Genomic DNA, 71,135 nt, shown 5'->3' on the forward strand with positions numbered 1-71,135 from the left:
GGCTGCAGGTCAGGTGGCAAATGAAAGTGGTATTTAATGGCGCAGATCCTCACCTGGTGTAAAGCAGCATCCTCCAGTGCACTGTTCAAACCTGGATCCTACTGACCCGCATGCATCTCTATGGGAGATGTCGCAGCTCAGCTCATTGCACAAGTGAGGAGTAGAGCAGACATGAGCCAAGCCGCTTTGTCTTTTCTATTTATTTATTTATTTTTACATTATTTTCTAGAAACTCAGCTTTTGTTGAGGAAAATCATAGAATCGTGGAACATCCTGAGTTAAAAGGGACCCATATGGATCACTGAGTCCAACCCTTCGCTCCACGTAGGACCACCCAAAAATCAGACTCTATGTCTGAGAGCAGTGTCCATTTGCTTGGGGCTGTTCCTGCTGTTCTGGGCAGCTGTTCCCTGCCCACCACCCTCTGGTGCATAACTTTGGATTATCCAACCTGAAGAAGTAGAGCCCTAGAAAGCAAAACCAAACAAGCAGCATTTCTAACAACCCTTTGTCCATGAAGACCTTTGGGCTTCAGTCCAACACTCACTTGCAGCTTGCAGCTCAGGAACCTCCAAGCTGACAACTGGCTGAGGACTGACAATTCCAAATGACACAGAAGTAGGGAGCTGGGGGTGTCCAGCTTGCAGAAGACTCTAGGGCGACCTCATTGCATGACCTCATTGCACCATTCCAGTACTTAAATTGAGCTTATAAACAGGAAGGGACAAGGGGAAGTGACTTTAAGCTAAAAGAGGGGAGATTCTGATTGGATGTGAGGAGGAAATTCTTTGCTCAGAGCGCAGTGAGACCTCGGCACTGCTGCCAGAGCTGTGAGTGCCCTATCCCTGGAGATATCTGAGGGGGCGCTGGGGAACCAAATTGGTGGGGGGCAACCAGCCTGTGGCAGGGATGGGGCTGGGTGCTGGGAGGTCCCTTCCAACCCAACCGGTCTATGGTTCTATGACTCTGATTCTGTAACTCTGTAATTGTATGACTCTATGACATGCAGACCTTAATAGCAAAGCCAGTGGAGCTGCAGGATGACACCACTGAAGAAATGACCCAGGTGTGGTAGCAGTGCAGTATTTCATTTGTGACCCCAAACTGGTGTCCCACGGGCTGCTCCAAACTCAGCACAACAATTCTGCTGTTGCGCAGGCACTGCTGGCTCTCACCCCGCAGCAGGAAACACCCAAGTGTTGGACGTTTGCAGCTTACAGAAGAATCAGTTTGGAACAGGCAGCAAACAAGGGCCGACCCTCAGGCAGCTCTGCTCAGGGCTGGCGGCCAGCGTGGTCTGCGCAGCGTCAGGGGACGCAACGTGAGACAGCTTCTTTCCTTCCCAATCAATCCGTCAATCCCGCATTCCCCTCGGAGCCAACGTTGACAGAGCAATAAATAATCGGCTGGCAGCAGCACGGGCAGGGAAGGACTCCTCCGCCTCCTGGCAGGGGTCAGAGCCTGAGCTGCGGGGACTGGGGGAGCGTTTGGGGAGTGTCTCGAGCAGGTTGGCTCTGCACACACTCTGCAAGGATGGCTCAGGGCTGGGAGTGATGCAGGAGCCCAAGTGCTGGCACTGGGCACCCAGGTTCTGCAGACTGGGGGGGTCAGCAAAGGGTGACCCCACCCCCCTCCGCCCTCCCAAGCACTCCAGGTGAGATTAATTGATAAAACATTATCACTGTATCAATGCCTTTTTAGCAAAGATGAAGTACGTTTCGAAGCTAATTTGGGCCAGCAGACAAATGGCTTAAAGAAGAGCTACTGTACTGAAAAATGTTCGTGTCATTTTTTCCCCAAATCATAGTTTCAATGCACACAGCCTCAGCCTGACATTCTGAATTATGGCTTTTATTAAACATTAGTAATAGAGTGCACTTAAATCATGGTTTCCCTGTAAAAGAGAGATGTGTTCAACTCAGATCTGCACATTTTAATGCCATATTTCTTCCTTTTACTCTCCCCGCAAGATAAATTTACTTACTCCACAAAAATGTTTTGCTGAAAAGAATAATTCATCCTTCAGTGTCCATCTAATGTACCTTGTGAGTAATGTGAAACGATGCAAAAATTACAATGCACCGGCCATGTCTGGAATGCTTAGATGCCTCCGAGTTAGAGGTTATGCACACACGGTATTGAAATTAGATTTAACAACTATCATCTCTTACTATGTTGCTTTGATGATTTTTTTTTCTTTTATGGCTTTGATCAGATGCCTCCTGAATACACTGCTGCTTGCAAACCTCAGGATCTGCTGCTCAGCCAACAGCCAGGTTGCCAATATCTGCGTGTTGTGTTTTTTTCTTTTTTTTTTAAGTGAGAATATTTGTAGCCACAATTTGCTCGAGCAGGCAAAATTCACATCTTTTGATTTGTGTCCTGCAGGCCTAAAATCTGCTTTCTCCCCCCTGCGGTGTGACTCTCTGCATGGTTTCAAGGAGCTGTGAGCAGGGGGTGGGGGTGGCTGGGAAAGGAGGGTGAGCTGATGGTTCTGTGTCACATCAGAGGGATCCGTGGAGGAGCTGAAAAGTGGGATGGTAACACTACGTTGGTATCAGCTATGGGAACGGCATCCCCTTGGCACCCATTTTTGCTCTGCTGAGCCCCCAAAGGTTCTTGAAAAGTTGGATCCCTAGCACCCTCATCATGAGCCATGAGGCCAAGGGTTCCTGTCGCAGCACGATGCACAGCAGCTCACTCTTACCCAAATTCCTGGTCCAGACCTTCCAGGTGCACACTCACACACGAGCAGAGCCAGCCTTGCAACGTGACCTTTGTTTAAAGGACGCAACCACAGCGTCGAATCAATGTGCTCTGCATCAGAGCTGCATTGCAGTGTCAGCAATGGGATGCATCCAGCTGCGGCTCTTCCCCCAGTCCCCTGCCGCCCCCTGACCCATGGGTACCACTGCTTGCAGAGCGGGTGGGCTTGACATGACCAAGCACCCACAGGGCTGGTGGATTTGCTGAAGGCACCAACGCTGTGAACTCAGCATGGAGTTTAAAACCGAAAAAAAGATGCGTTTAGTAAGCACTGCCAATTTTTTCTGCTTTGTGTATCAGTAGCGTGGTGCAGACATTAACTAATTGGTCCCCCAAGGCTCCTACAGCATCGACAGGGAAAGCAGCAGCCCTTCCTTGCCAGCCCCTGGTCCCAGGGGGGGCCAAAAGCCCCATCCCTGCAGAGCTCCCAGGGACCCCCACCCTCCCCACAGGGCTGGAACTCACACAGAGCACCACAAGGATATTTATCACTTATGGAGTTTCCTTTGCATTGGTACCCGGGAGTCCCAGCAGGGCAATGATCCCATTCTAGAAAGCCTGTAGGAAAACCACTCTTGCAGATTGTTTGTAAGAGTGCTATAAAAGTGTGACTAAGGGAAGCAGCGACGCATACAGCGCACGGCAGTTTAGCGACGTGAAATTTCTAATGGCATCTTGGTAGCAATTCCAAGGCTCTCAGGAAAGGCATTTCTGAGCTCACAGCTCTGCAGAAAGAGTCCCCAAAGAGCACATAACAGGCTCCCCATCTTGACCTGTTGGCTTGTTATTAGGCCTGAAGTGATTGCTGTGCTATCGCCTGAGGGCTGAGAACAGGAAAAGCACTGGGTCACGGGTGTTGGCATCCATTGCTCCGTGGCTTTGGCTGTCTTCACTACAGTCCCTTCCAGTGAACTTCAGTTCCATTCAAATGTCCTCTCAAAGAGAGTAAATGTTCCAAAATGAGGTAGAAAAACCTTCAGCACATTAGCTAATAGCACATCAGAGGAAGTGCCTGGCTGCAACGGTAACCTCAGCAGGCATCTTTACATGGGAGGACGTAAACTGTCTCTGAATTATTTATTGAACCAAAGACATCAAATTGGACAATTAACCTTGAAAACTTAATTTAAGCACCATAAAAGAAACATCTCCTGGAAAAAAAAGAAAAAAAGAAAAAAAGAAAAAAACGTGTCCTTAATAAAAGTCAGGAGAACTGGAGCAGGTTCTGCCATGGTCAAGATCTGGGAACTTGTGCACGTGTGTCCCAGCGGAGATACCAGTGCTGGAGGTGATTTGACAGCCAGGAGAGCAGGGCAGAGCATGCCCAGAGCCCTCTGAATGCTCAAAAGATGCTGCATCTTCACTCCCACTGCAGAGGGAGCATGGGCAGCCTTAAACCTGCTGTGGTTTCTGAGTGCCTCAGTTTCCCCAGGGAGAACACAGAATCATGAAGGTTGGCAATGACCTCTAAGACCCCCGAGTCCAACCCCAGCCCATCCCACCATGCCCACTGACCATGCCCCTCAGTGCCACATCTCCATGGTTCTGGAACACCTCCATGGATGTGACCCCACCACCTCCCTGGGTAGCTGTGCCACTTCATCGCTGCTCTGAGAAGAAAAACTCCTCATGTTTCAGCCTGGAAGACGAAGCAGCTTCTCCCCTCGCTTCCCTCTGCTGTGGATGAGCTGCTGCTCAGTGCAGTGCCACGCTGTGCTCTTCCGACACCGCTAAGTGATGGAAGCTGCAGACGGCTTCAGCAATTTATTCTGTTTAATTTCCTCCACAAAGGTGTTTTATCCTCACTAATAAAACGAGTGGAACTTGATCATTTCTAAAATATTGTCCCTTCTAAATCTTTATGGCTCAAAGTGGACTGAGATCATTAGAAGTTACTTTATGTGCAGCTCAATCAGCTCCAAAGGGCTATCTCAGTCACTCTGTGCTTGCTGAGAGCAGATCCCATTTCCCAGAGGCAAAAGGACAATACTTAATCACTTCCTCGCTTGTTAGGTGTTTTAACAAGTTGTATTAAGCTTCATCAGTTGGAGCTTTCATGCCAGATTAAAAATGATAGTTCACTTCTCCGTTATTACAGGACATCATTTGTTTTCTTTTATTTTGCTGGGCACTTGCATGCCACTGTAATTTCACATGAAAATATATGACTGATGTCACCCAGAAGTAATTAGGTTTTAAAAGCCTTGATTGCAATAGACACGAGCGTTACGGCTTTATGGTGCCAGTGCATGGCCATACATTTTATAGCTGTTGATTCTGCAAGTATTTCATAGATCTGTCAATAGGAATAAGTTAGCTGATGTTGACTGGAACTATTAATCAGAAGGAAAGAGAATACGTACTCTTATTTCTGTGCTCAGACCAAATAACTCTCAACTCTCCATTTCTGTTAAAAGTCATGGTGAGAACTATGGAAACTTCTGGTGTGGTGACCAGAGGGAAATAGAGAAATACAGGGAGAGGAGCCCAGTCCTGCCCAAGGGGAGATCTGATAGACAGCCCATCACTGGGTTGGGAGTTGGCTTTTAAAGAGCATTTCTTCCATCCCTTCCTTTTAACACCACCTTACTGCTAAGGCACTCCCCAACACCAGTGCATGCTCACAACCTGTTGCCATTGCTGCCTCCTGGTTTCTGCAAGCAGAAAACCAAATTCTGCACCAAAACCAGTGTGTGAAAGCAGAGTGATACTGCAGGCTGGAAAAAAGCTCAGCCATAAGTTCTTGGGGAAAAGTAATTTGGCTGAACCAAAGAGTGCTCTGTGCATCCTGCTGCTCTGTGTGAGGGTCATGGTGGGACCCAAGGACGTGATGCTGGGCAGCTGCTACTGGTCACCACTTTGGGGCTAGATAGAGTGCTTTTTGCCCAACAAGCTGGCCCTGGGAAATGGATGTGCTGGGTCCCATCCCAGTACATCAGATCCTCATTTCTCCTGGTTACAACAACCTTTTAATCAAATCCTGGGCGAGTGTCCCAGGTAGTGAGAGTGGGCTCTGCCCTGCCAAGAACACAGAGTCCCTTCCAGAGCTGGGGGACTTCTCCCATCCAGTTAAATCCAAAACACACCGGGCTGCTACAGCTGGGAAAAAAAAAGAACAACTTTGAGCATTCATTCCCAAGGTGAAATTTTACCCACCAGGCAGAAGACTGCAGTTCCAGGTACCAGCTTCTGTTCATTACAGAAAGTAGCAGACAGCTGTCTGCTCATCAGTTAGTGGAAAGGGACTTTTCCTGCACCACTGCCTTCATGAAGGGAGTTCTGACATCCCAGTAATTTGTAATAATTTGGTGGTCCCATGGGTTTCATCATGCAGAGAAGGTATCCCCTGGCTTTTCCAACAGAAGTGCTGTGTCTGTCTTTTATCTGCTGATAGCCCCTGGAGAATCTTTTGCTTGATCCTTGATTAAAATCAGGGCTGCCTTATACTTTCCTTTTTCATACTTTTTTTTTTTTTTCCCTCCAGAAGAAAATTCTAGACAGCAAACATAGGAAGAGAAAAAAGCTGGAATTGCCAGCAGATAAGTACAATTTCACTTGACCCCTGAGCTCTATCAGTCATTCTTAACAATGGGATGTATTCTTATCTCAGCACACCACTTAACACCCATTAATGCTGTGGGGAGTTAGGCCAGCTCTTTAAGATACCCACATAAGGATTTATTTAAAACACTGAGATGAGGGGGATGACTACAGCTGCAGCTTGAAGAGCAGAACTGTTCTGCACAGCTTTAACTCATTGGATTAAGAATCTGTAATAACAAAAATCACTTAGAGGAGATTTGCAGCTGGCTTCAGATGGCAAACTCCTCCAGTGCCCACTGGTACCGGACCCATTGCTGGGGGGATCAGCATTGCTGCATTAAGGCAAAGAAGTGGTGGTTTCAGCTCCTTGCTGGGCACTTGTTCTCCCAGGGCCATTGGCTGATGGGTACCTTGGTTTGCATGAGATTTAATTTGGTGTCACTTTGAAGTTCCCATGTTCAGGAGGCTTGGAGGAAGGTTCTGGGATAGCTGAGAAACATCCACAGAAATTTTTCAGCCATTTATGAGTTTGTTTTGTCACTACTGGGCAGAATTTCAGAACTTCAGTGCAAGTTTGAAATGTTGACTTTAAGATAGAAACAACACTTCTATAAAACGGAGCAGTCCTCCCTTAACTCTGCCCTATGATTCCCACCACCATTTGGGCAGACTCCGCTGGGGGAAAAGGTGACATTGGTTGTGAAGCTACAGTGCCCCTTAGGAAGCATTCCTGGACTGACATCAGAGTTTATTCATCCTTTAGCATTAGGGGAATGGCCAAAGAATTGACTTGTGCTGCTGGGAGGAAAAAAATAAGCAGTGAGAAGAAAAGGAATTGTTTTCCTTACTGATTCTAAAGGAGTAGGAGAGGCTGAAAATTGCAGAAATGAGCTCACCTCTGCTCTGCCTGCATCTGTCCTCAGTGACTGTCACAGCCACTGGGCCCAGCCAAAATTTGGCATAACTGGTTTCCAGTCCCTCTCTGAACACTGACCTCCTTTGTATTTCCAACCAGCCTTAAGTTTCTTGTGGATTTGGATTCAATGAAATGTCTGACTGCAGCAAAGTATATTTTCTTTCTAAAACACTTTTAGGGCTGGTAGGGATAAAATAACCTATGGAATGAAACATGCTGAGGGTGTTGTGCAAACATTTAGGCAAAAAGCAGCTGGAAAATCTCTAATGAATAGCTGTGTGTAATGCTAATGTAACTCACTGCAGAGCTGCCAGAAGGGTCGAATCCACCTCTGCTCCTAACTGCGTGACAACAAGGGATGCTCCGTGCATGGACAACAGAAGGGGTGTGACTGAGCCTTGAGGTGTCCATCAAGCTTTCCCTGCCTGCCCACTTTGAAACAAGAAGGTTGATGCTCATCCTTGTTTTCTGCAATTCAGCTTCTCCTGCTCTGATTTGAGGACAGGTTGTTCATGGATGGATTCAGGTGAGAGAAAAAACTGATCACCCTCAGCTGATGTCATCAATGTGAGGTACACCCAGGCACTCCCACCCCTCTCCACACAGGAGAGCTTAATAGAATCCCACACACACTTTAAAGAATCCCATTTTCTCCTTTACATTAAGATAATGGTGCACTGATACTGTATTACAAAGCAATTCCCTTGGCTGGATCCATGGCACAATCATTAATATCAAGTGAGTTTGCAATGATTTATGCTATCATGGTGATTTTGCATCTTGTTTATTACCTTCCAGAGATCACTTTGCTGTGGTTTTTAAGGGGGCACCAAAAAAATACCAGGTGAACTGTATTTTCTAATTCAACACAGCTTTTTTTCTGCCTGCTAATAAAGCTCTCTTATGCTTTGCATTGAGCAGGTACTACTTAATGCTTAATTACTGTTGAGGGCTGTGGACTAAGCATGGGAGAGTGTTAATAAAACTCTTGGAGTCAAAATAAATCAGAAGGTGCAATAAGATGGGTGTGAAGGAATGCAATATGGTGTAGTGGGCATGGGACGTGGGCTGACGGTTGGATTTGATGATCTTAGTGTTCTTTTCCAACCTTCATGATTCTATGGTTCTATGATTGTGTGCAGCATACACACCTCGAGAAGAATGGGGGTCACGTTGGGGTTTTAGGTGTGCTGGTGGTGAGCATCCTGCAGTCTGGGGGCAGAGCAGGGGTACAGCTTGGGTGCCATAGACCCAACAGCTCCTTTTTGGCCAGCAGAGCTGCTGCCAGCCCCAGCAGCCTTTTGCATATCGTGCTTTGCAGCGGTGCTTAACCAAGGCTGAATTACAGCAGAAGCTTTGAAGGTGATTTACCAAAACATGCTGAACTCACAGAAATCCAGCAGTGGCAATAAATACTCAGTGTAATCTTAAAAGCAGGATGCTTAAACATGACCAATACCCAACAAAGAGTGTGCTCTAACTCTTGTCTGATGCCTGTGTTACCTCCACTTCTGAGCAGGTTTATTCTCCTTCCATGGAGGATTTGCATATAAAATAGATCATTTTGGTGTTACTTCATAATACATTCTTATAATTGATACATCGTGCAAATAAAATGAAACATTAATAAAGATGCCTGGCGTTACGTCTGGCTTTAATTTTAATATTTACAGAGAGGAGGGAAAAGAAAAAAAAAAAAAAGAAAGAAAAAACAAACCTCTCGGAATTGATGCTAACAAATTTCCCAAACAAGGCACTAAGGTAATGTTAGTGCTCCAGGAGAAGGTGGCCACATGGCCGATAAATCGTCCTCCTTGAGCCAACTCGTTATTGTCTATAACGCTCATAAAACACTGCTCACAGAAGACCCCTGCTGATGAAATAAGCCATCAATCTCCACTGCATTACTATTCATTTTCCATGTGTGCTGAGAGCAAATGTCATTCAAGGCATTACAGTTCTCTCAAACTATATTAAAATACATAGTGTGATGTTATATCTTTTCGAGCCTTTCTGTTCATAAATTGTCGCTGCTGATTGGAACATAAAACATATTTTATAACGCCATAAAGCCCCAGAAGATACAAGATCACTCATGTTTGTCTTTATGGCTCAATGTGTAGGACTTCGAGAAGCAAAAGCATTGTGTATTTCATAACACAAATGGCCAGGGCCCTGCAGAGAGGAAGTCTCAGACATTTCCATAAAGCATGATCACCGTATTCCTTGATGGCTGAAACATCGCTGTGCACAGAACCCTGAACCCTTAACTTACAGACTGTAAACGGGTGAGTTTTCCTAATAAATCAGCTTTGTTTAGGAGCAGCATTACCCTATCCAGTGCTTGGCTGTAAAAGTTATCTCCGGGTGTCAGTGTAATGATGACTTTTTTCCCTCCTCCGTTTTTCTTTTCTTCCTGATGTGGTTAAGAAAATTTACTTATCCTAGGGATAAGTGCCCTGAGAAATAGGTGAGATGTTTTGACACATTAAGAAATTGGATCAGTGGCTTTGTGTCTCCACCAGACCTAATGTTTCTGGGTCCTCTTTGGGGTGCCACGTCTGTCTGTCAGCCACCAACACACTGAGCTGCTTCCAAGGAACCAGGTCAATGATCTCAGTCCCACTCTGCCCTTATCTACACCAATGCTTCAATGCAGAAATGCTTTTCTACACATCTCACCATGCTGAGATGCTCCAGTACTGCCCTGTGCTGTCAGGGTCACAAATCAATCAGTGCTGCACTTTCCATTAACCAAAGGCCCTGGGGTTGGACCACTTGGCTGTTGGCCACCTAGGGGTTCCCTTCATATCCCTTGTATTTCAAACAGTTACATCTCACCTGCATTTTCCTGTACCCTCCCTGTGCCAGTGAGACTTCCCACACGTTTGTATGGGATCAACTCCTGCTGCTGTTCAGGTACGATGTCATTGTCATTCAGGGCCACCAGCATCTGACGTGATGCAGTGCTCTTAATGACAGCATTTAGTATTCACAGGGGCGCTGCATGTGCTTTCCACAGACTTTCTGCTCATGTTTAGCTTTAATTATTGGACATTTAGACTAATATGTTACTGGAAGTAGCTCCCGCTATATTTAGCATGGTGATTTTATATTTTATTCATCCCTGGCTTTCAGATGAAGACAAAAGCCAGTGAAATTGGAAATCTATAAGGTTGCTAGCTTGGCTAACCACCATAGGAACCTGAAATCTGCTCCGGTGCCCACTGAAGCCCAAGAGACTCTGAAGGAAGAAGGGCACTGTGTCCTGGGGGAAGGTGTCCAGCCCAGAGTATGGAAGGGATTGCATTCAGGGTGGAAAAAACAGAAAGACAACAAAAGCAGGGATGGAGGCCCAGGTGGATATCTTTGTCCAATAGATTGATAAACCAAAGCTCCTAACATCTCCACAGAGACACAGAGATGAGAGCAGGGACACAAACTGCTCCTGCTATTGGAAAAGCCTCTTCAGGTCCCCAAAATCTATCTTCACCTCAAATGCAGCATATTCATGTGGTGCTTTACCTGAGCCACATTTCCCTGAGCACCCTCGGTGCCTGTGACCCAGCAAGCTCTGGCAAATGCTTTTATCCCAAGTGCTGCCTGGCTAATGCCTCAGTATTTGTGTGGTTTCCTCTCTGCAGAAAGCCTTGCAGTACTTCCATCCATTTAAAGGTCTATAAGAGGTCTCATCAAAGCCAGGTATAGTTTATATTGCAGATGGCTGCTGACATGATATAATCCACGCTAACAGGCAGGCTGTTAAAGGTCAGAGTCTCACTTCACTTCTATTAGCTTTGATGTTGGGAAGACGCTGAATTCTCTCTGCGTCTTTTTATTTTAGAGGGAGAAAAGACACTATTTACTGTCAGGCTCTTCATCAACATAATTGGTGGCTTCTCTGGAATCGCCCCTTTGCTCTAAGAAGTGCTGTAAATCAGCTGTAGGAAGCCTGGTCTTTGAAAAATCCTCGAGCGGAAGAGCAGCATGAGCCACAGCCTGCAGGATCACATCCATGTCTGTGCCAGATGTGTGCAGCAGGCAGGCACAGCTGAACCCTTTCTCATTCTGCAACCCTGTGCTGGCAAAGCTAGAGGTGACAAGAACTGCAGCTTTCAGACATAAGCATGCCAGCAACCTGGCTGCACTGGGGAGAGCCCTAAAAGATGCTGGAGCTCCAGTTCCAGGTGGGTTTTTTGACTCCATTTGTTTCTTTCTTCCATAGCAGAGGAGCTCTTCCCAGCATCTGTGTGCCAGGTTGCACATACAGCAGCCACCAGATAACTTGTGCTGCTCCACAGCCTCAGAGAAGTCTAGGGAATGGGGATCAGCCCAGCCTGGCTGGGTGATGCACACTGGTGAATATTGCTGGGGGCAGCCCAAGGAAAGTGAAGCACAGGATGTCAGGATGTATCTTGTCCATCTGTCCATCATCACTGCATCCCATGCAGCAGAATGGGAGAGGCAGCACAAAGCCCTTTCAGCTCCCATCAGACTGACATATCCCTTAGACCTTGGCCAAGCCACCTACCCACAGGGCTCCATCACGCCATCGCTGGACCTGGGCTCTTTGATCTCAGCAATATTGAAGCTTTGCCTGAAGATGGCACTAAAGAATGGCTGGGACGAGCGGGCGGCAAGCCCCAGCGCGGCTATACTTGCAGTGTGATTAATACAGCATCTCACAGCCAATAATCACGGCTCACATTGCCCATAAAATGCGTGGCTGCTCACATGATGGCTGGGGATGGCTGGGGAGGGGACAGTAGAGGTCACTGTGTGCCTGGCGCATGCTCCTGGGGGAGGGCTGACCCTCCTGTCCAGCAAAACAGGGGCTCACCATGGTGAAACTGACCCTATACTTTCCATACTTGTGTGTTTCATCCCTGTTTGGGTGAAACTCCAGAAGTAGTTTTATTCTGTGCATATAAATGTCACTACATGACTTACTTGGGCTTGGTTAAAGCACTGAACCGGCCATAAACACTGCTGTGTTGGGACAGCTCTGTGGAATAGTTATTCCTCCCCTCTTCTTCTCCTCTATCCCATTTTGCAAATACATTGAAAAAAAATAAAAATGAACAACAACAACAAAAACGCAACAGAAAGAAGCATTCAAATTGTCCAGGCTCTGCACGCACACTGTGTCTCCCACCACAGCACAGGCCCACAGACCACAGCTCATGACAACAAACAGCAAAGCACGCTTCCATATCACCCTGAAGCCCAAAAAGGCAAAATCCCAGGGCAACCATGCTTACATTTCTAAAGCCACCTGGACAGAAGCATCTTAAAAGCCCTTTCCTGTGGGTCTGCAGTGGGCTCCATGGGCAGTGCAGGCAGAATTCCCAATCCCAGCCCACGGGGTGCAGGCAGAGGTAGCGTGCCTAGGCACGAGTGAGAGGAACTTGATGTTATCATATGCTACTGGGGCAGGAATCAACACCTCAGTGCCATGCTGCAGCCTGAGTCTTTGTTTCCAGCCCAGGGGAGATAAAGGGTTGGTGAGGGCTTAAGGCTAGGAGGATTCTGGTTTGAATCTGCACTGGGAGGAGATGTCCTGAGCCCCAACATCCCTGTAATGCAGTGAAGGGATTGAGAAGAATAAGAAGATACAATATCTGCTCATATATATATATAGGGAGCCTTTCCCCTTCCTCTCACTGCTGCATGGCACATGTGCCATGCCTTCCTCTCCAAACTACTCTGGACTTCTTTCTGCACCAGTACATTCCCTGAAGTGAAATTGCTCCAGAGCTTTTTACACAAAATAAAACTGGAAACCATGCATGGAGTACAGCGTTAGTGAATTCAGCCCCCGACTGATAGAGAAGGGTTCTGTCCTCTTTGACTGTAGCTTTACAGCTCCCTGCCCTTCTTTATGGGGCCTTCTGTGGGAACCAGGTGTTTCTGATGCACTGTAAGAAAAAAGGCAGTTTTACAACAAGAGTAATTGACCGTGATGGGGCTTAGCATAGCTTCAAGCCCATGCACAGGGTCTGTCCAGTAGAAAGAGAGTGAGCTATAGCAGAGTGCTTCCCACAGAGGATAAGATATGAAAGGAGAGGATCAGCTGCAATGCCAGAGATCCATGCAGCAGCACAAGGATTGTGCTGGCAGCTGAGCAGAGTTCAGTGCTCCCAGCAGAGTTCAAGGTCCCCCCGGCAGGATCAGACGATGTTGTCCCACATGGCCACAAACCACACATGGCCCGACCTGTGCTCTGTGTGGTGCCTCATTCTCCCTGTCTGACCCATGGCCGAGATATAAAATTCACAGCAAGCCTCTCTGGAGTTCAGCCTCATGGCTTTCCAGAGCCATTTCTACATGAGTTGAGACCATCGCAGCACGCTGGGGCTGAATTCCAGCCTTTCCCTAAATCATGTCATCTTCCCGAGCATCCTTCACCAGCTTCCTAACATCTCCCATCCGTCTTGGCCATTGGGAACCCTTTGGATCTCCCTTTTGTTTACAATGAGTAATGGGCAGGAGTTAACAGAGGTTCCAGAGGGAAAGGTCAGCGCAGTTCACGCGGCATTAGGAAGACGCTCTCAGACCCTCTTTGATCTGCAGGGGATTGCAGCGGTCAATAAGGCAGCCCTGGAGCAGCAGCAGCAGCCCAGAGCCTCTCCGAGCTCCTTGGAGGTGGCCCAGTTCGTGCGAGCAGAGGGTTTATGGGCGGTGGGGCCGTGAGTCACCGGCCCCGTAACTGGCGGTGCCATGCACGGCCTCGGGCAGCCGCAGCCTCCTGGTGCCTGTAATTGCTGACTGTTTGCTTCTGCCACGTCCATGGCAATACAGTAAAAGTTTACAAAGGGCTAGAGCTTAATTGTGAGCTTGTGAAAACACCGGGCTCCCCCTTCTCTGCGGTTCAAAGTCTGAAGTGTGCCCTGCCGATTTACGCATTTATTTATTTTACTGCCACGCAGTGGATGGGAGCCATTTCACGGAGGTCATCATTCCAAGAAAACGGGGTGAAAGCCCCTAAGCCAGCGGGTGTGGATGGGACTTTTGCTTTTGAACCTTCATTTGCGTTGTGTTGGTGCAGCCTGCTTGGGAATAGACGACTCACAGAGCAGCTCCACTGCTGCAGCTGCGTGGCAGGGCTGAGGGGCTGCTTCTGGACCCAGATTTTAAAAGCTATTTCCATCTCTCCGAGATAGAAAGTCTGCAGCCTGCAGTCTCAATACGGATTTTTTTTTTTTTCTCTCTGACTTCTTTCCTCATAAACTTTGGGGTGAATCAAACTGAAAGACGAGAGATTTAGATTGGATATAAGAAAGAAGTTTTTTATGATGTGGGTGGTAAAGCACTGGCACAGGTTGCCCAGAGAGGTGATGGGTTTCCCCCATTCCTGGCGACATTCAGGGTCAGGCTGATGGGGCCTTGAGCACTGATGAAGCTGTGGTGTCCTTGCAGGGAATTGGACTAGAATACCTTTAAGGGTCCCTTCCCACTCGAACAAGTCTATGATTCTATGATTCTATGAATTTGTGAGTACTCTGTGAATTCTACGAACTTCAGAATAATGCTGTGTGTGGATGTTCCTTTCATACTCACCCAGCAGAGCAGACCTGGCCACTTTCATTGAAACACTGGTGCTACAATTAAGACTTCGCCCCCAGCATATGCACCAGGATCGCAGTGGAAAACCCCCTACCACTTCCTCTTCCTCCCTCTCTCTGCATGTTCACCTTTCCCTCCATGCTCACCTTTCATCTGCTCCCCTATCCACACACCAAAACCCAGCTGCAATCTTTAGCCTCAGGTGCCTTCACTGCCCCAGGTTCGTAGTGTCATAGCATCAGTAAGGTTGGAAATGATCTTTAAGATCATTAAGTCCAACAGTTGATTCATCACCACCACATCCACTAAACCACATCTCTGAGCTCCTTCTCTACATCTCCCTCTCCTCCCACCCACCATGTTGGAGGTCTGTCTCTATTTTCTCTAACTCAGCTCTTGCCTCTAACAGCAGGATGCATTTAGGAGATGGTTTTTACCAAATAAGCCATCCAAATGAATTTGCTCGGTACTGTATGTGTCTCCTGCTGGCTCCCCAGCAGGTTTCCAGACTAGGATAGGAGCAGAGAAATCAAAAGGAACCAGATGCTCCAGGGATTGATTATTCTTGCACAATCCTAAGGATAAATAAAGTGCTTGTAAGGTTTTTAAAACACTTTGAGATGCTGGAATCCCATTTATGAAAAGCAGAGGAGAGAAGTGGATGGGTTCAGGCATCTCAGCTGCGAGGAAATGGGATCAAGCTGGATTTCCATGGAGAAGAATGTCTGGTGGGTGCCCACCGCCCTTGGGCTGTAACATACCAATACGTGCCTCCAACAGATTGTTTTAGGGACTGATCCAAGGCAGGAGCAAACAGAAGCTCTTGCATTTCCTATTGAGTCCCATCCAAAGGACAGCCTCCATATGCCCAGTGCTCAACTGGGCAGAAGCACCATCAACAGAGGCTTCCCCTGGAGCCAACACACAACCCCAGCCTCTCCCCAGAGTGTGCTGCCCGACCCAAGGACATGGGGCTGCTGGAGGAGATAAGCACTGGAAAGGTTCATGAGACAGGGAGGCTGGTGTGTATGCGGTCATAAGACTAATCTAGTAGCAAAAATACAGTAGGGTGACAAGGTAAATATTTCAAGTAGTGTTTACATTAACTTTAAATTCCCTTTTCAGATCTCCATTGTTGGTTTTCTTTTTTTTCTCTTGTACTCAAAATAATTGTTGCCTTTCAGAGAGTTTTCAGTTCTTATCTCAATTCAAAATGTTAAACTCCTTGTGTCAACTGATTCTAATATTTTTGAGTGTTGTTTCAGTGATTTATCAGAGCAATAAGGGTTGCAATGAGGTGTTATTTGTAAAAGTTTGTTTGAAGCACATAAAGGAAAAAGGCATTTCTGAAAACATGAATGAGATTATTTGTTGAAAAAAATGCATGCACGGTAAAGGAGCTGGAGTGAAAGAGTGTCATTTTTCTGAAGGAGTTTGACATTAAAAAGCTCTGAAATGAATAACCTTACTGCCCCAAAATAGTATTCCTGCAAATCTTCCCATGCTATTAACAAGCGTTACCGTTTCTGTTATATATATTAAGTTGAACTAAATGTGTTCCTGCCCTCAGCACCTTCATTTATATGAACCCTTTTATTGTGCTGTCACTTAATAATATATTTTCAATTAAAAATTGAAATATTTTATGTGCTCACATTAAAAATACATATTTAAATAGTCTGTGTCTGATCTCAATGAGAAGACGCTCTGCATTCACTCATGTCTCTCCTCCTGCCTTCTTTGTGCAGGTTTATAATGTCTTCATGCTTCCTCATCCTCCTCTGCAGAAGTTCCTTTTCCCTGTCTCACTTCTGCAGGTATAACTGCCAGGAAGGAGATATTGCTGTTATTTGTTTACAGGGTGCCTATCATGTTTACAGCCCAGGACCAGTGGTTCTCCTGTGGCACAGCTCAGAGACGAGGGCTAATTTTTAGTGCAAAACTCCTATATGGTTTTATAAAAGAGATATTTCTGATGTGCAATGTTTGCCTTTCATACCCATGACAGCTCCTGTGACACTGCCCCAAGTCATGCAGCAAGTGTTGGTTTTATTTTTCCTTTCCTCTACTCCAGGAGCCGTTGTGCAGTTCCCTCACAGGCCATTGCAAAACGGTTCTATTTTCCAAAACACGACGAGAAGCGCCTTCCCTGAAGAGAAGCAGTGCTTGTCCTGCCAGATTGAGGCACAGCTCCACATCTGATCGAGGACAGGCCAAGGCTCTGCTAATGCCTAGGATGCTTCTGCTCTATGGCTGCACACAGGGCTGTGCATCCTGCAGACATTTACCCCTGTGCACCTTGCAGCTTGCGCCTATTTATGTGCCAAAGGCTTAACTAAATGAAGTGTTGGATCACACGCTTAACACCAGCTTTTAGGGGGATTTCTGGCTCCTTGCCCAGCTGGGATAAGCTGCACTTTTAGAACCTGCTAGTATAATGTCCCGGAGCAGCGCAGAACACCCCAGTGCACAACCCTGTGCTGAGTGCCACTGCTCCCAGTGTCTGTATTTTTCTTTACCCGAGCTGATCCGATCTGGGAATAAAAACAGAGGGAAACAGATGGCCCATTGTGAGTGCTGCTCCTGCCCTGTGCTCCAGCACAGGCTCCAGAGAGCCCGGCGCTGGGGCCAGCTATTGCTGCTGATTTTCCATGTGTTAAATGCATGCGCTAAGAGGAAGCCAGAGCAGGACAGCACCTCAGAATCCTCTGCATCAAGGTGGTTTTCCTGATAGCCCTGATGAAATTTTGGGAAAAAATGATCCCTGGGGCTCCCAGAGCCAGGAATCTTTTTGTTGGTTGTGTTAACTGCCAGATGATGCTCTGAGAGTACGAAAATTCTGAGCGTGACGCATTATTTAGCATGGTACATCACTGGGAATATTATCTGACATCTCTGGGTTATACCTACCACTGAAAAAGAAAATGTTCACTCAAAAATGAAGAGATTTCTATCCTCAGCCTATAATTTTTATTGTTTTATCCAACTCCAGCTCTACCAAAACCAAGGCAGAGAAGTTGCTGTTGGGATGGCTCCCAAGAGCACCAGGCGCATGCAGCTGGCAGGGCCTTGCCCCGCTCCCATTCCCCAGGCTTTTCGCCTGCCTTAGAAGTGAAAGCAGAAGGCTGACCCCAAGCATGATGAATTCCTGCTGAGCTTTTTCCCATTAACTTCAGTAAGGGCTTAAGCCGGTGGTTTTCAGAAGCTGGGTGGCTGGTGGGGATTTTTGATGGAGGCAGGGGAGAGAAGACAGGGTGTTAACATGTTTTTCTGATTAATTATAGTGTTCTCAAGAGTAAGTGAATAATAGTACTGGTCAGAGCCAGGCATCACACGGGTCTCAGCCTTGCAGGGTAAATGGTGTCTGAATTGTGAGTAATGTTGACCTGGCAGAGGCCAGATAAGATACAGATTTTTCACATCCAGCACTGGACAGAATCTCACCTATTGATAACTAAATGCACCAAAATATAGCAACGTTCAGCACAGCAATCCCCCTCACCCTCTGAAACAGCACTCAGCAGAAGGGCACAATTTAGGCTCCAGCAACTGAGAAGCATTGGTGCTGACTGAAAGTCAGAAAGCAGATGGAACAATGGCACTGTCTCTATCCCACTGTCATTGGTGGCTCCACCACATGCCATGGCAGCACCTTTTGCCTACAGCTCCCACATTTACCAATTTCAAAGCCATCTCACTGTCTGCTGTAGCTGCTAAAAATTCTTTTTTTTTTTTCCCCCTCAAAAGATAATGATTTGCCTGAAGTAATCTATGCTTGTTCTTTAGCATCTTGAAAACACAGAGGTACCCTCTTGTTATGAAGGTCCTCAGCGGGAATGTAATAAAGCGAATAATTTGCCTTTCTCACTTCTGTTCTGGTGCATTCAAAGCTTTTAATTTTACTCCTAAATGGATCCGTTTTTTTCTATTATTGTCCTCCTTGGATGCTTCTCAATGGAAAATGTTCACAATTTCCTATTAATGAGCACTGTTTAGGAGAAGGGTTGACTTTTTGACTGGTTTAAAAAAAAAATCTTCTGAATATTTCAACTTTCCTTCAGAAGATAAATGTCATCCTCCAGCCAAGTGTGGCAATGAGGGGTAATTTTGTTCTTAGTCTGGGTTTTCTCACCTATTAATGAAAAATTAAACATATAATAGCATACTCTTGAATCTCCAGTATCTTTTGCAAGATTAAAAGATGGAAACATTGGTTTGACCCTTCTGATGGCAACAGCAGATATGCTGGAAAATGTGTCATGTTTAACTGCCCTCTGCATTAATGTGTTAAGATTGATGCAAACTTACTTGGTCTGATTTTATAAGAGGTTGATATTTGTCCTAAGGAGCAACCTGATGGATCTGGAGTGGCCCCTGTTCATTGCAGGGGGGTTTAACCAGGTGGTCTTTAAGGGTCCTTTCCAATTCAAATGATTCAGATTCTATAATCCTGTTCCAAGTAAATATCTCAGTAAATCCCTTCTTCTTCAAGATGCCACAGTGGGACATTTCTTATGAAAACGCAGAACTGACCCAAAAGATCCTGCAGTCACAGAGCTGAGCTCTGCAGATGCTGCAGTGCTGCTGAGCTTCGCACCCCCATCCATCCTGCATCCAGCTGCCCAAGAGCCGAGAGTTACAGCAGCTTCCCTGCTGCATTAACAGCTTTCACTGTTTGGTGTTGGATGAATGGGGCAGGTCACATCTCTCCGTTTTGTTTGAGACTTTGCAAAGTCAGGAAGGCTGTGTCTATTTAACATTAAATATTATCTCCAGCAAACATGGCTTAGAAGATACTTTAAAAAATGCAGAGGCTTTCCAGCACAGGACAGCAGCGATACGTGGACCCACATCAAATGCTTCCTTTATGAATCACAAAGTAGATGCTGCCTTGCTTACAAGCATGTGTAAATTGGGAGTCGTGACTTAAAGCAGTATTTGACCTCCTGGAATTCCCTGCTGCACGCATCCTGGCGTGCCTCATTGAAGATGCCCGTGTTCTGTGCTTTTCCTTGTCACTGAGAGATATGGCGTACAGACGGAACGATCATATTGGCCTCTAAAGGAAAATATTTAACCCAGAGATGTCAATGGAATATAGAAATGATGGTTAAAATCCCAGAAGCCTGCCTTGTTTTTGTCTTTCTCCTTTCATCTAGCACTTTGGGTCGTGCCATCACTTATATGCTTCAGCCCAAACAGGCAATTGCTGAGTTAAGAACCTGGAGTTCAAAGTGAACCATAAACCTTAGTCTATAAGATAAATCATACAAATTACTTTACAGAAATAAATAGAACATTTGGGGGAGAGGTTATCTTCTTGCCTTCAGTTTACATCTCTAATGACTGTAAGTTCACAAATGCATTCTGTCAAGAATATAAACATTGCTTTTATTATACCAAAGACAGATATTTATGATGAACTTTTACAGTACAACCAGCTAGCTTAGAGGAAAACCCTGGAATTTGGGCAAGAATGCAGAAAGTCTGTAAAGATTATTATTAAATCTGTGGACACTTTTTTAAGTGCAGAGAATGCTATTAGGAAACCTCATCACTGGGGTTTGACTGCACAAACTGGTGTTGGAAACTGGTGGATGGGAGTGAGCTTTTTTCTTGTATGAGTGCTGCCATGCAGAAATAGTGTTTCCACACAAACAGAGTCATGTAGCATCTTTTTAAAACTCAACTTTCCTGCAGTTCTTGATGAAGATATCATTTTCATCTTGCACAGGTGTGAAGTCCTCACTTCCCTGCCCCTTCTTCCCTTTTTCTGAGGCATGTTATAATTGGAAGAGGAGAAAGTGATTCGATTAATAAAAAGGCTTTTGTTGAAACTGGATGGTAGAGAGGTCAGTGAGATACAGGACCAAGCCCAAAAAGTGCTCGATCTCAGGATCCCAGCATGGAAATGACTCCCAGTTCCTTCCTGAACAGATCAGATATCAGGGAAAGGCTCTGGCCCAGAGGATAATGGGCATGGAGTAGCTGGCCAGGGCAGTGGACACAGCCCTGAACTGCTGGAGTTCAAGGAGATCACTCTCAGATATTGGGTTTGGGTAATCCTGTGTGGAGCCAGGGGTTGGACTCCATGACCACTGTGGGCCCCTTCCAATGTGGGATATGCTGTGATCTTGTATTGGAACTGCTCTGCCCAGACGGTGCCTTAGCACATGATGGTCACCAAAGAAACAAATCCTTTTGCCATTGCTCTTTGAAAGGTTCCATGGAGGAGCAGGGGTAGGGTTTGGGTGGCTGAGGCTCCCTGCAGTCTGGTCTGGATGGGTCAGAAGCTGCTCCTGGTGCCTTGGGAAGCAGTGACACTGAGAGCTTGCACTGCTGGATGGAATCAGGATGCTGTTGGTAGAAGGAATGATCGATCTGGGTCTGAGAGGATAAGGAGAAAACGCTGCCGGGCCCCAGAGGCAGCTCTAGAAGCAGACAAGCAGGATTTGGGCTCTGCTCCATCTCCTCCCATTCCTCCTTCCAATACGAGTCCCTCTGAGCCAAAGCTAAGGTCAATTAGCAAAGCAAATGTGGGCACGTTTCCATTCTCGGTGCTTGGGCTGCTTTACATACGCCCATGGGTATTTCTCATCCAGATCTGACCTCTCAGGAGCCCTGAGGAGCCCACAACGTGTATCGCTGGGCGACATGTGTTCCATGATTCCAGCAGTCATGAATGAGGTATGAGAAATTGGACATGATATTGCATTTCCTGTTCATGCATCTGTTGGATAAGCTGTTTGGAGTCCGCTGCGTCAGCCAGGGATTGCTTCTTTCCTACATCATGGCAGTGTCTGTTGGTTGGGCTATGTTACGTCTGGTGATGGAATGAGGCAAAGAAAAAAGGAGCACATTGAAGGCAGAAGTATGTAAGCCTGGACAGTTCTGTGAGCATATGTGTGACACATTCATGGGCCGGTTTGTCAGAAGCAGGGATGCAAAACCCGAGCCCCCAGCCGTGTTGAGCAAATCAAAGGGTGGAAGTGAGAAGGAATTCCACAGCGCGTGCAAATCTTGCCCAAATGTTGCTGTTGTGTTGCTTCCCCTCCTGGCAGTGGGGAAATCTGCCATACAGCCCCAATCACCACTGAGTCATGTCTCCAGTGAGCCCCCAGGCTCCCAGCATGGGCTGTGCACTGGGTTTGGTGAAGGCATCCTCCATGCAAACACGAGCAAACCCATCATGGGTCGGGAGGGCTGAGGCTTTCTCACCCCAACACAGAATTGGCACAGGTGGTTCTTGGGGCAAGGAATGAGCAGATATACAAAAGGGCATTCTTTCCTGGATGGAGGGATGGTGCTGAACCGCCTCCCAGTGATGCAGCAGAGGTGTTGTGATAAACTGATGGTATCTGCAGCTCAAGTGGATATGAGTTTCTGGAGAAAGTCCAGTGATTTTCTGCTCCATTTGACATCTCCCACACAGACTACATCCCTTCTTCCAAAGAGAAGCAGTATTTTCCTTCTCTTCCCTTTTTCTTTTTTTTTTTTTTTCTAAGTGAGACTCAGGAGATGGGATAGGAAATAATGGGACGAAACAAAAGAATCAATAAAAATAATTTTTGTGTTGAATGGAGAGGAAATTCAGAGAAGAAAAAGAAAAGTGATTTAATGTGAAAAATGCATGGGGAAAAAAAAAAACAAAAAAAAAATTTCATTTCATCAGAGGCCTTTTGCAGAACCTGTGACTTCCAGCAGCCTGGCTCCTGTGCCACCTGCTCAGAAACTGCAGGCACAGCAGGGTTCAGCCCTCATCTCCATCCCCAAGATCACACTTATGGATAACTTTCCTGGAAACCTTATTAACCTTATTAATACTATTAGTATAACCTATATCAATACTGGGCTTGGATTAATATTTCAATGTAAGTAGTGTCCTGACCACTCCACTGGAGGCATCAATAAACTGCATCTCTCAGCCATGGGTCAGCAATCCCTGCTTTTCAGGCACATCCCAGGCACGTTTCCTTGCAGCCCCTTCTTTCTATTGCACGAAAGCCATCCTCTCAAGGGCCCTTTCCAGAGTGGTGCATTCATTATGGCTTGCATTAAAATTAGTACATCTTAATATGAGCTTTGCCATAATCACATAAGAATGAGGTACCTACATTAACACAATGAAAGCTCCTTGAAGCCATTTACCATGCACAGGTACACCAAGATTAGACCAGTCATAATAAACAGCGATTAGGCATGAAACTGAACCAAGGGAACTGTTTTAAGACAATGGTTTATACATGAAGTAGTACCCAAAAATATCTCCCAAGCACGTTACCTGAATGATAAACGAAAACAGAGCCTCAAGTAATAATAACAATGTAAAACAATTTGTGAAGCCTTTTCTAAGCAGCACCCTGGTTAGATTCCAAAGAAAATACATGCAAAAAATATTCAAAATCCCACGCGGTACATTGACTTTGGCCAGCTCCCAGCTCCTGGGTATAAAAGCTTTCTCCCAGTGTTTTGCAAGTAAAACAAGGTCTTTGAATGAGGGCCTGAACCTGCAGGCTGCTGAGCACTTCCTCGCTGATACCAGTGTCTGTGGGACGTGGTTTAGTGGGCACGGTGGGGAGGAGCTGACAGCTGGACCTGATGACCTTAGCGGTCTTTTCCAACCTTAACGATCCTATGATTCTTTATCTATGGTGAGCATGACAGACTACTGCCGAGCTCTTACACAGGCCAACAAATATTTATCCGATAACGAAACCCATCGTAGCAAACGCACACAAAAATGTAGCTTTCAGCATCCGGCCCTGTGTTGTGCAATGCCTTTATGTTGCTTTATTATTTTTTTTTTTAACAGAAAGTAGCAGATCTTCAGACACTTCAGCCCCTGCTGGAAACTGCTCTGGCAATGGACCCGCTCTCCCCAAGGCTGGTGGGAGCTGCTGGAAGCACTCCTTTGCCTCTGAGCACAGAGCAGGATTGGGCTCTGAGCCCTTAATCCCTGCTGTAAGGAGTGGAGCGCTGCACACAAGATGTAGCAACAAAACAGATTTAGTTCAAGGTTAGTCTCAAGAACCCTTATCTGATCACTGACAGTAATTTATCACACAGAACCCATCATTAGTGTCAAGCTGTTTTATTACCCACTAACTTAACACTGTTTTACCAAGAGTCAAGTGTGATGTCACTCATGTTAAAGTAATTTACAGCTAATAGATATGAGGTAGGAGTCGATGCTGAGTTCCTTTCATACTCAGAGTGAGCTACTTTCATTTTGCCCAGTAAGAAAATGAGAGCAGAAGGATGATAACACCGAGGAACCATCCACATGCCTTTGTGCCCATGCACAAACAGGGGATCTTGAGAGTTCACCCAGCATCTTCATACACAAGAACTCAGCTGCAGACGTGAGTTCTGATATCACAAAGTTTAAAGGGCTGGTAAGATTTAAGACACAGTAGCAAATTTGGTTTTGCAGGACTGGAAATGTGTGATGCTTTGGTCACGTGGAAGTTCAGCACATGAGCAGAAGGGAATCCCTGATGGGATCCAACCACGTGCCACAAAACCTGACATAGAATCACAGAATCATGGAATCACAGAATCATGAAGGATGGAAAAGACCTCTATGATCCCCACATCCAACCCTATCCCACCATGGCCACTGACCACATCCCTCAGTGCCACATCTACCCTTTTCTTGAAAAAGTCTAACGTTCAGAATTCTGAGGGGACATTTGGGATGACCTGTTGCTCCCTTTCCAGCCGGCTCAGCCTTCAGGGTGAGAGTTGCCTCCATCTGAACATGGAGAGGAGTTACATCCACCTCGGTAACAACGTTGGTTACAAGAAGTGGTGATGGTATGAACACTGTTTTCCTTCTCTGCTTTCCAGCCAATGCTGCTCAGTCCCGAGGTCAGCCCCAGTGCAGGCTGTGTTTATAAGAGAGTGCATTTCCCATTTCCAAGCACTTGCCGTCTCCTCTAATGAATCCTCCTGCTGACGTCTCCAGGATCCATATTCTTAGCCTGTGGGACTTTCAGAGATAATCCTGACTAATGTGTATATATTCAGAGAGGTTTATTGTAGAGAACTGTACGGTTGGGATAAGGGAAAGGGCATCCTATATCAGTTCACCTCTCCAATTTTATATCCATTAAAGAGCATTTTAAATCACTGCATCTGCTATTATTTCTCCCGGAAGTTCCCAAACCTTTGGTTATTTGCATGAAGACTTCAAATGGTCCAGGAGCTGTGACCCTGAAGACATTGTAAAAAAAAAAACAGCCAGAGGAGGTCTCTCAGGATTAAATTTTAACTGTTGTTGGGGTCTCAGGTAAATATCTTGCTCTGAAAACACACCTGGACTGTAAATCATTGCAGCATCACTTTTGTCAGCCCTGTCAATAACTGTCCCGGTCTGCAAATTCTGTTTGATCAAACAGCCCTTGGAAACACACACGTTCAGTGGTGACCTTAGCTTCAACCCACGGTGCCCATTGTATGCAGATCAGCTACAGCCCTGGAGGGAGGACCCAGTTTTGGCTGTGGAAAAGGCCCAGCTGACCAGCTGTGGAGCTGGAGGTTTGGAAACACTGGGCAATGGCTAAACTCTGTCTAGAGATTGGCCTGCGTGCAGGCAGATGAGATATATGTACTCATCATTTTCTGTCTACAGGGAACCAAATAAAGTCTTGCCAGGACTTCTGCTTCTGCATATCTCAGCTTGCTTCAAGTCATTCCAGTGGCTCCTTGTAACACATGGCTTTGCTCAGTGTGTTTCTGTGCAATCTCAGGAGTGAGCAGGAGATTGCAAGTGGCCCAGTGCCGAGTACTCCCCCGTGCACTACTATGAACACAGGACCACAGGGTTTCCACTGTGCAAGGAGAAAGCAGTTGGGCAGCACCAGCTACGGCCCAGATTCTGCCTTGACTTTATATTTGCAAGTCAAGAGAGGTAAGAAAAACCTCTATCTTCCTCCTCACCAAGTCCAGAGCATTAAAACACAGAAGCAGTTGTCCAGATACTGCAAGAGGTGCTTTGCTTCTGCTTTGTCGGTAATGGTCACCTCTCCCTCTCCACACCACCTTCCCAACTAATTGGAGCCATGTTTCCATGCCAAAGTGGATGAAAAATGCAGGCAGTGAGGGCTGAGAGGTTGCACAGAGGGTGAAAAATGAGGGTAGGGGAGGTCAGGGATGCAGCCAGAGAGGCGGAGAGAAGTGGCAAGGGGATTTGAGGGAGGTGGAGGAGAAGGGTTGCTGGCCAAAACCACAGCAGGTCAGATGTGGTAGAGAAGTTGTGAAAAGAAAGAGCAGCCTGCAAACGTGGTGAATGAAGGCAGAAAAAACACTGGATGTGGGGGTATTAAAATTAAGCATGGCAAAGCAATGCAGCAAACATTAAGTTGAGTTCTACTAGATAGGAAAGGCTGAACTGTTCATTCGTCACATCCTTTCAGTGCCTTGCTTATGAGAATCCATTGTGCCATTTCTTCCTCAAGGAAGATTATTTTGAAGCACATAAAATAGACGAAGAGAAAGGTGCAAAGAGAAAATTAGCCCCAAATGCAAACAGCGCTCCACTGGGGCATCTTCATTAACTTCAGTGGAAGATTTCTACAGACATGAATTCAGATCTGCATTTATAAGTGCACATCTGTTCTATGCCAGTGTTTTGAGTCAACAACTTCACACCAAAACTGCAGTGGGAAAAATAAATGCTTCTGCTTACAGATACAACATTAAGTGGACAATGAGCATTAATATTGCAGTTGACTTTGGACTGCAAAGCAACATAAAACTCATAAGCAGAATAAGGAGGAAGCATGCTTTAGGACCCAGGTGCCTTCTGGTCCTTCAGAATCCAATTTGTACAGAATTCTGAAAAAAAAAGACACTGCATCTCTTCAGGCCCTGGAAGAGGGCAGCATCTTCTGTACAGCCAGGCTCTCAAGTGGCTGGATTACCCAAAGACTTCATAAATTGTCATTTATTTTTAAAGTTCAAAACTCATTATTTCCATCCACTCTGTACACATCTACAAAGGTATAACACTGGAGATCTGGAGTCAGAGTGGTTCTAAAAGCCCAAGTGGTTTCTTGCACTGAGGTGTAGCTTCCTCCTGGCCTGAAGCTGTGTGCAGAAGCAGACCCACTACCAGCCTCCAAAGCCTTCCCTGTGTCCCTGTGAACAAACAAGCTGTGAGCAAAGGACCAGAGATGATCTCCAGATGCTGAAGAGGACCACAGAAGCCATGAGGATGGCAACACCAGCACAGCCCTGCTGCTGGGAGACTCTCTGAGGCTGTGTCTGCTCTGGAAGCTGTGGAAGAGATGTGTCCAAAAAAGAGCCATGCTCAGGAGCCATAGTCTATCCAAAAGCTGTAAACCAAATACTGGGGTCAGTGAGTGCTCTCTTGTTTTCCAAATATGACTTTTAATTTAATACTGAAAAGGTATTCAGCCTTTTCAAGGCTCAAGGCTGTTGGGGCAGTATCTAACTGGTGAGCAAAGCACTGTGTCACACAACTCCTTGGTCTCCACTTTTCTCCTGTGTAGACAAAAATACATTCTACTCCTACACAGCCCGAAGTTCCCAAATTCAGTAGCGCCTCCTAAAAATCATGGCACTCCCAAACAGTAATGAACCTGGATTTGCTGTTTCAGTTTTCTTTTTTAATCCTGGAGATCTCCCTTTTGTCCCATCTCCTTGGCACCCCACAAAGCCAGACACTTTGCTTATGAAAACACTGGTACTCACGTTAAAATCTGAAGTTTCAGGAAAAAACAGCTGGCATCATGGGATTTGAGGTGAAAAAGTGAGCTCATATCCCAGAGTGTCCCACTGGGAGAGACCACTCATCTGTGGGAACACGCTAAAAAGATCTCCTATAGGCTTGGGCACCAGCATCCTATTTCCCAACATTTAGCAGTCAATAGCAGTCCCAATCTCCCTGCACAGCACAGGAAGACCCACTGCAGTCTCTCCCAACCACACCACACCAACCAGGTTACATCACGACTTTGGTCGCTGAAGGTCCTCGTTCCCTTCCCTCCCCCACCCCAGGAACAATGGCTAACTGTTCTTTTTCCATCTATAAATTTGTCTGAGTTAACAGTTCCCAAGATCTGGCAGCAAGCTGGAGCTGGGAGTGAGCTGAGAGATAGGAGAGTGACAGTCTGAAATGAAACACAGAGCCGCTGGGCCTGCAGCCGTCAGACAGGAGCCTGGCTCCCTCCCTTAAAGATTAGCGAGACTCCTTCGCCGGAGCCCTCCGCATTCCCCAAAATCCTAGCAACAAAGTGCTGTCTCTCAGCCGCCAATGAATCATGTGAATTTAACCTTTCACCTGGCCACAGGGAGGTTAATATACCAAAATAGCCCTTTTTTTTCCCTCTTCTTTTTTTTCCCTGCCCCCCCCCCCCCCCCCCTTTCCCCATTTAGTGCCCGGGAAGTGGGGAGCACAGTGCAAACCCCACATGGCTGGGTGGGCTCTGGAGGTGGTTTTGTGTTGGAGATTTTGCTCGCTGCTCCTCTGCTAGCTGCCATCACCAGTTTGCTCAGAGAAACTCTTTCCATTTTCACAGTATGAAAAATATTATGCAGTACGGATCCAGGTTGGTTGGATCCTCACCTCCACCACGGTGCTGAGCCCCTGCTGGGAACTATGCTGAATGTCCTTGTGCCATGGGGCTGGGGTTAGGTGGAAGCCCACAGAGACCCCTGCCTCTGATAACCCCGGGATGCTCCATTTGCCCATCTGCAAACAAGGAGGTGGTGTGAGCCCTCCTGGGCCGCTCCCAGCAGTGGCTTTGCAGCCCCAGCCCACACCTCTGCCCTCATCTGCTGTGGGATCCCAACACTTTATGTTAACTGAAAATAAGGGAAAATGCATTTTAAATAATTGAGGCCAAAATCACACAAGCAAAGGCCACAAGCTCATGCCTAGGTACCCATCTTTAGGGGGCACAAATTGTTGTTTGTGTTTGGTTTGCTTTAAATACCAAAGGAAGTGGGGTGATTTTTGTGACTGCTGTTGACTTGAGAGTAGCTGGAGGAACAGCTGAGACTGCAGCATCCCCGTGTTCAGGGCTGTTAGAGGACAGCAGCCAACATCAGCTCTATGGAACTGCTTTTATTTTTCATGCCAGTTAAACTCTTATGGGCTAAGGAACAAAACAGGATTGAAGCCGAGAGTAAGAGGGGGAAAGATTCAAAATACTTTCCCTCTCCACTAATGCCCCTCTACCTGAGAGCCACTGCCACATGCATATAGCAGGAGATAAATATTTTTTGGCGGAGCCTACTGTTTGTTTAACCCCTTTGAGCTTCAGCCCTCTGGTCCCCCTCACTCCTACAGGCACAAACCCCCTGTCCCTGCTTGCCTGGCCTGGAGCAGCTCACCCTTTGCCCACAGCCCCTCACTAGCCTTGGAGACAGGACAGGAAAGGGCTCAGGATACAGTGGGCAGGAGGGATGTGGAGCAGGGGATGGGGACCATAGATGCTGATCCAGGGTAGCATAGACCCTACCGGTCCCTTCGCATAGGTCCCTCATTTTCTTAGCTCACCTGAGCCGGAGGAAGCAGCCTCTGGGGACTTCGTCCTCCCCCTGGAGCCATTCATTTGGCAGATGGGCGCGGAACTAGAAAGCTCAGCGCTGCCCATGGGGGCTGCGGGGGCCAAACACTCGATGGGTTCCCCTTCGCAGCAGGGCGGAGGGCCGCGAGCCGCCTCTGAGCCCCGGGGGAGGATGCTGTGGCCCGGGAGAGGCGGGGGGAGGAGGGGAGCGTATTTAATTAATTGCCACCCTCTCGATGGAACGAGAGGGACTCGGAATTCCCCGCTCAGGGTGCGCCTTGCCTCTTGCCTGCCAGGAGCAGCAGGACTGGGTATGTTCCTACCCTCCCCTCTCCACTTTCCATTTCTTTTTTTTTTTTTTTTTTTCCCTTTTTTCTTCTTTTGTTGTTGGAGGGGGCTAAGGGCCCCCCTCGGGACCTCGCAGCGCGCTCCCGTGCGTCCGCCCCCGCGTAGGGCTCACAAATCAGCCGGAGCGGGATTAGGGCCGAGGGGCCGGGGCGCCGGGCAGTCTGTCCCGGGCCGGGGGAGCCTCACCTGGAGGGGTCAGGCCTCCCCAGAGAGCCGTGCCGAGAAGCACCGGCCCTCCTCGGACCCAGCCTGGACGGGGGGCACCGACTCTGCCTCTTGCAGAACGCTGGCCTGGAAAAGCAGGGACGGGTCCGACCCAGCCTATCTAACGGCCGCGGTGGCAGAGATCTGTCCTAGGGATGAACTCCGGGTGGGAATGGAGGAGAGGGATTTGGTCTCTCCAGGAGTCCGAGGAACACTTGCCCCGGCGTTTGTGTCTGGGTTTCTTGTGCACGTCTAAACTTCTTTAGGATCTGGGGGATATGCAGAGAGCTCTGGCACTTCATGCTCGGCTCTGTGCCCACATCGGGTCCCTCTCGAGTCCCACACAGCGCCGGCACCGTGTCCTGTCCGGCATTTGGAGGGGAGGGGGGGGGGAGGGTGAAGGGGCTACCTCGGCGGTGTAGGGAGCGTCAGGGAGACCCCGCCCGTTCCTCATCCCACGTCCCGGCCGAGTGAGGGCTGCGGGCGGCACACCGACACGGCCGCGCCGTCCCCTCCATCTCGGCTGCCCTAAAGCATCGTCCGCGGCCGGTTCGAAGGAGGACCTAGGGCCGATCCGTGCACTGAGAGCAACTCGAATTTTTCCAAAACCATCCAAATAGCAAAGAAAGGCAGGCTCATTCCGAGCGCCGGGTGCGGCCCCCTACCCCGTGGTCACCCCGAACTCACCGTCTCCCCATCTTCACTATCGGCTGCGGGACTAACACCCAGGCTGCAGTCACGCGTGGACGGGGTGGCAGCACCCCGGGCTTTGCCCAGCTCGTCCCGCAACACGCAGCCGGTCCAACCGCGGAAAGTTGCGGTAAACTGCCGGGGTTCTTGCTGGAAAGCCCCGGTGCGGGATCACCTGCCCGCAGCCCTGCGTGTCCCCGCGGTTCTGCCCGGGGCGACTGCGGGAGGAGCCACCTCAGAACCCGCCGCTCCGGTTGGCAGCACCGCAGGGCAGAGCTGATGCCACGGCGAGGAAAAATTGGGTTGGAAAAGTGCTAAATCGGAGGGGGCTGAATACACGCACAGGCAACGCGTCTGCGGGCAGGTTTTCGTGAGGCTAGCGAAAATGCCCCCGGATTTCAGCATAGCCTCGTTTCTTTCAGTGTTCCTATTTTTATTTGAACACCACAAGCGACAGGAACGGGCGGTTCGCACGTTTTTTATTATTATTGTTATTATTATTTATTTTTGATCTTTTCAAGACTAAATCACCATTAAATGGCGCTTTGTAATTGCAACGCCTGGGAACTCACGCATCCGCGGGCAACGGCCGAGCCCGACGGCTTCACCCGCTCCCAACCACAGAACCGAAACGAACGGAGCTCCGGCGGTGCTTCAGCCGCGGCTGCCGCGGGTTTGGAGCTGTTTTAACGCGTGAGACGTTTCTTCCCGTTGTTATTTTCTTTCTCTAGTGCATCTTTTTAATATACGTACAACAATTATTTTGTTTCGAGGGACGGTAGTAAACGGCCGCTTTCTCCTGAACGTAGCAAGGAAATAAATACAGATCCCCAGCCTGTTGCCTCGCATTATTCGGAGGGAAATAGCTGGCATTCCTGCCCCGGTTTATTTTGGAGCCGAAATTTCCCACCCTTCCCGCAGCGGTGGTCCCCGCGGAGCCGGGCCGCACTCCCCCGACCGCTCGGAGCTCGGCTGTCGGGAGGGCTCGGGGCCGGATCCCGACAGCCGCTCCCGAAAGCAAATCCTAAGAATGACGAAATTATTTTTTCCCTCCGAAGGAAGGGAACGTGCCGGCAGCCGGTGGGGACCGGTCCCGTTGCCCTGTCTCAGAGAAGAGTTAAATCGACCAAATTACCGGGTCAGGAGGACGCGGGGATTTAAGTGCGCCTTCCCCTCCTACCGCCCCTTCCTGGGGACGAACAGACGGGGAAAATTGGAGAAAAGGCTTCTGCTGTTTCCCGGCCCGCTGCGGGTCCCTGCTGCGCGGTCAGCTGCAAGGGAGGAGGCCGCGCTCCCCCGGGGAACAGCAGAGCCCCAGGAATGAGGCAGAGCAGACGGAATGGGGACAGCAGGGCCCCGACGGGGCGGCGAGGGGTCGGAGCCGCCCTGAGACCTGGACACGACTGCGAGCATCGCCCTGGCGTCGGGATCACTCGCCGCTGGGGTTGTGCACGGAGAGGTGGGGGCCCTGCTGGTGAGACTCCCGTCCCCAGTATTCTGGGTTTTGTCGCAGGCGAGTGCGGGAGCTCTCACTCGAAGCAGAAAAGCGCTTCGCCACGTCCTCTGCAACCCGACAGCCCGGTCGGAAAGGTCTCGGTGTGTTCCCCTCTGGTTCCTGCGAGAAACCAGGATCCGGGGGGGGGGCATCGCCTCCCGCTGGGACAGCGGAGAAACCCAGAAAAAATAAAGCCGGGAGCCACCCCCAGCCCGGGGGCGGGCGGACACCTCCATCCCTGCGGCTGGAGGTGGGAGGGGGGGTCAACAGGAAAGGGGGGACGCGGGTCGTCCTCGAGGGCCGCATTCTGCCCCCGTCCTCCCGGCGCCCACGGCCCCGCTCCAGGGGAGAACCGAAGGGCGCGTCCCCCCCGCCGGGAGAGGAGCCGGCGGGACGTATCCCAACCCCCAACACCCCCGCCGGGAGGAGCCCAATCCTCGCCGGGACCGGGGCTACCCCGGCGGCCGTCACGTGGGCCGGGCCGCACCGGGGCCCCCGCCGTAAAGAGCCGGAGCCGCCGCCGCCGCCGCCACTTCCCCGCCGGGCGCAGCCGGGGACGCACCCACGGGAGACGGCGGCGAAGGAAGGGAGGGAGGAACGGGGGAGGGAGCGCCGGCCCCGCACGGCCTGGGCACAGTGGTGGTAGTTTTCATTTTTGTTTGGTGTTGTTTTTTTGTTTTGGTTTGGGTTTTTTTTCCTATAAACTTTATTCTATTATTATTATTATTATTCTGATTTTCCTGGGATTTCCCTGCATGGTCTGAGCGCAGCTTCATGCCCACCCGGCCATGCCCGGCTCCGCTCTCGGCCCGCTGCCATGTGAGTACCGATATGGGATGAGGCACCCGGGGGTGGGATGCTCTTTTGGGGAGTGAGGTCCCCCTGTAACTGCGATGGCTCCATCAGCACGGGGAGGCCGTGGTAGCGTTATTTCTCTTTTCAACAAGAAAACGGCAGCGTTGGCCGCTGGGGGACATCGGGGCCGCCCCTGGGCCGGAGCCGCTGCCCAAAGCTCCCGGCCCCAGCGCCCCGGGGACTCCGGCACAGCCCGCATCTCCCTTCCACCAGCTCTTCCACCAGGCCCCGGTGCCTGCTCCAGGCCCGGAGCTCAGAAAAAAAAGAAAAAGAAAAAAAAAAAAAAAAAAAAACAAACCGGGAAAGGAAAAAATTTTGTTAAAAAAAAAAAAAAAAATCTGTTTTTTTCGGATCCTTGGAAATGCCCGAGCAGCTGGGACGGGGCCGGGTGGGACGGAGCCGCGGGCGCTGCTGTTCGTTCAGTGGATTTCTTTGGTCGACCCTATGGGACGGAGCGGACCAGAGGAAAGCTTAAAGGAGAGAGAAATCTCAGCATATACATAAAGCGAAAGCTCCTGCTTTACGGAAAGCGGTGCTTTCACTAGGGGAAGCAAGAAGGGCCTCGGACCGGGGTCCGCGGGGTCTCCCGCAGACGGATCTGGGAGCGGGGAGTGGGTCGGGGACCGGGGGCCGGGAGAGGTGCGGGGTGCTCCGGCCTCGCTCAGCCGCGACTCTCGGCTCTGCCCCTCAGGTGCCTCTGAGTGAGCGCTTCGGCAACGTCGGGGCGCAGCCGGCCGGGCCCTGAGCAGCCGCCGCCGCCGCCGCCGAGGACGGAACATGTATCAGGGCCTGGCCCTCGCCCCCAACCATGGCCAGTCGGCTTATTCCCACGACTCCGGCAATTTCCTGCACTCGTCGACCGGCTCGCCCGTCTACGTGCCCACCACCCGGGTGCCCTCCGTGCTGCAGACGCTCCCCTACCTGCAAAGCTGCGAGCCGCACCAAAGCCACCTCGGCAACCCTCCGGGCTGGGCTCAGAGCAGCGGCGAAACCACCGCCTTCAACGCCGGCAGCCCGCACCCGCCGTCGGGTTTCTCGTATCCCCACAGCCCCCCGGGCAGCAGCCCCCCGGGGCGCGACGGTGCCTACCAGGGGCCCCTGCTGCTGGGCGGCGGGGGCCGGGAGCAGTACGGCAACGCTTTGGTGCGCTCGGTTAACGGGTCCTACTCCAGCCCCTACCCTGCCTACGTGACCCCCGAGCTACCACCTTCGTGGACGGCCGGACACTTTGAGAGCAGCGTGCTGCACAGCCTGCAGACAAGGCAGGCGGCCCTGCCCGGCCGCAGGTCAACCTTCGGTAGGTCGCCCTCACCGCCGCCTCTGGGCGTTGAGATTCTCTCGGTTCGAGTCGGAGCATCTCCGTGCGCGGTGCTTTGGTGGGGATGAACCGCGCCGCGGGTTTTGTTTCCCATCGGGAAGATTTTACCCAGGATGGAAGGATGGTTCGGGTAGAGGGAACGGCGGGCTGACCCTATACGGAGCGTTCTGTGCGTGCGTGTGTATGTTTGTGTTACACGGAGGGCAAAGAACGCGTTTCAAAGGAGAGAACAGAGGAGCAGAGACCGTCCAGCACCCCTCACCCCCCCGCGAATATCTCCTCTCCACAATATCGACTTTGTGCCTGTACTTCAATACTTACCCTTGTGTTTAAATTAGCGGGGCAGATTTATAGCTCCCACCCTTTTAAGTAATTTATTGTGGTAAATGAGTTTATATTCGGACAGACTCTCGGTCTCCTCATTCGCCTTCACCCAAACAGGTCCGCAGCTGCAGCGCCCCGCGGCCTTTGGAGAGGTTCATGCATTGACCCGTGAGCCCCGCACTGTTCCCCCGCACCCACACCGCAGGCTCTCTTTAAAGCACGACCCAAACAGACGCAATTTTCAGGTCTCGCTGTAGCAATGCTCCCCGGGGTTGTTCCCGCATCCTCGTCCGGCGGCGGCTCGCAAAGCCCTTTCAAAGCCGCTTCAAGACCTCAGCCGCGTTATCATCTTGACTGCGGCGATCCAAATTATCTTATCTTTGCCCCAAGAACAAAGCAAAGCTGGGACGCAGCCCCCTCCCCGCTGGCGTTACCTCCCACCCGGGGATGCTCGGGAGCGCTTCGCTTCCAGGATTTTCTCTTTGTCTCGGAAAATCCGTTGCGTTGTGCGGGGTCGGATCGCCCCGCTCTAACCGAGGGAGGAAATGTCTCCTGCACTTCGAGTTTGCTGCTTTGGGACCCGGAGGAAAGACCGCCGTCCTCTGTGCCGTTTATTTTTGCTCTTGAATAGTGTAAACCGCTCTTAAGTAGCGTAAACTATACATTTTTTTTCAGTTAATGAATTATGGCTTGCTTTTTAAATTCTTTTTTAACGTTTTTTTTTTTTCATTATCTCTTTTTTATTTTTTTTATTTCCTTCCTTCCCTCCCATCTACACTTTTTAAAATTTATTTTTATTTTGATTTTTTGCTTTGCCTTTTTTTTTTTTCTTGCAGTCGGATCTTTTTTAAGGCGACCGAAAATGAAGGAGGTGCGGGGGAGAGGGGGGGGTAGAGTATTTTTCTTTGGAAGAAAACAACGTTCACGTCGAAGGAGATTATTTCTAAAAGAGAGAGGGGAAAGAAAAAAAAAAAAAAGAGGAGAAAGTGGGAAAATCCTGCTCTCATATCGGAGGCTCGCTCCGTTCTCTCCGGGCTGTGGGGTAAAGCGCAGTGCTGGAGCCGGGCGGCTCCGGGGGCCATCGGGAGAGGAGAAATGCCCGGAGGAGCCCCAGTGAGGGGATATTTGGGGCCGGGAGGGCCGTTTGTGGCTGCTGAGCATTGCGTGGGGCCGGCAGTGCTGAACCTCCATGCAGACCCCGCACAGCACCGAGCCCCCGGTGAGCACCACGCAGTGATGGAAGTCGGGAAAAGCGCCCCGTTTAACCCTGGCTTCATCATTACCGTGGTGATAATTAGGAATATCTTTACAGCCCGAGGAGGGATAACACCATGGATGGACTCTGTTTGTTCCCATCCTGGAGGCATCCACAGCCCTTTTGCGATTTTTGGGGTGTGGGTAGATGAAAATCCCCCTTGCCTTAGAGCAAAATATTGAAAGATGAAGTCGTGGGGGGAGAATAAAGGATTTATTTATTTTTTCCCATGCTCTACAGGATGGAGGCAAGCTCCTGGTTATCCCTTGCATGGCAGCAGTGGGGCACGGGGGATTAGAGCCCTGCAGTGCCCCACACACGGGTGGCACGTTGCGATGGGGCCGGCTCCTGACCTCGGCTCTCTCTTCCAGAGTATTTGGAGGAGTTTCCTGGGGATGGTCGGGAGTGTGTGAACTGTGGGGCCATGTCCACACCGCTCTGGAGGAAGGATGGCACCGGGCACTACCTGTGCAACGCCTGCGGGCTCTACCACAAAATGAACGGCATCAACCGGCCGCTCAAACCCCAGAAGAGGCTGGTAAGAAGGGGACACTGCTGGACTGCCTGGGGGTGGCTTGGGGGCAGGCTTTGGAGGCTGCTGCTGGTGCACATTCTGTTGGCATCTCTGTGTTAGGGCCTGCTGGATTCTCAGTCTAATTGTGAATAGATGCTGTTGATGTCAGCCAGAGTGGTTCAGAAGGAGAAAAGCTGCAAAATTACTGCTCCCGAAAGGTTGGAGCTCAGCACCAAGAAGGGGGAGCGGCGAATGGAGGGGTCCCTGCAGTATGGAAACGTATGGGACTCTATAGGCTGCTCCCAACTCTGTTCCCAGCTTGTTCCCAGCGTAGGCTTGTTGCTTTTTTCCTATTACAGTAGTGATGGTGCGCTGGTTCTTCATAAGGACGTGCAGGCAGAGCAGTTGGAAAAGGCAGGGCTGATCCCAGGCGGGTTGCGATGGGAGCGGGATGGGGAACAGTGACCACACCTGGAACCTCCTAAGGGAGAATTTGGGGTTTGGTAGTTCCTTGTTTGTCGGCAGCGTAAAGCATTAATTCCCCACATCATAGTGTTGGGCTTCCTCCAATTGGGATCCCATGGTGAGAGAGGAAAGGAGCCTCCTTTTTCTGTGTGCAGTCACTTTGGGATGTTTAAATTTGGTGGTAACAGTTTTGGTTTCAGAGCTTGTCATCAGAAGCAGTCATTACAAACAGGATGTTTGTCTGAGCCGTGCTGGGGAACAGCTGGGAGTTCCTTTTGCTGTTGCTCGGGTGTATTCCCGCAGTTATTTTGTGTGTTGCAAAACAAACTGTTAGCAGTAACCCAACAGTGACAAGTTTCTGTGCAAAGAAACAATAAGAAACAAATCTAGGATTGCATAAAATACTTCATTTCGCTTTTAATCGTGGAAATGTGGTTCTATTTGCAAAATGAAACAAGCAGAGGCTCTCTAGAAGATCACTCCGTAATGACAACTCACCAAAATCAGTGCGTTCCTGCGATACATTTTATGTTATCCGGTAGGATTTGCCCATCTCACCAAAATGTAATTATGTTACATATACACCCCAGCACCAGGCTCCAGCCTCTGCTGAGCTGCACATCTCGGAGTAAAGCAGGTGATTTCTTTGGAGCAAACACAATCTGTGTATTGAAAGTCGAACTCAAACCCTGCGTTTCAGAGCCTGCCATCAAAACACAGCACTGGCTGAATTTCCAGGGCTCTTTGAGCAGCTTTTCCACCCAGGCATTGGGACAGGTCTTGCCATTACCCAATATTTTGTCCATTGCTATTGGCACGGGGCAGTCAGTAGCACTTGTGAGGCTTTTTTTTAGTAACACTGACATAACATTTCAGCAAAGTTTTCTGATTTAAGATTGTTTCAGAGGGACGAGAAGGGAATTATCACAGCATTTCCAGCCGTTTTGTTATGTTGGCTATCAATGCAGTGATAAAGCCCAAGTGAAAGAGCTGATACTCTTATCCAGGGGAAACACTTCAGTGAGGCTGAAATACCTGATGGCGTTTTATTGCATGGAAAAGGAAAGAGGCCGTGATTTTGACTTCCCATTCTGACTCGGGAATGACAGACTTCAAAACTGTGGCTGCTCCACCATTTTGCAGTTCCATTTTGCAACAAGGCAGAGAACAGGAGGACCCACTGACGATGGACAAGAGGGTCCTGGGTGTGCTCTGCAAAGCCACCACCCCAGCTGCTCCCTGCTTTCTGGGCTCGGGGTCGTATGATTTCACAGCCTCTCTGCAGCACCCATGGGGGACGGCTGCCTGCGGTGCAACACGCTGCTGGAGGAGCAATGAGGAACAACGAAATATAGGCACAGAGAGGAAAAAGGGTTTCTTTTGCCCTTTACGTTACGACCTTTGTTCTGTAAGCAGGCGCTGTGCCGTGGTTATTCCAACTTGTGTTTTCACAGAGCAAGGCCCCAGCGAGCACAACGTGGCACATAGAGCACATAGTGCAGATGGTGCCTGCAGCTCATGCAGTCATCCTGTCATTTGCAGTCCATTTTTTCTTTTTTTCTGTGATGATGGCAGCAGGGACAGCTGCTTTTCTTCTGTCTGTATCTGGACGCACAGCGTGGTGGCTTTCAGCAGGAAGGATATTTCTGAGAGGAGGAGGGAAGCATCACTTTATTTTAGGCAGGATCTTCCTAGCCAAAGTTTATTGATACGTTTCACAAGATGATACCTTAGACTCAGCCCTAAAAGCCAGACCACCTTCACCACACCGGAGCAGCTCCTGGCGCTGGGTGCCTCTGCCCATGAGCATTTCCCAGTGCAGGAGCATGGTAGGAGCAGCACTGGCGACAGACCCAGTCTTGTGCCTGGCAGCTCCCACACCATTCTGACTTAGAATCATAGAATCATTAAGGATAGAAAAGAGCGTTAAGATCATCAAGTCCAACCATCAACCCGTGACCACCGTGCCCACTGACCATGTCCCTCAGTGACTTGGAGTCTTTGCTAGTTCCATGTATCATGTGTGCTGCAGACACTTTCACATTGCCATCAGCTGCCCTCTATCATGCTGTACTTCTGAAAAGCAAGCAAAGCAAAGTCTCCTACAGCTTTGGGCCTCCCTTTGGAGGGACCTGCCCTGCTGGATCCGAATTTTTCAAGCTGTCCAAGCAGCACTTGCGCACAGTTAATGTGATAGGCACCAGCTCATGGTTCCTCGAGCTTATCAGCAGCACTTGGCTGTCAAGCCGGGTCCGTGAAGAGTTTTTGTTTGAGTGTACGGTGCATTTGTATAAATAAACACTGGAGCACAATGTTGAAGTCAACAACTTCCTAGACAAGGTCAGAGTGGTACAAAGGCAGTGGGGTGGAGGCAGGCAGAAATGTGCTTTCTTTTAGGGGAACTGCTGGGAACCAGCAATAATGTATTGTACCGTCGTCCTTCAGTGAGCAAAAGCAGCCTTGACTGTCTTTTTTCTTGCTACACGGGCAAGCTGTGGGGTAGGGACAGATTCTCACAGGGTTTCTGGGTTTTCTGTGTAATGTGTGGCCATGGAGGATGGTGTCTGCTGTGCAGGCGATGCAAACACAGGCAGGCACTGATGCCTCAGCAGATAGCCCAACACCGTGTGACACCAGGACAGTGTGTTCCTCCCTCCCAGGGACCTGCCCAGAAATTTCGGGGCTTTCCAAAGCGCTTTGCATTGGCCTTTGTCCATCCGCAGGTGATGATAGATCTCAGCAGCCCATGCCAGGCTCCAAATTCCCCCTCACTCCTGTGGCAGGAGCTGCACCTCATGGCCTTGCCCTTATAGAAGCAGTGTGGGGTGCTGAGCACCCTTGGATGGCAGGGGGCCCTCCTGCTTGCAGAGGTGAATGGCACAGCCTTGGTGGCTCTAAGGCTTTAAGAAAGCTCTAAAACAGGTCCAGGATCATGCTGTGACACCATGCCCCATATTACAGACAAAAATAGCTGTTGAGACCTCCTCTGTGCCCAGCTTGTCAGCTCACACCTCAGCGTATTATTATTTTTGCCCAGTTATTTCTTGAAAGGCAAACCATTTTCTGAGCAATACCATTATTTGCAAATAGTTGCTGAGAACACTTTGCAACCACTGATTCAAAGTGTGGGCCCGTCACTGGTGTCTCTTGAAACTCAATGCTGATCTCTCTTCGACTGCTAACCTTGTGAAAACATTTCATTTTTATTCCTGCTCACCCCACCTCATTTGTCATATTGATTACTTACGATTGCAGGGTATAATGGAAAAATAAACAAACAGGGAATTCTTTATTGCCTGCATTGCCTATTGTGTGCCTTTGAGAGGAATCAGAGTAATTCTTCTCAGGGCTGAATAATGTATTCACACACCTGAATGCAGAGAGGCCGTGATGTTACTGAGATCACTGGGATACTTACTCTTATTAAAATAGTTCCTGTGTGAGGTGCTAAGAGATGTTGAAATGAAACACCTATTAAGCTGACACGTCTGTATATAGAGACCTGTGGATTTTCCAGTGGCTCAGAGTACGGTTGTTAGAAATGATTTTGCTGCTTCTGCCAGAATATTTCCCTTCTTCGTTTGGAAATATTAACGTTGCAGAGCCAGCAATCACAGCACTCACAAAATATGTAATTAGTTAATGTTTGCGTGGTGTTTCTGCAGCCTGTGAGGGAACAGATTATCTGTGAGACATGCAGAAAATAACTCTGCTGGTCCACTCATGGGCCAGTTCAGCTCAGCTCTGCTCAGCTCAGCCAATTGATTCCAGTTGTCTTAAACAAGAGATTAATTGGGGTGTTGCTAACTTTAGTGGTAGTTGTGAGTGCAGAGAAACAGAAGTGGAGTTCACTTAAAGCAACTGCAGTTTTTGGCTGTTTGTGAACTGAAAGCCTGCTAGGTATCTTCCTTCTGTCTCCGTCTGAGATATATGCACTGTGCTCTGGATCCTGATCACTCCCAGCACTCGTTGGAGGTTTGTGAAATGGACTGGGAGGATTCTGCCAGGATTATTGAGCTTAAGCAAAAAGCGCTTGCAAATTGGAGTGATCTCATTTGAATGCAATTTCTTTCATCTGAATTTTGCTATCTTCACATTGCATGTTCTATGTTTTCCAGGAAATCATTGTAGACAGAGATTTTGTTTTTGTATGAGAGGAAACTTCCCCAGTTTGCCTTTTCTATGTGTGCATTCACGCGTTTGTTTGCTTGCTTTCAAGTCCTCATCGAGACGTGCTGGCCTATGTTGCACTAACTGCCACACAACCAACACCACTCTCTGGAGAAGGAACGCCGAAGGGGAGCCCGTCTGCAACGCCTGCGGCTTGTACATGAAGCTCCATGGGGTGAGGGCAGGGGTGTGCTGGGTTATGGGATCCCTCCTGCTGGGTCTGGGACACCGGTCTGCAGGGAGCAGAGCCTGAAGAGCCATAGCTCAGTGCTATGAGACCTCTACCGAGGTTACCCAGAATGAGGTGAAGGGGTAAATGGGAGGTACTTGGGAGGTACACTGATAATACTCGTTTGCAGAGGATGGAAACTTTTAGCACCATGTCTGTCAGCCAAGAGAAGTCTTCATTCCTCCATGCAGATCTCTTCAAGCTTCTGCCATGGAGGTTCGAGTCTCTTTATCCCATGACTGCTCCCTCCGGGTCGTGTAGGCCCCGGCCATCAGTTTAATTTAGTAGTGCACTCTCATAAGGGTCACCAATAAATCAGGAAAAGGAAAATAGGAAATAAAGGAAAAAATAAATTGTGGGAAAGCCTTAGCTGTTAGCCTTATACATCTTCCAGCCAAGGCCTGTTGCAGAGAAAAATAGCATGTAGTGAAGGACAAGGACTTTAGGTGCATTGCATGAGCTGCAGCGTGTAAATAGGAAAGCAATGCGTGTGCGGGAAGGAGCTAAGTAAAACACAATATTAATCATTCCAAACCTTATGAATGTCAAGGTACCAAGACCTCTGGCCATGAAAAAGGAAAGCATCCAGACGAGGAAAAGGAAGCCAAAAAACATTACCAAAGGCAAAACCTCAACAGGTACAGTGCTGCTCCCACCCAGGGAGCAAACCCAGGGGTTTGGGGCACAGTTCATCTCAGCAGGAAGTTATGCAAAGTAGAAAATCATACTGTGATTTTTCTCGCTGATGATTGCTTTTGCTTTAGGATCTTCATTTAGGCATAGTCCTCGAGTGAGAGAAGGATGTGGGGTAGAAAATCTTGTTGGTATCATGATCCCAGAGGGATTCCTGCTCTGTGAGCACCAGGTTCCAGCCGTACAGTACTGTCTTCAAGCAGATCTGAGCTACAACGGGCAACAGGAAAAAAACTGGGGCTTGGGGTGGTGTGTTTGGGAGTCCAGAAGGGACTGGGACACGTTCAGCATCTGCCCTTCTGGGCCATAGAAGGAGTGGCACTGCTGGGTTGTGAATGGGTTCTCCTTCCTTCCTCACAAGCATAGAATCATAGAATGGCTTAGGTTGGAGGGGACCTTAAAGGTCTTCTAGTTCTAACCCTTAAGCATTGCTAGTCAAATACAAAGCATTGCCCTGATGGTGGAGAAAGAGAGCAGTGGTGTTGTGCCACGCAGTGCAGAGCTAGCTATTGAAATGCAGATCTCCTTAGGAATAAACCTGTGTCTGTCATGTGCCTTCATTGCTCTGTGCTCCTTTTCTTGCAGGATCCACCACTTCGGCCACAAACTCCCCTTCCTCCATTACGAACTCAGACAGCACGGTCACTTTAAAGTCGGAGCCCAGCACAACCTCGCAGTACCCCGGGCAGGGCATTGTGTCGGTGTCCCAGGTAAGGCACAGGAGCTGTGCCCCACGCGCTTCCTTGTGGCTGACCTGAGTGCCCTGATAAGGCCAAGCAATTTGCTCATTGCATTGAGAGGCCACCCAGTGACCCAGTGGGATCAACCCTGGGTGGAAAGTTCTATAGCTCCCAAGAAAAGGCCGTATGTTATCTGTGCTTTAGACTCTAAGGATTTGTTTGGTGGGAGAGGTGTTTCATCTTTCTGGAGGAAAAAGTGGCTTAAACTTAACCTGCAGATGGGCATTTGGTGCCCTGTCCTGTCTTGGTGCAGGGTCTGAGCCCCCTCAAGCTGGACATGCATGCAGGTGAGATTTTTTTTGTCCAAAACAGATAAATCAGATCTGTGTTACACTCTTGAAAAATAGACACGTGCCCAGCGATGTCTAAAGCATGCATGTTGTCAATAAATAAATGCAGACAGGTGCTGGGATGCTTTCTCCATGCTTGCTGGCCTGGTCACCTCTAATTAGCACGATGGATAACATACTGTGCCCATGACCTATCAGAGCCCTGCCACGACATTAGGATAAGCACGATAACGACTTGCTGTCTAACTACACCTTTCCCTTCCCTCTTGGGGCAGGCACAGAGCCAGTCAGACGAGGCGCTGGCCGGCGGCGAGTTCAAATTTGAGCCGGAGGACTACCCCTTCTCTCCCAGCAGCATGGCCCCACAGCCAGGGCTGAGCGTGCCGCTGCGGCAGGACTCGTGGTGCGCCCTGGCGCTCGCATAGAACCCCTCGTGCCCGCAGCCTGGCTCACCGTGGGACGGGCTTCTCTTGGAGGATGTGGGAGGAAGACGCCGGCTGGATGGGGTGCCCAGAAAGCTCCTCCCCATCCGAGGAGACCCAGGGTGGCCTCCCTGAGGCTGTCTTTTTTTCCTCCCGGAAAGCTGTCCTCCTTTGAGATGCAACCAGCAAATAAACGCATCCCAGAATCTATGTTTATTCGCAGTGATTTCTCCCTCCTATGACTCCTCTGTGTGCAATTTATTCCACTTTCCAATAAAGACTGTAATAACGTGGCACCGAATAACTTAATTTTATTAAAATGTAAACTGTGTGGCCTCCCTTCTGTTTTATTGGCCACAACAGGGAGAAGAAAAAAGAAAAAGAAAAGCAACGGTTGTTTTAAACATTTACTGTTTTATATTAAAAACGAACATCTCTATAGAGTGTTAGCTTCTGAAGCATTCAGTGTACCAACACCGAGCTGATGAGTCAGACATGAAATAAACACACCGCTCATCCTTTCCCAGCTCCAAACAAGAATTTTTTTTATTATTATTTTAGGCAAACCACATGACAAGAATGGTTAAAACCACCCAAATAATAAAAGAGTTCCAAAATGCTGTTTTTCTTTTGTATTTCCTTCATGGTTTTCAACTCCAAGAATTAGAAAATCAGAAATGAGTCTTCCAGAAGTTCAGAGAAGGGCTTGAGGAATGGAAAAACAGAGGCTGTGCTGGAGGTACTTTTTGTTTGCAGCAGCTTTGGGCATGTTTCAGTGAAGAACTTTCAGCTTTCAGCCCTCTGGGTCAGAGGTTCCTTTTCACCCCTTTTTTTTTATGGAAAGCCAAGCAGGAATTAATTTGTGCTGCAGCAGATTATGGCCAGCGATACAAAACCTATCTGCGTTTCCACAAGTTGGCACCGGCGCATGCCTGCAGTGCTGCTGGGGACACTGGGATCACTTCACTCCTCTGGGTTCCTTTATGAGCGATTATTTTGGATTACATCAGAGCAACCATGGGCTCAGAGTGGGTTTTGGGGCTGGAATCCAAGCAGGGCAATGAGAAGATACAGGGCTTGGAGCTGCACCATGGAGGTGGGCAATGGGGAGAGATGCTTTGCTAGGGGTGCTGGGGTGAGGATGGGACTGTGCTGCATGGAGATGGGTGGGAAATGAAGGGGGAGTGAGGTCATGAAGTTATGTCTAAGGCCTTCTTTATTTGTTATTGCTAAATAAAACCTCCAGCCTGCCTGGACAGCTATTTATGGCCAGGAAACTGTCAAGCAATAGCTCCTTAATATAGAAATTGACCTGTCTAGGGCTTCCTGGAGCAACTCTTCCTCTTGTCAGGAGAGATGGATCGCTTGACTTTTATTATAAACAACAGCTAAAGATGATCAGGGAGAGCGAAATCTGGCATCATGTCGTGACTCATCTGAGATGGAGGAGAGCAGATGCTCTGGGCACTGAGGAGATCGATCCTTCTGACACCTCCGTATCTCAGCAGTGAGCCCACAGCCAGTCCCTCAATGTGAGGGCATGGGGGGAGTTTCAGCCCATTCTTTTAGCAGAGCCCATTGATGAGAGCTATCTTTGGAGGTTTTCTTCTTGCACCTCCAGAGTTTCATTAGTATCTTCGTAGAGTCATAGAGCCATTGAAGTTGGAAAAGACCACTAAGATCCCCAAGCGCAACCCCAGCCCACTCCACCACATCCTCTGACCGTGTTCCTCAGTGCCACATCTGCACAGTTCTTGAACACCCCCAGAGACCAGAGCACCAACCTCTTCCCTGGGTTTCCAGGGAAATTTCCTACCTTTCCTACCTCTGCAGTGAGAGCTTTGGGCATGTTTCACTCTGAATGTAACCCTCGGGGTTTTCAATGCAGAGCTGAGTCTCTACAAGGTGTGTGACACTGGTCCCAAATCCAGCACAAACAGGACGCATGAGTTGGGAAGATAGTGACATCCTTGTTCATTGCAAGGGAATTGGAACAGATGACCTTTAATGGTCCCTTCCAACTCAATCGATGCTACAGTTCTTTGTCCCAGGCTCAAGGGAATGTAGGGTCCCAGCTTGACATGCTGGGACACAGGAAGGAGGAGCCCCGGGTGCAGCATGAGCAATGCTCCTGGGCACCCTCCCAAATCCCACATTCGCCAGCAGCACAATGCAAGCTGCAACAGAATGATTTCTGCGGGCGAAGGCAAGGGGTCCTCAGTTTCTCATCTACGTGACCCTGAGGGGCAGAGTTATTTTAAAGGCAAACAAGAAGACCCAAACAATGCCAAGATGTTGACACCAGTGGCTCCAGCGGTTTTATTTATTGCCTGTTGGTAACCGTTGGCGGGCCGTTGGGATACTCTGGGGCCTGGTGGCTGACAAAATGGGGCAGGGTGACAAGAAGTGAAACAATTGGGATGTATGTAATTTTTCCTTCCTGCACTCACTGGACGGCATCATCCATGAGGCCGGTTTCATGTTTCTCCACGGTCTCTTCCAATCTTTTGCTCTCATCCCTCAGGCAGGAGCGGATTTCTGCCCCTAACAGAAAGTCAGCCCTGCCTGTACAGCCCTGTGGGACAGAAAGAACAAAAAACACATGGGAAACTTGGGGTCTTCTCAGCTCACGCTGTGTGCCCAGACCTGCTCCCACTACCCTGCTCAGCCTCTCTAGGAGTTTGAACATTCAGGATGAGCAGACTGGCCCCAAAACCAAGGGCTGAGAGAACAGGACCTGCAGCTGACCTGGTGGTGTTGGGATACCCATGGGACCCCCTGGCAAGGAAGCTGCCCTCTTCTCCCCACCAGGCTGCCACTGCCACGTGTTGTGACCCACCTCATCCCTGCCCACAAAGCTCCAAACAAGGCTGATTAGCAGATTAGTCTGGAGATTGACTTTTATTTCTCCTCCACGAACCTTTCTCCCTCCCGCTGGTGCTCACTCATTTGCAGGCATGTGTGTATTTGCTCTTCTACAGGTTTGGTGGCTTGTGGACAATAATTATCTTTACTGTTGTTGTACAGCTGCCTCGGAGCTATCAATTGCTTTTGTTCAAAGGTCACCTGCCCAGATGATTTTACAACCTGACTACAATGATCTGTTCCATTTTGCACTTTATACCAATGCCACAGTGATTTTTACCAAGTCAGCAAGTGAGTAATGAAGCACTTGAGCCTATGAACACTCCATTCCTGTTTATGATCATATTAATAGCACAATAAAATCAGCACTCACCCAAGCAGTTGCTTTCAAGAAAAATAAAATATTTTTTTATTTCTGCATGGAAAATTGAAAGTTGTGGTTTAATTTCTAAGGGGAACCCCAAAGCTGTGGACTCTCTGATAATGCACCACTTCTGTATTGAAGAGAAACATCACTTTTTTCAACATTGGGCAAAGAAGTGTTCAGCACAACTTGTGTGGTTCTGTCTGAATAACAAACGCTGCTCAGCTGCAGGGAGGTGAGCTCCTCTGCACAACCTGAGGGGCACACCTGAGCCCAGGTGCAGACATGCACCCATCCATGGTTAGGCTGATCTGCACCAGCTGAGGTGTGAGCCCATTAAGGTTATAAGGATGGAGGCACACCTCTTCCCTTTGTGCTGTTGATATTTGACTGTTGTGTGGTGAGCTGTGTGGCTCCAAGAGTGTTTTCCTGGGAAGAAGGTGGAAGCAAGGCTGTGAGCCAGGTACAGCAATGCCTATTGGTGTTGAAGGGGGTTTGGTGTCCTGTGGGTGTTCCTTGAGTGCTCTGGGAGCTCTTTGTGGTACAGGGAGATGAATTACTGATGCTTCTCAGTCTCTCTCCCTGTTTTTCTCCCATTCTTTTTATTGCAAAGTTGTGGAACTCAGGAAAACAGCCTGTGTTGCTCTCCTGGTCCATGTGCTGCAGTAATTAACTATCTGTGCTTCTTGCTTCTACTGCAGTTAACACAGAGCTGAATATTCAATCTCACTATTGTATGCACAATCAAACAGCTCTTCTCCTTTCATCCCCTCAGGTGGTCCTTCTCAGATACGGCTTTGTGGCTGGGGGTGCCAGGAGGTGGTGTTCCCGAAAACCTCTCTTTTTCAGTATGAATTTACATTGAATAACCCAAAAGCCACTTAATGAGGAACAGTGACATCTTCAAAGTGCTTCCAGGAAGCTCCTCCAGGGGAAACTTGGTGAGAAGCACCACATACCAGAAAGGCTTTTGTTACAGGGAGCATATCCCCATAGCCTGATGTCCTCATAGATTGCTGTTTTTTCCAAAACCTCAGCTTTCCAGTAGTAAAACTTCTATCCAACAGTACCACCAGAGGTAATGTGCCATGGAAGTGAACTGTGTTGAGAGGAAAGGAGGGGACCAGTGGTCAACTGTTTCTATGGTCAAAACTGGAGGAAAAAAAAATGAGGCCCAAGCAGCTCAACCCCCAGTGCCCTAATGATGCTGGGAATATAGGCATTAACCAGCCATTTTCCTGCTCTTGCAGGCTGTCTTTACTATTATTGGGAAATGCATTGGTATTGGAATTTAAAGAAACTTTTACAGTGAACAGTTCCACTGCATCATTAAATGTGGCTGAGAGAAGACTGTGACTACTGTGTTTGATAGTATCAGGGCTTGAACTGCCTTCAGGGCCATCTCCTTTGCTGGCATTGAATCTTTGTCCCACCTCCATCTCTTACCTTGTTATCAGGGTGCTGTTTGCATTTCATGGTAACTCTGATCCCCCATTCCACCTCTGCTTGCATTTTCCTTAATGTGGGACTGCCTAGAGTCTGAACGAGAAGGAAAGAGAGGTGGGCACAGATGGATGCAGTATGGGGCCCTAATGTTGCTATTACTTCAGGTGTTGGTATTATCCTTCCCATCTGTTCACTCTTTGCTTGTAATAAAGGAGAATAGCTCTGACTTGTGGAATGAATGGAAATGATGGGCATTTAGCTGCAGGAGCCTACAGTTAACATCTGGCTGCAGTGCAGTGCTCAGGCTCCTCTTAGTGCTATGGCCCCTGTGAGCAGGGCAGGGAATTGTGTTGGGGAAACCATCCCTGTGTGCTGGAGCAGGACTAAGGGGAGCGGCGAGGTGAAGCTGGCTGTGTTAATCATTTACTTTGAGAGCAATGGAGGCTAGAGTAGAAGTTCTGTGTATATAAAGATCTGCAGGCATAAATGTGAAGCAGGGAAGCTGCTGCTCAAAGGGCACAGTGAAGTGGCCTTTTGGGGAGGGAGTTTACTCAGATTCACCTTTGTTTGCTCTCTGGGAGTGCTCTGTCACCACTATGGGATGGTATGGACTGGGACTGCTGGGTGACTGCCAGTTCTGAGCCTGACCTTGACAGCTTTGACCCAATTAATGATCAGCATTAAGCATGAGTGGAAAGATAATGAGGGTGTCGGCTAATGGTGGGTGTTTGGGGATAATAATAGTGTTTATGTGCTTCTCTCTCTCTGTATAAATTCACCAGGAAGGTCAAGATATTCTTTTCTGTGTTTTACGTTGTTTAAAACATACTGTGTCCTCAGAAACATTCATACATACATTATTATGATATCTGTATTGTTACATAAAATACATCTGATAAGGCTGGAGCTTCAGGTCCACTTGGGATTCACTTGGTATTCAGGTATAGCTGAACATATTGGCATTGCCTTCTACTGTTACAAGGGAAAAATACAGGCTGCCACTCCTCCATCAGCAAGTCAATGTCAGCCAATAGCAACTGACATTTCACCACTTTCATTTGGGGTTACTGGTGCTCCAAAGTTAGGGATTTCTGCAGGAGCAAATCCTTCCTGTGTGCTAAGATGCAGAATCCCATGATAAAAAGAGAATAGGAAACTGTTCTTGAATCTATTTCTCTTGGTGCATCCCAGAGATTGCTCCAAATCCAACCTTGTGTCCACATGACAGGTTTGCTGAGCTAAGCCTCATGTGCCAGCTTTGCTCTGTGCTCTACATTCAGAGAAAAGGTACCTTTGGTGTTAAAGACAGCTCTGCAGCATAGAAAAGTCATGTGATTGGAGAAGGCTGAGGTCCCAGGAAAGCTGCTCCCAAATTCTCCATCCCTGCAGAAACTTGGTCTCATCTGTATTCCTGTGGTGGGTTTTGCTCCATTGCTCCACGCCCAGGAGTGATTGACATTGTCTTGAGCTTTGCTTTTAAATCATGTGGCTATGCCTCATATTAAAACATGATTAGGAAGAATTTATCAACTTGAAATATTAATAATGGATAACTCATTTCCAAGCAGCAAGCTTTAATAGCAGCCTGCTGCCTTGGACGGGCTCTGCTCTGAGGCTACTGACTTTGACATTGCTCTTGCCCTTATCTTTAGATGCAGATGCATCTCTTGTCCCCAGCTCGTTTTCTTTCTCTGGACACCCTTTTTCGGAGTTGGTGTCTCTCCAGCAGGGTGAATGGCCATGAGCTCAGGGAGAGAAGAGCCGCCTCTGTTCCATCACCTTGAGGTCCTGTGGTTGGGAAAGCACAAGCAGCACTCGGGTGCTAATGGAGGGAGTGCTTGATGTGCTTTGCCTCCTTCCATGGAGGCTCTACTGCATCTGGATCATAAAGGGGAAAGCATTGCGTTTCTGGTTTTGGGCATGGCACCCAGGAAGGCTGGAGGCATCCCTAACTGCTTTGAGATGTCCTCAGCACCTCCAGGTTCTGGAAGGTTTCCTTGCTTGCCTGGAGTGTTCTGTCTTGATTTTTCTTTTTGAAGTGAGTAGTTGCTTTAAAATGAAGAGACTTCCTGGTCTTTTCCTTTCTGGCTTGCTTTTCCTTTCTGGCTTGGTTTGTGCATCACCAATCATTTGTAGTGTCAATAGGCCTTGTAACATAACCACAAAATCAGTTACATCTGGAGCGTGCTGAGCGAGGTCACTGGGGACAGAGTTTCTTTAAGGCAGCCTGAACAAATGGCAATCGAGCCCTCCTGCATTTCAGGAGGCAAAAGCCAAAACCATAATAGCATTCATGTTTTCCAATTAAAATAACTGTCTACTCTTGCATTGAAATTCAGTTTTTATTTTTATTTTTTTTTCAGAGGAAAACAAGCTGGGGATTGACCCATACTTTGTAGAAAATTGGTTTGGAATTTGCTTATCTCTTCATCAGAAACCAAATCTAAACAAAACCAGAATCTGATTTGAGGCTTATAAGCTTTTTAGCAGAGTATGTGAATGCTTGAATTTCCCACTGGATCCAATAGTGGATTTATTAATTACTTTTTTTAACAAAAATGCCGTACCTGATAGTTCCATAGTGCTACTCAACCAGGAAACCTGGGGACTTCCTTGGGAGGTTTCTCAGAAGACTGACATGCTTTTATATCAACCACCGATGCCTGTTTTTGAGGTGTACAATGGACTGTAGAAAACACCGTGAACATTTAGGTTATTTTTCTACGCTGGGTCAGGCTGCCTAAATGTGTTAATTCATTAAGCATGCTGCGTTCCTGCTAATTGCCAGCTTGGGTTTAGGCTTTGGGCAGTTCTGAGCGTGTCCTCGAAGCGGAGCCTTATCTCGAAGCTTCCTGAGTCTGTGGAATTGAATGAAAGTCTCACCAGGAAAAGTGGTTTGTTTTGCTTTTGGTTTGTTTTGTAAGAAAGCAGAGAGTTTCCCTTCCCAGCCAGGTCTGAGTGACCACAGAAGCTCACACGTTTCAGCGCTTCAATCTTTCAGGCTCTCCAGACTCCTGAAGTTCTAAATTAAAAATAAATAGAAATAAAAAGAATCCAGCCAGACACTTTCAGTCCTCCACTGAGATCAGGTGTTAATTCAGATGTGATTTGGATAGAGGCTGTGAATGCACAGCCCTTCTCCCAGATCACATTTTTCCCTTCCCTAGGGAAACTTTGTCCAAAATGAGGCACAACGTCAGCAATAAAAACATTTTTTTAAAATATAATTTTTAATATAATAATTTTTAAAAAATCAACCATCTGGGCAGATCTGGCAGTGGGATGGTTTCATCACACACAGCTGTGAGATAGTTTGGCTATTTGGTATACCTGGAACCAGGTTCAAAAGTCCCATTTGGGGATTTCTTGCAGAGGAAAAGGTCAAATGATAAACATTTTGGGATGAAGTCATCAGCATTGCAGCTGGAAGTTTTTCCTGTGTTAGGACTTAGGGTTTCATTGTCATATACATAGTGCTGCTGAGTATAAATGCAGAATGCCCCAGAAATCCAAAGAAAATAAGGCTGTTTGGCAAGTCTGTGCTATGAAACTGGTAAAATGTTTAATTTCTGACTTCCAGGCTTGGTTCCCTGAGCCTGTGGTGATTTGGATGCTTTTTGGTATACTCCTGATGTGGATGGTCATCTGTCATGTGTGCGTTTTGTTGGTGATGGAGCTGAGCTGCAGTGAGGCAACACGACATGCCAAAGGTCGAATGAGAAGTCAGTCGCAGCAGTGGCCCCAGCTCTTGGTCTCTGGATTTCGTCATGGAGGTAAAGCTTGGCTTGTGTTTCAGAATTGCAACTGGCTGGTGGGGTTGGCCAGCAGGCACAGAATCATAGAACAGAATAGCTCAGGGTGGAAAAGATCTTAAGGATCATTGAGTCCAACTGGAAGGGACATCAGCACGGGGTAGTCTTGCTGATGGAAACCAATCTGCAAACCTGCCCTGCCCCTTCTGTGCTTCCCAAAGCAATGGGAACTTCACTTGCTACATAAGGGCCTGTAGGGTACTGATATCAGGATGGTGGTGCCCAATATCTAAAACCTTATCTACATACACATCTGCCTCCATGGGATATTTCATTTTTTTGCACGTAAAACTATTCCCTAACAAGTGGGAATCCAATCCTCTGTACAGTAGTCTTTCTCTCTAAAAGAAGTAATTTAATGAAGGTCCTCCATCTCAGTGCAGGATTTAGTTGGGGAGGAAAATAAACTAAATTTGGAAAACAATTAGTAACAATGTTGCCTTAATTTAACAACAGCTTTTATTAGATTGCACTTGTCCAGTGAGATTAATGGACATTTTCCTTTGAAACTCTGGGAGTCTTTCCTAGACACTGGGAATAAGTAGGCTCCTTCAAATGTTCTGCTTCCTACAGGATTTACTGGTGAAAGATTTAATACAATTCAGCACAAACATTTTAACCTTTCCATCTAAAACGCTGAATTCAACCGTTTCCTGAATGTGTATAATTTAAAGGCTTGTGTTTTCCTGTGTCATGCTCTCTGAAGCATTTTATGTCGCCTTGCTCCTATTGACTCTTTTAAGAAAACACTGCGTAAGTATACAGTCACTTTCAGATAACTCAGATGTTTACTTTATGAATGAAGGAGGAAATTGAATACTCAAATAAAGTTATGCATCTAAGTGCCAGAAGCTAACTGCCCTCTTAAACTTGCTTGTCTTCTTGAAAGAGCCTTTAAATACAATTTATGGTGTAAAGAGCTTTTCCGCACTCAGCGCTGAGGAGGAGCTCCACTGACACAGTTATAAATGGATGCTCTCAGCAGGGATCTCCCATACAGGGATGCTCATAGGGCAGGGACTAATGCTCCTTTAGGAGCATGTGTGCATCCTATTGATCTGGTATGGGGCTCATGTCAGGATGCCTGCAGAATTTGGCTACAGCTCTCCTGCAGGCATGTGGCTTGTTCATAAGCTCATCACTTGGCACAGGATTCTTCAGGTCCACATCTGAGCACAACCTTTTGACAGGTATTGCTTTATTTATGGAAAGAGAAAAGATCGTGGATCTGTCATGTTGCAAGGATTTGGTTGCAAGGTGAGCAAATAGGGCTTACTTTCGTATTCATTGAGACTCAGTGAAGGCTTCTGTCCTTTGGCTCCATGTTCAGGTACCAAAACTCACTCCTGCCTGGAGGAGAGTGGCTATGAAAAGCCTACTGCTGCTTTCTGATGTCTGTGCTCAGAAGCAGGGTCTTTGGCCAGGTTCTATGTTAGCCAATGACCTTTGAGCCAAGGACTATGGTTATCTGCAGCCTGGGTGGAGGATGGAGGCATTACCCATGGAGGAGTTACTTGGAACTTATGCCCAATCCATTCTGATTTATTCAACTTTGCTGGATTCTCATAAATTCTTATTAGCCTTGGAGTGTTTGATTTTCTTTTTTCTTGGAGATCCAGCTTCTAGTTTTGTTATTGTCTAAACCTGTGCTTCAAAAAGGAATCGGTGGTCTCCATGGCTAAGGGCTTGGATCATGCTTGTCCAGCAACATGAGATGGAGCGCCAGGTGACTGCACTGCTGGCTCAGTGTCTTGGATAAAGGCTGTGGGTTTGGAGGGGTGAATCCAGCCATGAATCCAGATGTACTGAAGCAGGATGAGCTCTGAGGTGTGCCTGCAGGGAGAGTTACTGCGCTTCCTGCTCCTTGTTCTGCACCCAAAGAGGAGAGCAGTGAGAGTGCCCTGCTCTCCCAGAGACACTGGGCTGTGTGGAAGCTGGGATTGGCAGAATAAACTGCAAATAATGGTTATTACAGGAGATATGAAAGTACTGAACTAAAAATGTGAGGTCCCTGAAAACTCAAGCAGGTGTGAGAGCAGAAACCCAGATGTGAGTGTGCCAGAAGAGAGGAATGGAACTGAAGAGTGGATGCATGGAAGAAGAGGTGGCCTTCCTGTTATAAGGAAGACTTTAGGGTGTTGAGGAGCCCCAGAGAGCCTCTTCCGAGCACTTTCCACAAGGCAGAGGACAGAGTAGGAGTCCTGGACTCCTCTCATAATCCCAAATACCTGTGTTGGAGCAGAGGTGTGCTTGGGCCACACAGCAGGTAGAGGCAGCTCCGTGAGCCAGGCAGAGGTCACCCCCAAGGTCCCATCTGCCCCCGGCACTGCCAGTGGGATCCCTATCGCACGCTAATATTGGATTATGATCGTGAGCCTCCACAATGTCACACTGATAACAACAAGGTTTTTCCCCAGTACGAGCCTGTTTCATTTTGACACGTAGGTATGTCAAGTGAAGGGAATATTTTCCCTTCTGCATCAGACTCCAACTTCACTGAGGTCAGTCGCAGGAGCGTGTGTGCAAATGTCAAGGCTGGCAAGGATTGTGGGTGAGGGTAGAGGGCATTTGTGAGGCTGTGGGGAAGGGAAGGTGGTCCTCAGTGTGAGTCAGATAGTGGTGAAGGCAAGGCTGGCATTGAGACCTGCCTGGCTCTGTATTTCAGAAGTTACTGCGAGGGCAGCTAAAGCCCAAAGAGTTCCCAGCTTTCCCAGTTTTAGCTACGCAATGCTCCTGGACCAGTCTGGAAGGACAACCTCCCTCTACATTCTTAGGTTCTTCTGACATGATGAAGAGTTTGACATTAGAGGATGTAATGTCTCCATTCACTGTGTCCATCAGTGGCCAATGTGAGGAGTTCCAAAGGCAGAACTGAACCAAGAGGTCATGGTGAAAGCAGTTCACTTAGGTGGATGGATGAGAAGGCTCTGCCACAATTCTGTACAAGAACTTCCATCAGAAATTGATGTTGTCTGACCAGAAGTATCCTAGGGACTGGGACTCTGCTTCCACTTGAATGTGACCTGTGTGCATCCAAATAAAGTCTCCTCTGAGGAAGGAGAGAGGTGGCAGTCAACTGAAGGAGAAAACACAGTGATAAGAAAAAAGCAGCTTTGTGTTGGGACCTCTGCTATCCAGAGCTGGTTCCCATGCAAACATTACAATTACCTTCTTGCTTCCTCTGAGCCCAAGGGTACCTGGGGGTGAAGACAGTGGGACCCTGAGGAAGTGCAGCAGCATCCCTTGGGCTCTAATTCATGCACTGAAATGCACAAATGCATCACAACTTGTGTTGCCTGGTCATTTCCTGCTGAAAAACCTTTCCAAGCCTCTGCAAGATCTATATATATATATGTGTGTGTGTGTGTGTATGTATACACACATACATATATATGGTATATGTATATCCAAGTCAAGTCAGTACTGCCCACTGAAATGTCAGTGGACAATAGTAACTAAAAATAGGCAAAACCAGGAATTTGTCTATAATATTTTTAAACTGGGAGGATGGCAAAGCTATATATGTAATCTCAGAATTTGTAAGGGTTGGGGGAAAAAAAAATGGGCCTAGTTTTTTTTCAATGAGGAGAACAAAGCGCTGTCACTTAGCAATGTATGGGCTTGATGCAGGCATCGTTCCAGTGCCCTCCTGGGGTGCTGCACGTTCTGGGGCCACTGTGTAATAGGAGCAAATGCTGTATTATAATGGCACTGACTGCAAGTGGGGATTTTAGACCTTATCCAGTTTGTTGTTTCACTTAGAAGTGGATGGTGTGGAGGATAAAGCTGTGATCAGCATCACATAGGAAATATCTCGGGCACCAGCTGCTGCTTGGCTTTCTGGTTCACAGCATCACGCATGTCCTGCCTTTGCCTTCAGCCCTCCAGTTTGTGCCGGGCTGGTCTGGAAGCATCTCCTCAGGCTGCTCCTTGGAGGGCGAAGGAGACTTGAGGCTGCTGCTCCCTCTGCTGACTCTGCCGTGAGCGCTGTGCTCAGCCCCGCTCCGGGCGGGAGCGGTGCCCGGCAGGACGTGGGCAGCGGCCCCGGTACCGACGCTGCTGCTTCGGTCGGTTCTCCGAAGAGCGGTTTGCATTACAGCAGTAGGGGGATAAAAAGCAAATAGGAGGCTGAGCGTTTCTTCTTTCTTTATGCATTTCTGCGACAAAGCATGATTTTTATCCAATAATGTAATAATTTAAAAAAAAAAAAAAAAACCTCAGTGAGGATCCATTCTTGAACCAATGCAAACTTTGCCTTTGAATTTAACAGGAACGTGCTGCAATCTGCAACTAGAGCCCTTTGCTTTTTCTCCTGTAGATCTCCTTAATCCTTTAGCAACTATGTGCGTTTTCCAAAGAGGTTTTCTATATATCCCAGGGGAACAAAATCACAATGGGAAAGAAGTTCTCCTTATAAACTGTGACCGACTGCAGTCTCCCTCCAGCCCCGCTGGTAACGCCCTGTGGATATTTGCTTCTCAGAGATTAGAGGAACAAAGCGAGAAGAGAGCAGCGTTCCATTATGGTAGAGTATATAATATTGTGATTATTAATCATACCCCTCCAAATAATTAATCATTTTTGGTGTGTTATTTGAAGACAAACAGGGCCTTTAGTTCATTATCGCTTATACATACACAGAACTGGAGTCACATCGGTGCTGTCAGACGTGGTTAATCCCTGCCTGGGTTTTGTACATGTCTGGGTATCTGAATCATGTATATGGCAAATGATCTACTAATATGTTTGCTCCACCAGTTTGTTCATATAGAGCCAAATATATGAAAGCATTCAAGCTCCGGAAAGGGCAGATATGGTCCTAATGGAGTTGACAAAGGCATCTAATGTTAAGGTTGTGGAAAAAAAAGGGCTTGCTGATGAAATTCTGCTTTATTATTTGACATGGAGGGACATGGTTAGTGGGTGTGGTGGGGGTGGGCCGGTGATTGGGTTTGGTGATCTTAGTGGTCTTTTCCAGACTTAATGATTCCATGATTTACATTTTATACTGCTTGATGATTTGAACTGGAAGGCTTGAAAGGCAATCAGGAAAACTCTGAGCTCTATAAAAATAGATTCTGGAGGTAAAAACATAATTTAAACTAAAGCAGAAGGAAGGAATGATGGCTGAGGTTCAGTGTCTCGTGGTAGCCAAGAATGGGAGGCAGGTGATGAGCTGCAGCTCAGCTGGTTCACAGATCACAGCAGCCACTTGGCTGCCCAGGTACCATCTCATGTTGTCATCCTGCCTGTGTGCCCCACCAGCACAGCTGTCCTCATCCTTCCTCCCAGCACAGTGCTTTGTCAGGCTGAAAACTTGGGCCGTGAATTTTAAGACATCCTTACAAGAACAGAGTCTGTTTTCAGGCTCAGCACTTGGAAGACTTTGCGCGAAGACCGTAACATTTTGATTACAAGTGATATAAAATGCCGTTTGCTTTATTTCCTAATTAATGACAGTACATAAGGCAACAGTAAACTCAATTGCTTCCAACAGCTTTTTATATTCACTCGGAGGCATTTTCAGAAATATGACTCGTGTACCCAGCAAAATCTTTCCTTGACCAGATGTAGAAGGAAAGCGCTTTTATTGGCTCCATGATAATATCGCTAAAGAGGAAACAAGCTATAAAAATAAAAATTTAAAAAAAAAAAAAAACAGAATTTGAGAGTTGCTAAAGTGAAAGATAGAGAAACAAATACAGGAGAGATAAGAAGGCTTTTTACTGATAGTGTGTCCTGTGTAAATAATGCAGACACTGAAAAAGTCCCTCTGCAACGAGGCTCATTAGAAACACGTACGCTGGCCCTGAGCAATTACTTTGATTGTTCCCCAGCTGCTTCTCACAACAAATGTCCGCAGACCCACCAAGGTTGCAACCATATTGCTGGCTGCGTGTCCTTGCAGATATATGGCCATACTGAAATCAGATAAGTGCAAGTTTGTTGCTTTACAGGCCAGTTTCGGGAGGAGTGCTAGCCTGGGGCAGTAGGTTAAACGAGCGCCTACAAACAGGTAGAAAATGAAGCGTCCACTTCCATTTGGAATGAGTATGACCCAAGTGTATGCTGACACACATCTGCTGAGCTTGTAGATGTCATCTTGGATTCGAGTTGGTGAAGTGTGGGCGCTCTTGAATTGTAATGAAATCTTGTAGGCCATGCCTTTCTGGCCTTCAAAGCCCTTCACTAAGAAGCTATAATTAGAAAACAAAACCACACCAGAAGAAACGAACATGGGAGATTGCAGCCTTTGGCACCATGATAGAAGTATAATAACAGTAAGCTAAAAGCCAATCGGAGCAAAAAATACATATGCTGAGGACGTAATTGACTTTGTATTTGTAATGTGAAGGTAAAGAGGTGAGTAAATGATACCAGGCAAGCAGAAAGACTAAAGCTAACTTAAAGTGATAAAATTTCATGGTAGCATGGAGAAAGGTGAGCAGTGGGAGTTAAGATGTAACAAGGCAGTCAAAAACATCTGTATGTAAATGCTTCTGAGTTACAGAAACACTCCTTTCCTTTTTCCTGGCATCTCAAAATTCCTTTATTCTCTACACATTTTCCAGAGAGGTTGGACAGAGTTACCCAAAGCCCTCCTCTGTAGAAGCAGGGCAGTTGTTTCTTCTGCAGACAACATGGTGACTATACTGCTGTGGAAATTAAAAGAGAGACACCTTTGGCAAGGCTGGAAAAAAGGATTCCCAGATAAGGCATAAAAAAACATCTTGAGAAAATGAAAGGGAAAGCAAAGAGGCTGCTAACATTTTCTCAAATCCCCTTTCTTTGCAACAACATAATCCTCACAAATGAATCAGAGCACATATTTGCTCAAAAGAGTTAATCTTTATTAACAGCCCCAGAATGCCCTTCAGCTCATGTACAACCTGGTTCAAAGGTTTTCAAGAAAAACAACATACCATAAACCAAAGGGCAGCACTAATTGGAAGCAATGTAATGTCTTTGAAAACAGTAATAGCCTCCTGTGGGTTAATAAGCGGAAATTAAATTTCGTGTATGTTAGCATAACCCATCACAAAGTACCAGGTGAAGCAAGGGGCACAGGCAGTAAGGATGGGGTTTGGAGTGCACACAGTCACTATCTTAGAGTAATCCCCGTTCCTTGGACTAAGTTGGGATTTCCAAAGGATTTGTCTTCAGCCTGGTTGAAGGAAATACTTTGCACAGCGTGGCCCCCATTTCTGCTTTGGTGGTGAGATGAGAGTGGAAAATCTTTGAAGAGGAGGAACGTGAATTTGTCAGCCCTTAAAAGCAATCTTGGTGTCACTCTACCTTTGCCCTGCCACGTGGAACCCAAGCAGTGCTGCAGCATTGCTGTGACTTTGACTTGCGCCTGCAGTTTGATGTTGTCTAGCTTTAGTGCTCAGAGCTCACTGGTGACCTTCAGAGCTTGCCTTCTGTGCTGGGTATACAAGTGAAGGACTAGTCCCACAAATGGGTAGTTTCAATGTTAAAATGTCATGAAATAGAGTAGATAGAAATGCACGCTGGGAATGAGTTGGCTAACGATGGCATTGCCTGAAATGGAGACGGCTAATATTTGGACTGCAGGGTGTGTTGTCTCTTACAAGGAAATGGCTTAATCTTGGAAAGGAGGCAGAAATACAAGGTCAGATCCTCACTCCTCTGCCCTCATTTCCTCTTCTGGCTGTGCTGGCTGCTCAGAATCTGCTGAGGAATCAAGAATTGAGCGTCTTTGAGGCTGGTGTCTGAGATGTCTCCCAATGGGAAATGTTACAGTGCAAACCCAACCCAGGGCACTGACAGCTGTCAGGGCTGTGGGCAGGGGTGCTGGAGAACCTCTCGTCAGTGATGTCTTGCGGGTAGCGTGGTTTCTCTGCCCAATGTAAAGGTCAGTCAAACTCACCACAGGTAATCACAGTGTTTGGTTGGAGGTACGACCACTGGCTGTCTGCATGACTGGGAGTTTGGTTTTGAATATGTGGCCTCAGATATTTATTGTGTCTTCAGTAGCACTCCCTGTACCCGGAGGTTCCTTCGTAATAGGGCAGAGAAACATGCTGTTATTTGCCTTATTTCCAGCTGTTGGTGATTAAGACAAAGGATGGGAAAACCTGAAAGCCCACATATGCTTGGGCAAGAGAAAAGCACCTCATGCGCAGCATGGGTTGTGGAAGGATGGGGATGGTCCTGGAGGAGGAATGACTCTTTGTGGCCACAAACCATGAGAAAGCCCTTCCCCAGCTCTCCTCACAGCAAGCTGCTGGTTCTCGGGTTCTATTTTATTTCTGCCTGTCCCTGTGTTTGTGAGACTTCTTGTCTGTAGGCCTCTCCCCCCATGAAACCATCAATCACCAGCGCTGACAGAGGTTCCTGCTGCCTGAAGCGGCCAGGAAGACTTGTTGGAGCCAGAACCCCAGGGGTCAAGTCCAGGTTGTCATGTCTGAGTGAGGGCTGCTCAGGATATGCGCGGCCTAACGTCGTGTTTGGAAGGCAGCAAAGGACCGAGAGGGAGGAGGAGGAAGGATAGGATGTAATCTTTCATCCTGCAAGTGAGCTTTCAGAATGGGAATATTTCTTTTTGCCTAGGTTTTGAAACAAATGCTGCTGGGGGTATGGCTCCAGGCAGCTGGAGGAAGGGAGTCCCTAGCCCAGGAAAAATGTAGTCACCAACTCTCCCCTGAGAATCTGCTCAATGTGCTGGCTATGGGAGAAATGCTGGGCATATCACCCTGAACTCAGTGGTGCTTCTCACATGGAAGAAGAAACAGAAGATCTAAAGGCCCTGTGACTACTAGGGTCAGTGGTGGCCATGTGCATGGCCAAATGGTGCAGGCTGAAAGCCCTCCTTCCTGTGCCAATCCTGCCCACTAAATGTCATGTCTGCCCAAGGAAGCTGGTTATGTGCACTGGGAGCATTGCTTCAGTGCTGAGCCCCCAGCACACAGCTGTTCTCATGAGGCTACCCACGAAGAGTTGATCTCAGTGATCCATGTAGGTCATTTCCAGCTCAGGATATTCTATGATTCCATCCAGCAGGGACAGCAATGTTCCACAGCCCACTTCAGAACTCCTGCTTTATATCAAACCCCATAAAGTGATCTTTCTCACTGAACACATCAAGACAGCGGTCCCGTGGCTGGGCACCCACTGAGCATCCCTCAACTAGGTGCTGAGATGCCATCCAGAGCAGTGATGAGTGAAGTTCTAGTCACACCCCATCAGAAGGATGCTCTGCCCCAGCCACACATGGATCTCACCCAGCAGCCATGGCAGAGCCCGAGCCAACTCTCAAAGAGCAGTGAGCTCTCGGTCACACTTGCATTGTTTCAACACATTTACATAATTAGTTTATCAAGAAATGTGTTTGGCCTCGTCTGATACTCAGGAAATGCTGTCTGTCATTTGCAGGCATCCTGCGGGGCCCCGGGGAGCTGACAGACCCTGGCTCCTTCCTATCTCTCTTTAACTCCATTTGCTGGGACCATTTCCCATTATTTTCTTTCCATGTAGCACTCCCTCTCCATTTTGGGATTAAAGTAATAGATAACAATATTATGCCTAAAAGAAGGCTGTGACGGGTAGGGGAACAACATAAGTAAGGGCTGGGAAGAGCATCTGGAAAAATGTTAAATGAATAAAAGTGCAGGAACTTGAAATGTTTTTACACCCTTCCAGCCAGATTCTCTGCAGATTGGATCCACTTCATAGAAGTGCCGATAAATGAAAAAATACTAATTATGAATAAAACATTCCTGCCACCAGAAGTTTCTGTTTGCTGGAAAAGTTCCTCTCTAACAAACCGAGTTTGAATGAGGATGGGCCTGTTCCCACATCTCTGATGAGGACAGACTGCTTACAGGGGTCAGGGTTCAAGTCGGGCAGCCTGAGGCTCAGCTCCCTTCATGCCTAGGGCTCAATGAGCTGGGGGCAGCCCTGTAATGCTCACACAACAGCCAGCCCACTGCCTGGCATTGCTGCCATGAGAGCAACGGCCTCTCCTGGGCAAGGCTAGGTAATGTGTGGCATAGCGTAACTTCAACCCCAGATCTCAACTAGGTGGGCTTGTTGCAGATTTGCTTATTTTGAAATTGAAAGATTTAAGATGGAGCTTAATTCCTGCGAGTAGCAGAAATATGTAGCATTATGACATTTTTGCTCTCGTTAGTCACCCACCTTTCAGTAAAAATAGCTCAACTGGGAAAAAACTCCATTCTGTTTAATGCCTGGATTAGTAACACAGGAGACTTCGATTTCAGAGTCCTGTCAACCATTCCATAATCAATAATGTTTCAATCTCCCTACAGGCTGCAGAACCAAGGCGAGGCAGGAGAGAGCTCTGCACAAACATACATCTTCAGCACACCTCCTCCAGAACTCCTCTGAGTACTTCTCATGATCCTGAATGAGTTTTCCTATCTTCAGCACTACTGTTTGGAGCTCAGGTGTGTGGCTGAATCACTTCAGCTGAACAAACTGCATCTGCTGAACAGCGGCGAATATTTGGGTGCGCTGTCAGCCCAACACCAGTGCTCAGTGTCTGATTTCTGTGAAAGCAGTGCAAAACATCTAAGTAAGTAGAAACATTTAAGAGAGTACATGTGATCTATTAGAGCCTGCAGCAAAGGGGGTAAAGCTGAGTTCAAGTAGGTCTGACTGGTGATTTAGGATCACAGAATCTTTGGAGTTGGAAGGGACCTTTAAAGGCCATCTGTTCCAACTCCCCTACAATGAACAGGGACACCTACAGCTCAGTCAGTGTGCTCAGAGCACCATCTAGCCTCAATGATGTTGAAGGATGTTGCCGAAGGATGTTGCCATCATCATACATCTGCCCATCATGAGTGGGCTGAAGTAAAATACATGTTCTGAAATGTTCTTAAAATCTTGGTTATACTGATGGAAAGACAGTGTAGGAACTTGTGTGCCATGACAGCTCTGCCTTCAGTATGTTGAACACCCATGCTCATCAGGAACATGTCATTTTGCTACCTTACTTCCATCGGTGATGTAGAACAGTGGCCTTTCCCCTCTGACCTCAATCAGCCACAGGACTCTGAGGCTCATCCAGCTGGAAAGCGCTGTCTTTCCCTTTGCTGAAGATTGATATCATTCCATTTTTCCCTGCTGGGACTAGAGCTCCCGTTATCACAGGGGAGGTAATGTGGGATGGGGCGAGGGCAGGCAGTGCTGAGTGAGCTTTGCCAGGTATCCCACTGGCTCTGCCAAAGTGCTCAGGGCTTTCCTCCAAATACTTCCACCACAGGAGAAATGTGTCTTCTGCTGCCAAGGGTCTGGGAATGCCACTTAACTTGGAGAAAGCATGCACTGCAGCATGACAGCCACTTCACCAGTCAGTACAGGAACGCTTTGTGAAAGCAAAACAGTATGTGCTCCATGCCAGAACTGTCCTCACTAGCAATGGAACACATCAGATGTCTGGTGGGTCCAGGGAGCCTTTCTCAGTAAGAACACGAGGAAATGGGAGCCATGAGTTACACTGTAGAGTCTTCTACAGTTTAAGGCATGTTGGCTAAATATAGGTCACATTCCTGTAGCTCTTCTTACGATAAATGCTGTACAAGCTATATCCAAATCTACTTTCTTTCTTCATAAAGAGCTCCTCCTAGATCCAAAGATATCTGACCCACTCACATCCTGGATCTTTTTGTTTGTCTTTCAGCAAATGAATAAAGATGGGTGCCTTTTTTTCCCTTAGATGTCACTTAAAATGACACCATTTTTTTGACCTAGTATCATAGAATTATCGAATCATCGAATGGCCTGGGTTAAAAAGGACCTCAAAGATCATCCGGTTTCAACCCCCCTGCTGTGTGCAGGGTCTCCAAGCACTAGACCAGGCTGCCCAGAGCCACATCCAGCCTGGACTCTTCAGTCCTGAAGATCTCCGTGGTGTGCATGTGTTGGTGACTTACTGGGTGCTCTTGGACCCCTGTCCTACAGCAATGGCTGCTGAGGTCTGAGGTGGTTGGTAACATCTCTTGTACCTTTTGCATTACCATGCACTGGGACAGTACAGATGTACAGCCACATCTTGAGCTGTGTTTGAAGGAGTGCCTTCTCTTACTGAGGTCCGTGCCTGTGTGTGTGGTGTCCTCAAGGATCCCTGCCGGCCAGACGTCACACAAATGGGGCGTGAGTCGCTTGCCAGCAGTAGCTCTTCACATTGTGCAATACTGGGTGCTGAATGAATGAATGAATGAATAAATGAATGAATGCTGAATGAATAATCCTTCCCCTCAGAAAGGGTTCTAAGCTTTGTTAGGTGGCACAGGAGTTAAGAACAGAGGAACCTTGTCCTCAAGCTGACCCCAAGGCTGTGAGTAAGTGCTTAATTAAGTATGTAGCTAAGTGAAAGAAGTGGCAGCATGGATGTGACACATATATGACTCAGAAATGCAAAGTTCTCACTTATCCCTTCCTATACTCCAAATGGCTTAGGGACAGCATCTGGGTAGCAGTACTTGCTAGAGTACTCAGAAACATAGAAAGATATATCAAGCTCATTGCCAGGGACAATGAAGGACAGTTAATTAAAACGCTTTGGAGAACCTCATAATCCATTCTGAGATAAAGCCCCTCTCTGCTACCACTGCTGTGACAGAGGAGCTGTTGTTGCTAACTGTATTCCAACTTTCCTGAGGCTGTCATACTGCCAAACGCTGCCATGATCTGAGTCTTTGTTCATAGATAAAGATGTGAACTCCCAGCTCTTGTCAAAGATAACAGCACAAAGCATTGCAATGACAAAGCAAAGACGTAAAGCTCAGCTTCAAACACGCAGCCATTTATTATTGTCCTCAGTGCAGCTGCTGAGCAGCATTGAGGGTTGTTTCTAAGTGGAAAAGCTGAGCTGTGAGTATTTGTCCAAATGTTCCCTGGTTTCTGATGGCGTTTTGCCCCTCTGCATTGCTGGATACTGTCTCTGTATCTGCCATCACCCACAGTGGAGCTCCTGAGGGTTGGTCTTGGGTTAACTGGAATATCATGCTCCAAAGCCTGATGGAATTGGTGGGAAGGTCACACTGCTTTTTTCACTTGGGTTTTTGTTAGGAAATGAGCGCTGCAGTTCTTTGTGCACTTCAAAAACACAGCAGTTCTCTGCCACAACCCCATGGGATCCTTATGGTCGTAGGTAACTGTGAGCAGTGCATACATGTCACCAGCTGACAAAGCCAGCCTCCAAGCTGCTCCCCTGAAAGTCACGAGCTGAGACCTTATTTTCTTGTCAGAGAGGTCTGACCCATCTCTCAGTGGAAACCTGTAATGCTGGTTCACTTGCTTCACCAAAGCAAAATTCTCCAAAACCTATTACCTGCTTTTACAAAAACAAAAAGCTTGCTCTGAAATAAGTTCTTCAGTGAAGACACATCCAGCCTTCCATTTACAATGGCAATGAGGATAATAGTAAATTTTCTTCAGAGCTCTGCACAGAGTTAACTACCACCTCTGAAGGTGGTATCACGTCCTTAAGTGAAGCTGTACCAATTCTGTCAGGTTTGGTACAAGGAACAATTTCTTCTTAGAAAGAGCAGTGATGCAGTGCACAGCTGCCCAGGGAGGTGGTGGGGTCACCATTCCTGCAAGGTGTTCAGGAATCATGGAGAGGTAGCACTGAGGGATGTGGTCAGAGGACACAGTGGGGTGGGCTGGGGTTGAGCTTGTATCTCAAAGTTCTTCTCCAGCCTTGAGGACTCTGCAATCGTATGTTCTGATGTGGGAGCCCTTTGGAGTTACAGATGGTGGGTCCTTATAGCTAGAAAAGTTCTTTGTACCTGCGTGCCTACTAGGAAGCACCCACCAACAGCTTCTCCTCCTGCCACACAGTGAGCAACCTTCCTGCTGGCATGGAGGTTGGCACACCACGCTCTGCAGCAGCCTCGGTGCAGGAGGTTGGTGGGGCCGCACCGGACTCCCATTGTTCCCCGCCCGTGAGACAAAGGGTTAAGTAAATGTTTGGAGAAGATAAGGTGCCCTGTTGACAAGCAGCAGGCTCCAGCGGTCTCGGCAGGATCTCTCGCGGCGGTGATAAATGGGGAAGTTTTCAAAGTGGAATCAGCAGACGCCACGGAGAGGGCGGTTTCTGATGCCGTGATTGGCAGTGAGGAAGGAATCTGAAGGTGTTTAATGATCCCACACTCTGCTACAGTTTTTTTAAAGGCTCTGTGTCTAGCCAGGGGAAAATCCTCTATCAGTCACAGCGGCTTGCACGCCTGGGTCTTTTTTGTTGTTGCTGGGCTTTTTTTTCCACTAAAACATGGGAAACACTGAATGGGATCCTGATAAAGCTCCTCTGGGATTCTTCATCCTCTCACATTGGCTTTGTCCCTTTTAATTTTCTCTTTGAAGTGTCTTGCATATGTTAGGTGAACTGTTTTCTTTGGATAGCTTTAGGCAGGAGCTGCATTTGGGGGGAAATAGCGTGCTAAACTAACAAGGTTTTTCCCTATGTAGCTGTATTATTCCAATTACTACCATCTCCTTGCTATAGCAAATATACAACCAAATGACACGAAAGGGTAAAGCCCTTGGAAGGAGTTGAACCCCTGTGATGACATTATTGTGCATGCAGGACGCTAGAAAAGAGTTTTCTCCTCCTTTAAATAGACCTCATAAGCTGTTCATCGAGCCAAACTCCAGTGACTTCTTTTTCCCAGAACTCTGCCATATTTTCTCTCCTAATCTCTGGCCAAAAGCTGTCCTGGGTATGAGGAAGAGCTGCAGTGGGAAATAGGCAACAGTAGTTGGGTCAAGAAAGGAGCTTTGCTGTGTGTTGTATCCCCTTGCTCTCTGCAGAGTGATGACCAGGTACTGGATGATACCTGGTCTGATTCACACCAGAAGGAGAGGGCGGGGTGGGCAGGTTGCTGGGTAAGGGGCATTCAGGCACAAGGCATGGGCCAGTTCTTGGTGCCACACTCATCCTGGAAGATCTTAGATGGATGAATGGATGGGTGGATGGACAAGTCCAGTTTGGAAAGAAACCTGTCCAGTGGTGCTGCTGTCAGGCTGGAGGAAGCGGCTCTGATGAGCAAAGATGAAAGGGGCAGGGTATAGCCCAGACAAGGGACAAATGAGTTGGGACATGAAAAGCAGTGAAAATATCTGAAGAATGTAAACACCAAGGTGGAAGAGGAATTATTTAGCAGGTTATGAGCTCAACACTGGGTGCAAGGTGATGAGACAACAGGAAAACTTGCACTTGCTAACAGGAAAGCCATGCTGACTGCTAGGGATGAAACTCAAAAGGAAATAAATGGTTTTTAGAGGAGCAGTTCTAGAAAGAGGCTTGTGGGCAACCAGCCCTCATTGCAGAAAGTTGCAAAACTGTCCCTGTGATGCTGGGCACATTTGGGTGTTATGCCTCCAACCACGAGCCGAGTTGGTCACGGCAAGAACAAACAGCATTTAGTGGTTGTAAGAGGGAATGTGCAATGCCCAAAGGAATTTTGATTGAGATTTTATAACTTCAAGAAATCTTTTGCAGATAAATCAGGAGGGGCTTTAATAAACAGTTTGAGAGATTAGTATAGAAACAAATCCCAGTTAAGTCTCAGCGGAGATGCTGGTAATGGAAGCCCACTGCAGCAAAAGGACGTCAGGGGTATTACAGGCACTAAACAGAAGGCTTTCCAAAAATATAAACAATCTGGGGAGGGGGCAGATTGGGAAACCTGTAAAAATAAGCAGAACCACATTAAAAGGCCAAACAGAGGAGCAAAATCAAATATTGAAATATTGAGGGAGCTTCCAGCCATGGTATTGGCCAGCTCTGTTCTGAGGTTACCCCCAGGGGTGTGCATGGATGTGGGGACATGGGGACATTGCTCATGCCACCACAGGATCCCAGCAAGTAGTGACAGCGTGCAGCCAAAGCAATCAGTGTCCTCCTCCAGAGATTAGGCATGAGATAAGGGGGAAAATATCCCTTTAATGAGTATCCTAAATGCATCAGACACTAAGCAGATGCCTTCCACCAAAGAAGACATCTTCCTAATTTCTGAAGTAATAAAAGAAAAACTGCAGATTGAAGACTAAAGCCCTCAAGATCTGCAGAGGAGGGATCCAAGAATAGCCAGAGGATCTGGCAGAGAGGATGTGCAGGTAATTTACATGGGACAAAACCTGGACCAGCAACAACTCACTGCAAATAAACTACAAAAAGAGGAGAGGTCACTGCAGTGATCTCACCCACTGGGACAAAAATCTATCCCATTTCCTTTATGGAAATCATACATCAGTCAGTATTGTTCTTAAGAACAGAAGAGGATGATGCCGAGATCTTTCATTTGCAAAACGATGTATCCAAAATGAGCATGTCTCCAGCTCCAGGTCACATCTTCTTTGGGGGCATCTTCGGATGAGCTGGAGAACCCAGCCAGGGTGGTGTAAGGAGTCAGGTACTGATACTGATGGCACAAAGAGTTGCCATGGATGATGCTGATGGATTGATGGTTGGACAAAATGATCTTAGTGGTCATTTACAACCTAATATCTGCACGATTCTACATCCATCCAGACAGCAGCCTCAAAAGCAATGAGAGATGTCCTGTCCTTGGGTGGTATGATCCCTGCTGAGGGGAAACTGAGGCACAGCAGAAGATTACTGCAGAGCTGAAACCTTGAGGAGGTTGTGCCTCTGCCCTGCTTTCCTCCTGCTCTCCACCAATGGCACAGTGACGGCCCCCATAGGTGCTCATCAGGGGACTATTTTTAATCACCTATCCACCAGCTTTTTGCAGTGTCCCATTCACACTTGCTCTGTGGAAAAGGATGTTAGAGCAGATTAACAGCTGGTTCCTGCCTGCTCCGACAGCTCTGACAATGCGTCCCTCCTTCTCAAGGTGACAGGAACATGCAGCTGCCTAATGGGTACAGAAGTGTCTATTCTTTCCCAGTGACATTTATTGTGAAATATCTGAGTGGGACTGAGAGACATGCAAGGCTTTCCCTCCCTTATCAGGCGACCCTGGTCAGTGTCCTGCTGTCAAGGACTGAAGTAATTTATGTCAGAGCCGCGAGTGTTTACTTATCTGCCCCAGCGCCCGCCTGGGTTCGGAGCAGCCAGACTGGCTCCGTGGGGCTCACCAGCCTCTTCCTGCCACTGGGAAAATCCCGGTGGGAGCAGCAGCAGAAAATGCTCCTGCGGCACAGAAGGGAAAGATGTGATGCTGGCACAAGGGGTAGAGCTGGAATCCTGCAGCACAAGGGACACAACCCAGCCCCGGCAGCAGCACATGGCATCTGCACAGATGGCACTGGGAGAAGTGTGAATTTAGAGAGGGGTTTGCAAAGCAAAGCAAAGCAGTGCCTTCTCTATATGTTTTCCCTGGGTATCACAGCTGACAGCCTGCAGAAAGCATGAATTCCAAAACCTTCCAGTTCTACCAAGCATCACTGTGATCCCAGCCACCCTCCCTGCACAGCCATCACTCCCCATCCCAACCATGGAGACTACTCTCATCCCATTGGGCATCACAGCCTTCAGGCAGGGCAGAGAGGAGCCAGAACCTGACTGCTCTGCTCCCGGGGGTTCTTTCTTGTCCTCCCAGCACACAGAGGGATTTTGGATCACCACAGCTTCCTTGCCAATGCTCACCAGCTCTTGCTATTGGGAAACCTTTAGCTGGTTGGGACATCACCAACAATAGATTAAAGGAGACAGACCATCTCTTGTTAAATGAGCTGTTACTCTGAAGTTTGCTCCTTCATATCTTTTTTTCCAATCCAGGGCACTCATCAGAAAAAAAAGAAAAAAAACAGTGTTCCAGTGATGTTTATTGCTGCTGACTTATGTTGTGTGCTGGCCATTGCCCCCAAGCATGATGCTGGATGATGCTAGGTGGATGGAAGAGCCTGAGAGGCAGCAAACAGCTTCACAAAGCACTTTTGCATTTGCAAAATCTGCATCTAGTGGAGAGGGAGCCTGCAGCTAGTGGAGAGGGAGCCCGATGGCTGCTCATCTGTTTTTTTCCCAAATGCTGGGAGATTTCTGAAGTGCAGGCTGATCAACCAATGTGTGACGCCTCATATTTCTCCATCACAGCCCCAAGCACGGCAGACAGCAACACACAGCCCCAATGCTCAGCCCTCTGCTCTCTGACAGAGGTTCCTATGCAAAAGTACAAAAGCGTTGCTTGAAAAAATAAGATATTTATTATGCCTTTGATGTTCCATAAGAACGGTTGTGGCTTCTGCTTAGTCTCCAACATCCGATTGACAATTGTTTATTAGTTTTAAAATAGCTGAAATTCATGTCAAACATTCCGCATGTTAGAAAAATGTTTATGAAGTGTTATCATCGTTTATTTAACTGCGAATGTTTAGGAAACCAGCATAAAATATAATGGACCACACAGGGCTCCGAGCAGTCTGACGGTGGCAGCCTTGTTTCAAGAGCACCGCCATCCCCAGCATCATGCAGGGTTCGGTTCGTACAGTGCTCTCCAGGTACTGACAGGAGTTTGTGAGATAAGGGAGCAGGATTTGGGATTGTTTCCTTTTGTTTCAAGGATGTTCCTTCTAAAAAGTTCACCAGAGCAGCGCTCACCATTGCTGCTTGTGGACAATTAGGACCAAGGAGGGAAGGATGGTTCCTTGGCTGATGCGCAACCTGAGTGCCCTGAAAGATCATTCAGATGTGAGGCATTAATATTCATTCATCATGAATATTTACCCTACACACGCATAACGTACTCTGCATTAATATTTATAGTGTCCAAGACACACTGTGTATTTGTCCTAAAATTTTGGAGGGAAAAAAAATATCTTTGTGATGGCAACAGGTTTGGATGAAGTTTTAATCCTTGTTTCTCCAGAGCTATAATGTCAAGTCTAAGGGCACGCTGGCAGCCAGCTGTTTGGTCAAACTCCTTGTGTGATCCTTTGCACTCAGCTGGAGCTGGAGCAGAGCAATCTATCTGCAAGGGCAAGGTGCACACCTTGACCCATCAAGCAGCTCCCGTCCTTTTAGGATCATAGAATATCGTGTGTTGGATGGGATCCATTAGGGCCTTTGAGTCCGTCTCCTTCAGATCACACCACTCTGCACAGATTACTGCAAGCAGAAGAAGCAGTGCTTTGTCTCAACTGAAGAAAAATATATGGTGGAACAGTCCCTGTGGGTAATCACCACCAGCAGCTTCTTGACATCTATGGATGCACGTGGAAGAATAGATTTTGGGATTCAGCACCAACAGCTCCTGTTTTGGGGAGTTTTCCCTTAATACCTGCAGTGTTAGCAGCAGGACAGGGGAAGGAAATACCAGGTTATCCTTCCCAGCAAATGAGAGAAGTGGAACC

General features: G+C 47.8%; 1 protein-coding gene and 1 long non-coding RNA gene across 3 annotated transcripts; both read left to right on the forward strand.

Annotated features, from left to right (window-relative positions):
• The first annotated feature begins 32,614 nt into the window (after positions 1-32,614).
• GATA5 (GATA binding protein 5) lies at positions 32,615-43,960 on the forward strand. The gene is made up of 7 exons (XM_042884772.1): positions 32,615-32,884; positions 33,612-34,217; positions 36,189-36,355; positions 41,016-41,141; positions 41,746-41,833; positions 42,474-42,598; positions 43,194-43,960. The coding sequence occupies exons 2-7, from the start codon at positions 33,698-33,700 to the stop codon at positions 43,341-43,343; spliced, it is 1,176 nt and encodes a 391-aa protein (XP_042740706.1). The 5' UTR covers positions 32,615-32,884; positions 33,612-33,697; the 3' UTR covers positions 43,344-43,960.
• Positions 43,961-46,956: 2,996 nt separating this feature from the next.
• On the forward strand, positions 46,957-55,333 carry LOC122187362. Of its 2 annotated transcripts, none has more exons than XR_006181286.1 (4): positions 46,957-47,032; positions 47,345-47,510; positions 51,596-51,788; positions 54,602-55,333. It is a non-coding gene; the product is annotated as an uncharacterized LOC122187362 (long non-coding RNA). The 2 variants fall into 2 exon arrangements; XR_006181287.1 differs by lacking the exon at positions 54,602-55,333 and adding an exon at positions 53,158-53,222.
• The last annotated feature ends 15,802 nt before the right edge of the window (positions 55,334-71,135 follow it).

The sequence above is a fragment of the Lagopus leucura genome, unplaced genomic scaffold, assembly GCF_019238085.1.
Source record: "Lagopus leucura isolate 7727_CA_CO unplaced genomic scaffold, USGS_WTPT01 Super-Scaffold_100045, whole genome shotgun sequence".
NCBI classification, from domain to species: domain Eukaryota; kingdom Metazoa; phylum Chordata; class Aves; order Galliformes; family Phasianidae; genus Lagopus; species Lagopus leucura.

Excerpts from the sequence above, each read along its gene's own strand:
- GATA5 (XM_042884772.1), top strand. The coding sequence starts at position 33,698 with ATGTATCAGGGCCTGGCCCTCGCCCCCAACCATGGCCAGTCGGCTTAT. Across the intron at positions 41,142-41,745 it reads TGTACATGAAGCTCCATGGG|GTACCAAGACCTCTGGCCAT; the intron begins GTGAGGGCAGGG and ends ATGAATGTCAAG. Across the intron at positions 41,834-42,473 it reads CAAAGGCAAAACCTCAACAG|GATCCACCACTTCGGCCACA; the intron begins GTACAGTGCTGC and ends CTTTTCTTGCAG.